The 72,089-nt window shown below is 34.1% G+C and overlaps 1 long non-coding RNA gene and 6 other non-coding genes across 7 annotated transcripts; all 7 read right to left on the bottom strand.

Annotated features, from left to right (window-relative positions):
• Positions 1-419: 419 nt before the first annotated feature.
• On the bottom strand, positions 420-3,621 carry LOC142618451 (uncharacterized). Its single transcript, XR_012841290.1, has 2 exons — positions 3,078-3,621; positions 420-1,405 (listed from the first exon to the last, which is right to left on the bottom strand). It is a non-coding gene; the product is annotated as an uncharacterized LOC142618451 (long non-coding RNA).
• Positions 2,303-2,392, bottom strand: LOC142621400 (small nucleolar RNA SNORD34). Its single transcript, XR_012841780.1, has one exon. It is a non-coding gene; the product is annotated as a small nucleolar RNA SNORD34 (small nucleolar RNA).
• Positions 3,074-3,178, bottom strand: LOC142621389 (small nucleolar RNA R30/Z108). Its single transcript, XR_012841770.1, has one exon. It is a non-coding gene; the product is annotated as a small nucleolar RNA R30/Z108 (small nucleolar RNA).
• On the bottom strand, positions 3,291-3,395 carry LOC142621414 (small nucleolar RNA Z107/R87). Its single transcript, XR_012841793.1, has one exon. It is a non-coding gene; the product is annotated as a small nucleolar RNA Z107/R87 (small nucleolar RNA).
• Positions 3,622-23,993: 20,372 nt separating the features above from the next.
• LOC142621388 (small nucleolar RNA R30/Z108) lies at positions 23,994-24,097 on the bottom strand. Its single transcript, XR_012841769.1, has one exon. It is a non-coding gene; the product is annotated as a small nucleolar RNA R30/Z108 (small nucleolar RNA).
• A 170-nt stretch (positions 24,098-24,267) lies between these two features.
• Positions 24,268-24,366, bottom strand: LOC142621416 (small nucleolar RNA Z107/R87). The gene has a single exon (XR_012841795.1). It is a non-coding gene; the product is annotated as a small nucleolar RNA Z107/R87 (small nucleolar RNA).
• A 25,953-nt stretch (positions 24,367-50,319) lies between these two features.
• LOC142621401 (small nucleolar RNA SNORD34) lies at positions 50,320-50,409 on the bottom strand. Its single transcript, XR_012841781.1, has one exon. It is a non-coding gene; the product is annotated as a small nucleolar RNA SNORD34 (small nucleolar RNA).
• Between the last annotated feature and the right edge of the window lie 21,680 nt (positions 50,410-72,089).

Genomic DNA, 72,089 nt, shown 5'->3' with positions numbered 1-72,089 from the left:
TATATTATTTCCATAAAAACACGGTCTCAGTTTTTTTCATCATTTTTTTTTATACTTTTCATAGCTTGTCGACCACTTCATCTTTCTATTGAACTCTATTCATTGAATCCAAATTGCCGCCAATGTTAACTACAAGTCTACGAGAACAACCATTATCCACCTCATCTACAATCTTTCCAAACGAAATAATAATGAAATATCGACAGTATGACAATTTTTTCTCCGCTCAATTCCTACATAACCAATCAAGACGACATCGTCATTATCATTTACAACATCAAACCCAGCATCACTGTCGCCACCATTATTACTATTCCCAAAATCATTATCACATCGTATTATCATCACCAACCATCTATTCTATGCCAAGCATTTCACCATATATAACAACGCATCCTCATCCAACCCACTGCATTATGTAAGTTGTAATCGACATTTCATCAAAAGGATAAAAAGTCAAACAAAAATAAAAATTGTTATACGTACATTAACAACACACAATTGATACATTATAGTACAACACAAGCTTCTAATTTCTTTCTTTATTTTTTCTGAATAAACATTTGTATTTCTAACAGATAGATATATAGCAGAAGGAACTCTCTTCGTTTACTTCCGGTGAACAAAAGCATGACAAAGAACAGAGCAGATGGGGATATTTCCCATAAGGATACACAGCGAAGTCTAAATTATGGGCCACAAAATTGGTTTCCCCTAATACATGAGCACCATCCCATTCCTCAAAAGAAGATACTTAATACTACTAACTCAACTATGATTATTTCTATAGACTGGTGTGGATGGGACTTTTATGTGGAGATAAAAATTAAATTATTAAAAGCATCACCACCACAAATTAAGGCTTTGAAGCTTTGTTCTTTTGCCTTGGATAATGCTAACAGCACTTTCTTAAACCACTTCTTTTATTTTTGACCATGACAGACTCAAACCACTTCTGTGGAAGATAGCATGACAGGTATTACCAACCAAAACAAATCTATGTCAAAAATCTGAAATTGATGATTTCAGAAGTCTGCTATGTAGATCAGAAGAAGAAAATTCAATAATAGATTGCAGTCCACACCACTCTTGGATCAATTTGCAGTCCAGAAGATGAAGCTTAAACACAAGATCTGCACATAAATCACCACTGATTTGAAAATAAGATTTATTTGAAGATAAAGTAGCCAGATTAACCATAAAATCATCCCAAAAAGAAGAATTCGACCATAGTGTTTGATTTTAGTCATGCATGTGCCATAAACCATATTGGGGCAACCAAACATACTCAACACCAAGGCTTCATCATATATGAGCAGTGATCATGTCACGTGCTATTAAGTTTTCCACATTTTCTGCAATGTCATTAGTTGACCCAACTGAAAAACTCCAAGTCGAATAAAGCCTGGCAAACATATAAAATCCAACTGTTATAAATAGTATTATTTAAAAATTTTAAGATATCGTCTCATGGTCTTGAGAGGCCTAAAACCTAGATGTTTCACCTTCTCCAATTTACCACACTCGCTCCATTCAACCCAAATGTCAACAACTCTGAAACCTCCATTGTACTACAAGGAGGAATTCAAATGAATGAAGGTGAGAAAGCCTGATCTAATGGGATGAAAGTGATGCATTAAGTATTTATTTAGGTCAAGGAATTTTACTCGAAGTTTGGTTGCTAAGAAATGTGAGAACATGGCACAAATTAAAATGTTAGAGTATTAATCTTATGGGAGTTTTGGGTTTGGAAAGTGTTAGGTTAAGAACTCATCAAGACAAACTAATATGTTTGAACTAGAATTGTGAAGTGGGTGCTTTTGTTTCTACAACTGATTGATTAAAAAGTACAATTTGAGATGTAAGATAGAACCTCTATAGAGATGGTTTAATTGGAACCCTGTAGTAACTTGCAGATTAAAAAGATAAGGAAAGAGAATATTTTAAATTTCTCTTTGTTCATCTAAAGAGTTGATCTGTAAATGAAGAGAGAAGGAAAAATAATAGCTTGAAATTGTCTTGTCAGGACATTTCTTTTTCTTTTTTGGAAAAGTGATCAATTTTTTTTTTTGTGGGGATAGTAAAAAAATGATAACATTCCAAAAATAAAAAAGAAATGAACAAATTATCTATTGAAAATAGATTATGAGCTTGGTACCAAGAGGAAAATATTACATTATAAACTTTGAAATCAACTTCCACAAATGATGAGACAGTGGTAACAATAACAAACAACCCTAAAAGTCTAAAACACGAAATTTTTCCATTTTGTTAGTTGACTTGAAGATGTACAACATCATAGAAAGGCCTCAGATATGTCAGAGATATCATTATCTTATAACAGATAATCATCCAATGTAGGCAAAATAGTTTTAGATCATCACTGGCCTCAACTTACAATATAGAAGTAAACAACATATCATTTTCCAAAGTTATGGTCCTTCAAGTGATTATTTCAGGACAGCGTAAGAACAAAACAAGTAATTGTGGGGGGGCATTCTCAAATTCTTTAAATCATAGCATCACTACCAGAAACTTCTATACCACCCTCTAGATAATATGCACCAACAAAGCATAATGATGATATTAACATAGAACAATTAACTTATCAAGAAATCAGTTGCAAGATGCAATTTTTTTAACATAACTTGTAAAATATTAACCATCAATGAGATTATCTATAATGATTTATCAAAACCATTCAAACATTGTCACCTTCCCTACTATACAACTTAATATTTATAAGCCAATCTAATTGAAAACACAATTTCTGAAATTTCATAAACACAGCACACACTAATAAAAATTTATTATAAAATAGATCTAACCCAAGTGCTCCATATGTTTTCCAAAACATTCAATGAAGATTAGTTTATCTCACTTATTTTCCTGAATAATTGGTTTATCTAAAATTCACAACAATATTACCCACTTCAAGTACAAAAAATAACACCAAGAATTTTAATTCTAAGGAAATATCAAATATACTCACACCCAGTATGGGATTGGAGTTGGACCCATGACATTTGAGTTTGAAAATAAAGATATGAAATGAAAGTGGGGGAGAGAGAGATTACTCAGCGGTGGCGTTCAGAGTTTTAGGTTCGATTCCGCCAGCAAGTTTCCTCAACTTTTTAATTTCAGAAGAGGGAGCTTTTTCATCCTCATTGCAAAGTCTATTTCCCCCAAATTCTTATTGATTTGAGCCAAACAGAGAATAATTTGTAACGATAAAGACATAAAATTAAAAAGACACGCGACCACGCCAACAATAAAAAAGTAAAGAGTGAGATCGCTCAGTTCAGCGGGTATTCGACACGCAAAACTTTCTCGCAAGAGAAAGCCCTGCATTCCGGTCTGTTGAGCTTGAATTTTACCGAGTCATCACCGCGATCTTATTCTTCATCACCATTATCATTCTAAACCAAACACTCAATCAAAACATCTGAGACAGAAAAGAAACAAAGAGAAACTAACACTTGAAAAAACCTTAAAGCCTTTCGCTGCTGAGATAGGGTTAGACCAAAGGTGTGAATTTATAGGGATTGTCATTTCTAGGGTTTTACGGGGTTTTGCTCGCACAATGGCAAGAGGGTCAAGATTGAACCCGGATCCGTTAACCCGTCCGAACCCGGATAAAAAATACGTATATGGGTCTGGTTTTTTCCCTTTACCTTTCAGGGTATCTTGATCTCTACGGTCTACACTTCTACTTCTCTCTAAATTTTCTTTAATAAAATAGTTATAGTTATAAAATTTTAGCTATTTTATTGACCAATTTTTATTGTATATTAGAGTTATATTAAATAGTGTAGTGTAGTTGAAAACATTGACGACATTACTGACTAATTTGAAGTTCAATTCTCAAGTATAAATACTCTACTGGCCTCTGCGCACATGCGTGAGCTCTTTTATTTTTTTTAAGTTAATAATTTGTATCTATTATAATTTGAGATTACTACATATTTCATTCATACAATATATATATATATAGGAGTGTGATGAGTATTATGCGTTTGTGGTGTGATAAGTATTATTCGTTTCATCATACCCCTAAATTTTTTTGTGATTGAAAAATATAGTAATCCCAAATTATATTGGATTCAAATTATTAACTTTTACTAGAAAAAAATAGAAGAGTCTCTGAGCATGCGCTTAATAACAATTATCAATTTTTGTTTAATCCTATAATTTAGTTTTTAAATCCTAAAAGTTAGTCAGTTACTACACATCTATAACAAAAGTTAAAAAATAGCTTAAATTTAAAATTTAGCAACTACCTTCATGACATTTTTGATGAAGTAAATTAATAATTATAAAAAAAATGTAAATTGACATAGGATTATACAAATGATATATATGTGCCTTTTGTTACAAATGAAATTTTTTTATAACAATTTCTTAGATAACAACCACTTCATGTGAGGTTTGAATCATAACAACAATTTCATTCATTATTATTCAAATTTGCTACATTTTTCAATCACAAAAAACCTAGGGTGTGATAAAATTTATGCATCTATGAGTGAAATAATTTTTTGGTATAAATATCATCAAACCCCTAAATATTTTTGTAATTGAAAAATAGAGTAACTTCCAATAATGATGAATGAAAACTTTACAAACGATAAATATAATTTTGTTACCAAAGAAATTTTTTTTATAACAATTTCTTAGATAACAACCGCTTCATGTGAGGTTTGAATCATAACAACAATTTCATTCATTATTATTCAAAGTTGCTACATTTTTCAATCACAAAAAACCTAGGGTGTGATAAAATTTATGCATCTATGAGTGAAATAATTTTTTGGTATAAATATCATCAAACCCCTAAATATTTTTGTAATTGAAAAATATAGTAACTTCCAATAATGATGAATGAAAACTTTACAAACGATAAATATAATTTTGTTACCAAAGGAAATTTTTTTTATAACAATTTCTTAGATAACAACCGCTTCATGTGAGGTTTGAATCATAACAACAATTTCATTCATTATTATTCAAAGTTGCTACATTTTTCAATTACAAAAAAACCTAGGGTGTGATGAAATTTATGTATCTATGAGTGAAATAATTTTTTGGTATAAATATCATCAAACCCCTTAATATTTTTGTAATTGAAAAATATAATAACTTTCAATAATTATGAATGAAAACGGTTAACTTCTACAAAACAAAAATAGAATAGCCTCTAAGAGTGGCTCACAGGCTAGTATGATAAAGTGAAAAGTTTTCATTAGAATTGTAGCCTTTAAGGTTCAAAGGATAAGTCTGTCAAAAAAAGAAAAAAAAAAGAAAAAGGTTTTACAGGATAAGAGTTTGGTGCGTTAGTAAATGTAAGATCAACAAGAGAAACATAATTTAACAATTTTTTTTTTGAAAAATAAATAAATAAATAAAAATTCTGACCTTTGATATGGAGGGCTACCATGATCTTGTCTATAAATGAGATTCCCCTACACACGGAGGCACAAACACTGAAAGAGAAAATTTTGATAGGATTTGAACATGGATTTGAGGCAAGTGTTTTTTTTTTCTTTCAAAAAATGGTTTATTTTACATTTCTAACCCTCTTATTTGGTATAAATGTCATCAAACCCCTTAATATTTTTGTAATTGAAAAATATAATAACTTTCAATAATTATGAATGAAAACGGTTAACTTCTACAAAACAAAAATAGAATAACCTCTAAGAGTGGCTCACAGGCTAGTATGATAAAGTGAAAAGTTTTCATTAGAATTGTAGCCTTTAAGGTTCAAAGGATAAGTCTGTCCAAAAAAAAAAAAAGGTTTTAGAGGATAAGAGTTTGGTGTATTAGTAAATGTAAGATCAACAAGAGAAAGATAATTTAACAATTTTTTTTTGAAAAATAAATAAATAAATAAAAATTCTGACCTTTGATATGAAGGGCCACCATGATCTTGTCTATAAATGAGATTCACCTACACACGAAGGCACAAACATTGAAAGAGAAAATGTTATTGTTAAAGTGCCATCCACTATATGTGGTTATTGGGCAGTCATCATATTTGATTTCAAACAGTGGCAAGACCTTCACCCCTTGGGTTAAAAATTAAAATGGCAACATTGATTTTTATAACTGCTTAATTTTTTTTTTTTTTTTTTTTTTTTTTTTTTTTTTTTGAAGTTGTTATCCGAATGAACATGGTCTTTTTTTCTTTTGCTTTTTTGATAGGATTTGAACATGGATTTGAGGCAAGTTTTTTTTTTTTTTTTCAAAAAATGGTTTATTTTACATTTCTAACCCTCTTATTTGAACTTTCTATATAGTTGCTTTGAAGAAGTGAGTTAGTGGAAGAGTGTTCTTATTTTGTAGGCAATATTTTAGTGCAAGTTAGATATATATTTTTACAAGACTATCCTTTAGTTTTGTCTCTACTTAAATCTAGGGGTGTAGGGGTATTTTGGAAAAAAAAAATCTGGTCCAAACAAGGGAAGCCCCTTAAATAGTAGTATAGATAATTGAATCTACAATTAACATTGAGTAAATTGAGATGCAATTCATATTAATTATTTACTAATTTTTCTTTACCTAACTTGTTATGTTTTGTTCTTAAAACTTTATGTATTTAGTTATCTTTGTATGCAACACAACTTAATTTATATTTTACACACTATAGGTGCACTTGAGAAAGTTGATAACATGGGACACCCTTTCCAAATAACAATAATATTTTAACAATTTCGTTAGTTGCCTGGTTTTGAAAGAATGTGTGAAACTAGCATCTCAAGTTTCTAAACCTCGAGATTTAATTAGAACTCGAGTTTATAAAGCTCGAGTTCAATGTTTTTGTGCTACCCTTAGCTGGACAAAATTGCCACGTAGAGCCACGTAGATATCAAGTTTATAGGACTCGAAATCTGCAAAATAAAAACAAATCCACAGCACTTTCAAACGGCTCATTACAAAATTCTCAAAGTTCAAACACTCACTCACTCGAACACCCTTTCGCTCCGCCCTCTCAAACTCACTCACTCACTCATTCATTCATAAAGCAAATTCATAGCCCACTGTCATGAAGGTAGTCTCTCAAGCAATCATAGCTCATTGTCAACGTCGTTCGTAGCCCACCGTGCCAAAGGTACTCTCTCTTTCTTCTCAATACTTTGTTGTTTTTGCTTCTCAGATTCCTCTATCTCTCTCTCTCTTTCTCCAATTTTAGATTTTGGAATTTCATGATGTGACCTAGGGTTTTTCGGATCTTTTTGGATTTTTTTTGTTGGTGTTCTGAGAATATGGTTATGTTTTGGCAATGACATTAGTTTTTATGTGATCGTTAGAATTGAAAAAAAGAAATTTAAATGTGGTATTTCAAGGAAACCCAAGTACCCATTTTTGGATTTGATTCAAAGATGGCATTTTGGAACTTTGATTCACTTTTGAGGCAAATACTTTGCTGAAATATTGTTTACTAAGCTTATTGGGTGTGGATTACTTTGCTGAAACACTTTACTGGAATTGATCTTACTAAAAGAAAATTTTCATTAATTTGATTGATAGCTTCATGAGTTTGCTCTGGCAGCAACGTGTATATGACTGGGCTCAATGGACAGGAGTTCCTCTGCCTCCTAGTGACCAAAAAAATTGTTACTTCTTGCACAGGATATGAAACACCCAATTTAATAATTATACATGAATTCTTTTAACTATTTGTTTTCAACCTGGTTCTTTGAAAATCTGTATTATCTTATCTTCACAAGAAAAATTAAATGATAGGGAATAATCAAGCAAAGAGAAAGCTTGAAATGGAGAAAGAGAGAGAAATCAAACATAAAAATAGCAAAAACCAAATGGATAAAATATAAGTTTAAAAAGGTAAGAGACAAGTTTTCATAGAGAAAGGTTATGGAAATGATAAGGCTTCAATACGTGTTAGCCGAGCTATAATTTAAAAAGCCAATCAAGAAGAGACCTGTTAAACATGTAAAAAAAAGTTATTTAATTCACTTAAGGCTCTGTTTGGTTTGGTGAGTGAGTTCTAACTCACATTTTTACATTTTAAACAACCTTACACACATTTTCACCCACATGTATATAAAAAACACTCAAACAACATAGTTCAAACTTCTCTCCCAAACACCCCTAAATTTTCTAGAATGGTTGACATTCACAATAATACTACCCACTTCAACGATAAAAACAAAACCAATAATTAAGCTTCGCGCAATAAAAGTTGATTTTGAAAATAAGACATGAAATGAAAGGGAAAACAGAGATTACTCAGTGATGGCGTTTAGAGAGAGAGAGAGAGAGAGAGAGAGAGAGAGAGAAGCTATGGCTTGAAGCCTTAGAGACTTTTGCTGCTGACATGGGGTTAAACCAAAGGTGTGAATTTATAGGGAGCCATTTCTTGGGTTTTAATGGGTTTTGCTTGCACAATGGCAAGAGAGTCAAGATCATGGCTCTAGGTTTTTTGACATGTCAAAGTCTGGGTGACCCACAAGCCAAAGCATTTTTCAATACGTGAACTTTTCATTTTGAGACCTTTTTTCCTTGACTTTTCAGAGGATATCTTTACGCTTCTACTTCTTTATAATTTTATTCAATAAATAGTCATAGTTATAATATTTTAGCTATTTTATTGATCACTTAGTCCTATGGTATATTGAGAAATTACTCACTAATTTGAAGTGCAATTATCAGGTATAAATATTTCTATAATTGGATCTATTATTAATTATTTACTTTTATTTCTTTACCTAATGTTGATAACTATTTTCGCAACACATTTTGTACAAGCCCGATTCAACCAAGCCCGACTTCCTTGTGGGATTAATTCATGTATTATATTATATTTTATTTTTTTAAGCATGACCCAATCCCATGTGACTTATGGGAGAAATTAAGGAAGTGTGGTTTGGAGGATATGGGTCAGTTCCTTTCAAACCTTTTGCATAAGCCCAGCCTATGCATGCTACCAAGTGGGCAAGGGACATTGGTAGTACCTTAGGCTCATGGAGGAGGTCTTGCATCCAAAATTTCCACCCCAAAACAGCTTTTATGCTCTGAGTAACTGTGACCCAACTTTTCTACTCTACCATTTTTTTGCCTAATACACAAAGCTGATCCTAAGTGGCTGGCCTTGTCTGCTGCAACAACCAATGCAATCTCCAAGGACCTGCCATGTCTAGGAAACACCAGCCCATGAGTTTAGGCTACTTTATTTCCAAAAAAATGTAAAAAGTAAGGCATCCCTCTTACCCAATTAAATCAAATCTGACCATAGCTTATTTGATTGATACCTTGGGGTTCAAAACCTCTTCTATTGACCAAAAACAGTCACTTAGAGCACCCCAAGTTCATTACAAAAGGCCCCAATCAGATTCAAAAGGGGCTAACCACGTTTTACCCACATACCTGAAACTTCATAGCAAAAGCCCATTCAGCCAATCAATAATCTCACAATTCCGAAGCTTTGGGGTGGAAATATGGGTACAAGGGAACATTCCCTCTCTTCCTCACAACCTCTCTCTATTTCCTCTTCTTGGTAACTGGGGGTTGAAGTTTCAAACTTGTTGAACCACGTTCTCTCCATAGAATTGAAACTTGAGAGCAAAAACCCATTGAACCAGGAAACATTCTCATAATTTTGAACCTTAGGGGTGGAAATATAGGTACATGGGAACTTTCTCTCTCTTTCTCACAACCTCTCTCAATTTCCTCTTCTCAGTGATTGTGGGTCGAAGTTTTAGACCTATTGTATTTTTGTACTTTTTCTGCACTTTTGTTGTTAGTATTATGATTCTCTCTTGTCAAAGCACCATTAGCCTTTTGTTCATGATACATTTGGAATTTTGGGCTTGATTCTCCACAATAAATACTTCTAAAGAACCCAAGGGGAGATTTGGGCTAATATCACATTTTTGGCCCTTATTGCAAAACATCCCTGACACCTAACATCTTAGGTTTTGTTTTTAAAAATTTATGTAATCTTTGTATGTAATCCAAATTTATTTATATTTTGCACTCTATAGGTGCACTTGAGAAAGTTGATAACATAATATAATCCATATAGATATCATATTTTGTCCAACCTCAAATTTGGTTGGAAACCTGAGATTTAAATTAAGAGTCTTGTCAATTTATTTTGATGTGACATTAAACATCTTAGAATTGTCTTCATTTTAATATCAAAAGACAAAAATAAGGTTTGAGTTGATCGAATTGTTGTGGAAATGAGAAGTTTATCGATTAAGGGCTTACCATTAAAATGGGTTTTATTTCTAAAATTGGCAATTGTTTTCTCTCGAGATGTATTAGATATCATATCTGACGTATTACTAGAGTTCGCAAAATTGCTCTAATGAGCTGCAGTTGGAATAGTAACTCATCTTGGCATGTGCTCAGAATTATCATTTGATATAGGAAGTTAGTAAGATTTATAAAAAAAATACTTGTCACTGGTTTTATTTGGGTCCAACAATTTCACATTTATTTTAATTTGGTCCCATAACGTTTATCTCATGATGAACTTACCTAACTATTCTAACATTTATTGAGCGTGCTTAAGGTCAATTGATTATTGGTGAGTGATGCCCAAGTATCCTAACATTTTGGTTGAAGAGTATTTCAACATGTGCCGCCGCCAAGCACAAATTTATGCTTGGACAACATTCTATTCTAAGAGAGGCTCTATCTGCTACCGGCTCATGTCAGCACGAATTAATGCATGAAAAGCGTACTCGATTGATACCCTACTTAAATACATATTTTCAATTTTATGAGGACATATTTTCAATTTTTTGAGTACATATTTTTAATTTTTAAAAAATATTGCATGTATCTCCATAGTTTTTTCATTTCTTTTCAAACACGTATTTTTAATTCTTAAGTTCATGACCAAACCCTCACCCTTTTTTTTTTTTATATATTTTTTATATCGTTTTCCTCTATCTCCAACCCAAGAAAAGCTTCCCAAAAACCCCCCAACAAAATCACACCTCAAAAGCTCACTGCACGAATCCCAAAGGACCAACAAAGAAAGAAAGAAAGAAAAAAGGAGAAGCAGAGACCACAATAAAGAATCAGACCAAAGCTCAGCTCCAACCGAAGCAACCACAAGCCAGAACCAACAACAAGAAGAACCCCTATCATTAAACACCGACTGGGTAAACCTTAAACCCATCCCTCATTTCCCTATTTCCTATCTCTGTATTTTACACTTGCACTCTGTGCACAACACACACATCCTCACAGAGTCACCACACACACACACTCCATTTCCCTATTTCCTATAACAGCTTCATTTTCATAAATAAAGCCTCGAACACCGAGCACACAAACACATATATCAGCTCTTACCCTACCCTCTGTTTTGCACACACTTGTTCACGCGCCACCATGGTCTCGGTTCTTGGCAGATCCGTGAGACCCTTCACCTCCACATCAACTTCTTGTAGATCGGAGAGTGGTTTGAGAGTCGAGAGTATCGGTAAGATCTTGATTCGGGTTCAGAAAAGATGTGTTTGTTGGTCTCGGGTTAGACTAAGATGCAGAGAGGGGATGAGCATCCCCGAAGTGGTGGCAGTCTGTGGGTGTCACGGTGGAGCTTGGAAGCTCCGTTTCCTTTAAGACGTGAAACCACCTTCTGTGGTGGTGATGAGGATCGGAGATGGTGGAAGCTTGAGCTTCGGCCATGAGAGATTCAGAGATTAGAAAGAGGGCTCGGTGAAAGCTTCAGAGGTTAGAGCTGAGAGAAGGAGATGAGAAAACGGCTGGGCTAAAAAGGATAAGAGAAACGGGTCTGACCCGTTTGTTTTGGACCTAGCCAGGCCTGTTTTTTGGTCAGTTTTAAGTTCAATCCGCGAGTGGCCTTAGGGCCATCTCACAAGCTTACAAATATCACTTATTTAAATTCCATTCCTTTTCTTGGGGTCAAAACATACACAGTTCAGCAAAAGGATAAAAAGACAAACAGAAATAAAAATTGTTTTAGGTACATTAACACCACACAATCGATGGTACAACACAAGCTTCTACTTTCTTTCTTTATTTTTTCTGAATAAACACTTGTATTTCAAACAGAGAAATATATAGCAGAAGGAACTCTCTTCATCTACTTCCGATGAACAAAAGTATGAAGAAGAACAGAGCAGATGGGACATTTCCCACGAAGTTACACAGCAAAGTCTAAATTATGGGCCACAAAATTGATTTCCACACATTTCAGCAACATCCCATTTCTCAAAAGAAGATACTAATACTATTGCCTCAACTGTGATTATTTCTATAGACTGGTGTGGATGGGACTCTTATGTGGAGATGTAACATTAAATTATTAAAACATCACTATCACAAATTAAGGCTTTGAAGCTTTGTTCTTTTGCCTTGGATAATGCTAACAGCGATCTCCCAAAAACAAAAAGAGATAATGCTAACAGCATTATATTAAACCAATGCTTTTATTTTCGACCATGACAGACTCAAACCACCTCTGTGGAAGATAGCATGACAGGTACTACCAACTAAAACAACTCTATGTCAAAATTCTGGAATTGATGATTTCAGTAGTCTACTATGTAGATCAGAAGAAGAAAACTTAATGATAGATTGCAGTCCACACCACTCTTGGATCAATTTGCTTGGACAAATGCATGAAACCATCCACACTCATGCGTCCATGTATAATCCACATGAATTTGAAAAGATTAATCAGAAGATGAAGCTTAACCGCAAGATCTGCACGTAAATCTCCACTGATTTAAAAATAAGATTTCTTGGAGGATAAAGTTGCCAGATTAAGCATTAGATCGCCCCAAAACGAAGAAGAATTCAACCAGAGTGTTTGATTCTGGTCATGCATGAGCCACAAACCATATTGGCGCAACCAAACATACTCGACACCTTAGGCTTTCATCATATATGAGCAGCGATCATGTCACAGGCTATTAAGTTACATTTTCTGCAATGTCATTTGTTGACCCAACTGAAAAACTCCAAGTCGAATAAACCTTGGCAAACATATAAAATGCAACTGTTATAGATAGTATTATTTACGATTTTTAAGATATCGTCTCATGGTCTTGAGAGGCCTAAAACCTAGACGTTTCACCTTCTCCCATTTTACCCCACTCGCCCCATTCAACCCAAATGTCAACAACTCTGCAACCTCCATTGTACTACTACCTTACCAAGGAGGAACTCAAATGAATGAAGATGAGAAAGTCTGATCTAATGGGATGAAAGTGATGCAGTAAGTATTTATTCGGGTTAAGGAATTTTACCCACAGTTTGGTTGCTAAGAAATGTGAGAACATGACACAAAATAGAATGTTGGGTATAACTCTTATGGGGCCTTCCGGTTTAGAATGTGTTTGGCTAAGAACTCATCAAGACAAACTAATATGTTTGAACGGGAATTGCAAAGTGGGTGCTTTTGTTTCTACAACTAATAAGAGTAATTCACACCAACCTTTGTTAAACTTTGCAAAATACAAAAAGCAACCAATTTTACACATTTTGCCCCAAAACTTTTCCGCATCAGTCAAATCAAAGTTGCTTAAGTAAGAGCATCCAAAGCAGATGTTGCAAAAAAATGCCATTTTGCAATACCAAAACCCTACTTTATTATTTTACCACATCATTTTACAACATCTCATTTATTAGATGTTGTAAAATTCAATTCTAGATATTAAATTAATATTTACTACATAATAAAATAATATATTATCTTTACCTATTATCATCAATGACGGCAACTACATCAACGCCGATCAACAACAACAACAACATCAACAGCAACAACGCCAATAAACCAACAACATCAACAGCAACAACACCAGCAAATTCCAAATCCAAAAACCTCAAAAAAAGAGGGGGAAAAAAAAAAACTCAAACAGACCCAAACTCAAACAACAATCGACCTAAACTCAAACAGACCCAAACTCAAACAACGATCTGAAGGACGTCGGTGAGGGCTGTGGATGTTGGTGGCGAGCGTTGGAGCATGAGGCAGCGAGATCGGCGGCGAGCTATGGAGAATGAGGCGGCGAGGACTGGAAAGTGGGGTGGCGAGATCGAGATCGGCAGGGAGGAGTTGACGAGGCGAGATTGAGATCGGCAGGGATCAAGACCGAGATCGGCGAGATCGAGATCGGCAGGGAAGATTTTTGGGTTTGATTTGAGGTGCAAAGAGGGAGAGAGAGATTTTTGGGTTTGATCTGATCTGAAGAGGGAGGGAGAGACCGGTTGGGAGAAAGAGAGTGAGAGACAGATTGTGAGGAGAGAGAAAAAAATCAATTAAAGAAGGGAGAGGAGAGAGAAAACTCGAATAAAAAAAATAATAAACACATTTGCCACATCTGTTTGTACAGTGGCAAAAATGCAACATTACTGTTCACTGTTGCATAAATATGGCACATTTGACACATCTGATAATGCTCCGTTTTTGTGTTTGGTGTGCCAAATGTGCCAAATATTTGGCATTTGGCACATTTACAACGTCTGCTACAAATGCTCTAACCATGTATATTTACACTATTACTGTTCAGTTGCATTTTATTTTATTTTATTTCTCTCTCAACAGATCTGATCTTTCTCTCTCTTTCTCTCTCTCTCTATCTTTGACTGGGTTTGGTTGATGAGGGTAGTAAATTAAGGAAGATTGATTGAGGGAACTGGGAAGATAGAGAGAGAGAGATATGAATTGAGAGAATGATAAAGAAGAAAAAGGAGGAGAAGAAAGAAAAAACGAAAAAGAAAGAAGAATGAGAAAAAGAAAGGGAAAGTGTTCAAAGAAAATGGAGTTGGTGTGTGTGTTAAAGTTGGTGGGTTATGGGTAGGAGTGAAATAATAAAAAAATGTGTGAAAAATATTATTTAAATAAAAGAGGGTGTAGAATAGATAAACTGACGTGGATGTTTTGTAAAAATAGAAAAAGTAAGTTTTTTTTTTGGTGCAAAATAGAATTTTTTTTTATGTCCACCGATGCGGATGCTCTAATTGATTAAAAAGTACAATTTGAGATGTAAGATAAAAGAACCTCTATGGAGATGATTTAATTGGAACCTTGAAGTAACTTGCAAATAAAAAAGAAAAGGAAAGAGAATAATTTTAAATTTCTCTTTGTTCATTTAGTAAGTTATTATGTAGGGGAAATTACACTTTACCCATCTATGGTTTGCCCGAAAAACACTTTACCTACTTGTGATTTAAAAATTAGCACTTTACCCACTTGAAGTTAGCTCCGTTTGTCTCCCGTTACCCACACCTATTAAAAACAAGGGGTAAATTTGTATTTTTATTACTCCTTTATGTCTTTCTCCTCTAAAAATATAAAAAACTAAAGAATCAAGGGAAAAAAAGATCTAAAAGTTAGGTTTTGTAAAAATTGAAACCTAACTTTTACATCTTCTTTTCATGTATCAAAACCTAGCTTTTAGAAGTATGTGTCATTCATTGGACCCTAAACTTAAGGCACGTTTGGTAAACTGTAACAGTAATTACATAGGAATATGAATAGATATTACAAGGAATACAAAATGCTGTAATATGATGCTTATTACTATTCATTTGTTTGGTGACAACATAATAATAGAAACTTGAAGATAATGGAATGAAAGTATTTTAAATCAAACTTAAGATATATTTTAGAAAATATCTTACTCATATAATTATATTTTCTAAAAAATAACATTTTTTCAATTTAAAAGAGAGATTAATTATTTTTAATGATTTTTTATTTTCATAATTGTTATGTGCATATGGAAAGTTTGTTTATTTAGAAATATATTAATTGTAGAAATTAATACACCTGCTAAGAAATATCTATTACATCCCTATTAGAGATGAATATTTATTCCTCTTTTTTTTTTTTTTGTTGGAAGGGAAAGACAGTGCTTCATATTATTAAGGGAGGCTGTTAAAATCTGTCTGAAGTATAGAAGAAATGTCTGGTGAAATATCTTCCATCCAGACTATTAAGTTGGTAGAATGAATAGCTCTCCATGCTAATGAGTGTGCTACTTCGTTACAAAGCCTACGTACGTGAGAAAATCTAAAATCATTGAAGTATTTAGAGGCAATGTACTGCATGTCATTTGCTATATGGCCAAATGGGGCTAGAGATCGATGGTCACTTCGCAAGGTGTAAATGAGAATCTGAGAGTCACCCTCTATTATCACCCGATCCATACCAAGTTCTGCAGCAAACTCCACTGTTCTTCTCGCTACAAGTGATTCCACTTCAGTGACTATGAAAGGTAGAGAGATTGTTGAGAGAGGGATGTCACTACCAAGCCCTTGTCATTTCGTATCACGACTCCAATTCCAGCACAACGTTCCTTTTTAAAGAGGGCACCATCGAAGTTAACTTTGTACCATGGTGGGGCTGGAGGTTGCCATGACTCAGGTGGGCGACCCTGATGTAGAGTTGGTGCTGATTGCCCCTTCTAGAACTCTTAGACCCGATCTTTGGCTTGTTGAAGCAGCTACCCCAGTGACATCGTTCCTTTAGCTAGGCATAGATTGTTTCTCTGATTCCATAAAGCCCAAGTAACCTTAGAGAAAAGTGTTGGGTCTCTATTATCTGCAAAAATGCATTCAAGCAAGTTAATAAAATTACCACACTACTTCAGATTGCTATAATTCCAAAGAGGTACGGACTGCCATAATTCTGTGAGCATTGGACAAAGGTATAAAGCGCGGTGGGCGTCTTTTGGCATAGTCTTGCACAGGTGACACTTATCTTCTGCAATAACTCTACGCTTTACTAGGTTCTTCTTAGAGGGAAGGGAATTTCGGCACGCTCTCCATACCAGGTTCTTGACTTTGCTAGGGACCTACAACTGCCATATAGCTTGCCATAGGGGTTTCATTGTATCTGAGCTTGAGGGGCCAGATTCTGCATTTTGGAGATTTGTTAGGAGGAACTGGTATCCTGATTTCATTGTATACTCCCCATCTGTAGTAAAAGGCCAAATTAAAGTATCCCTTTGCTAGGTGTGACCGAGCGGTATTTTTTTTTATGGCTGCTGCTTCGAACTCTAGGAGGTGACTGTCGAGCATCCCCTCCTTCCAAGTTCGGTTTTCCTGGTCAATAAATTCACACACTCTCAGGTCTTGTCAAAGTTATGTATTGGAGAAATAATTTTTTGTCTCTATTTAATAGGGAGCCAATTATCCTTCCAAAATTTTATTGACCTACCATCCCCTATTCTCCAAAGTCAACCCCTTCGAATAACCTCTCGTCCTCGAATAATGCTTTTCCAAGCATGGGAAGCTTAGCTTGGGACCTTAGCTTCCATTATAGAGCAATCCGAGAAGAATTTGGGTTTAAAAACCCGGTACAATACAAGAGATAATGCTTACAGCAATCTTTCAAAAACAAAAAGAGATAATGCTAACAACACTTTATTAAACCAATTCTTTTAGTCACGTACTGAGATTCGTGCATTGAATGAAGAGATTGTCGCTACAATACAAGTTCAATTGGGTATTGAAGTAAGGGTTCAACTGTAGGCTGGTATTTCTGGATAGGCCATAAGGTTTGGTAAGATTCTTTATACTTGCAACTGCTTGTGATTGATAATAATGGATTCTCGGGAGTGGTAACCTTAAATTCACCCTGTGAGATTTTGCCTCGGTGGTTTTTCTCATTTGTAAACAAATCACCCGTGTCAAATTTATTTTCCGCTGCATTTAGTTTAATTGGTGATTTGTTTGTGCTACCACACCATTGCATATAATTTGATCTAATTAATTAACTTGGGTAATTAATTAATTTGCAAGGGGTCAATTCATTTTAACCCAATAAGTGGTATCAGAGCGGATACACTCTGATTAGGTTTTAATCTTTGCTGAGTGATCCATTGACCCCTGTTTGTCACGGATAGATGACACTCTCTTATTATACCTCATTTATTTGATGGCACTAATTATGCATACTGGAAAGCACGCATGAGAGCTTTCTTGCAGTCTTTAGATGAGAATGTCTGGCAAGCTATGGAAATTAGCTAGGTGAAGCCAAAGGAAGCGCTAGCTGATTGAGATGAGGCCAAGATCAAAGTGGCAAACTTCAAAAACAGAGCATTGAATGCCCTATTCAATGCGATGGCCAATGAAGAATTCAAGAAAATATCCTCAACTAAAACTACGAAAGAAGCATAGACCATCCTCCAGACAATCTATGAAGGGACTAAGGCTGTCAGGGATTCAAAACTTCAAAGGCTTACTACAAGCTTTGAGGAGATCAAGATGGAGGAGGATGAGTCATTCGATGAGTTATATGCCAAACTCAAGGACATAGTCAACTCAGCCTTTAATCTTGGGGAAACTATTCCTGAACCCAAGGTCGTAAGAAAGGTGCTAAGGTTTTTGCCTAAGAGATTTCATGCCAAGATAACAGCGATTGAAGAATCAAAGGACATTGATACCATTATTTTGACAGAGCTGATTGGCAACTTGCAAACCTATAAACTAGACTTGGGAAATGCACCAAAAGTAAGAATATGGCATTGAAGGCCAAAAATAATGAGACTGATGAGTCTTTAGATGATGAAGATTCCAAGATGAGGTCCTACATCACTAGGCAGTTCAAGAAGTTCATGAAGAATGCCAATGTGAAAGGTTTTGACAAGGACCATAAGCAATCAAGTTCTTTTTAATTCAAAAATCCAGATAGAGGGAAGAAGGATGCTAAGGATGGCGATTAGTATACTATTCCCTCCAGACCAAAGTGCTTCGAATGTCAAGATTTTGGACACATGGAACAAGAATGTCCAACATATCTTAAGTCAATTAGGAAAAGCAAAGCTCTTGTTGCTACCTTGAGTGATACCGAGCCTGAGACTAAGTCAGATGATAGTGATGACGAGGGAATCTTGAGTGCTTTCACTACCAATGTAGATCCTACTAATGGGATCGTAGAAGCAATGGATGAAGAAGAGGACTTGGTGGAATCCAAGTTCGAGAAGATGGATGATCAGGATGACATCTATACAGTCAATGCAAAGCTATACAAGATATATGAAAAGCATGAGAAGCTATATAGGTTGTCCACTAAAAAGCTTAGTGAAGTGGAGCTACAACGAGATGAGCTCTCTACTAAGATTGATGAAGCCAATCAAGTCATTGGAGCACTGCGATTTGAGAATAATTTCTTGGCTGAAAAAACCAAGAAGCTTGAAGCAGAATTGTTCCAAGTTCGAGCTTAGTTGGAAAGGACTTCCAGTGCAAAGCTGGATGAAATGATGAACCTCTAGAAATCAACTTCTAACAGAACTGACTTGGGGTATGAACTCTCTAACTCTTCTCATATTGCCTCATCTAGTAGAACTGTTTTTGTCTCACCTGCTAATAATGAAAATCTTGAAAATAATGAAGCTAAAACTGAAATAGTTAGTGAAAACATAGACAAGGGCAAATCTATTCTAAAAGCATCCCCTAAGGTTGAAAAGAAAATAATATTAGGAACCCTAGGATTAAGAAAGACAATGATAAGAAGTCTCAACCAAAGAAGCCGCATTTCTGTCATCACTATGGAGCTTCAGGACACATCTTCCAAATTGCTATATGTAATTAGCCACTCAACAGAGCAATAGTATGTTATCATTTGGTGGTCAAGGTTTGTTTCCACCATCTTTGGGTCCTTTTGGAGATCTTCTCAAGGCCCTTATGTTCTTTTCAAACTTGAACGGTTTCAATTCCTTCCCCTTACCTCCAGAACAAAGGTTCAATTCTAGGAAAGGATCTACCTCTAAATCCAAAGTTTGGAAGGAAAAAGGCTCCAAGTGATTAAGTCACTTTCTCTTTCTCTTATTCTTGCATTACTTGTTTGTTTTGCTTTCTTGTTTTTGAGTCAGTTTAGTTTTATGCTTTTTTTGTTTAACATGTTTTTGTTTGTTTGTTTTCAGTTTTGTTTTATTTTTTTTTCATAAAAATAAAAAATTGAAAAAATAAGAAAAATACAAAAACAATGTGTGTTTGTGTATATTGGTACTTGTGTACCCTAGATGGCCATTGAAACAAGGTTTTCTAAACTTTGTATCTCTTGTAGTTTAGATGAGCATTTTAATGCACAACTAAGTAAGTGAGTTTTGTGGCTCGTGTTTGTGATGAGTACGATTAAGTTTGTCTCTTATATTTTAATACTCATATTACTCATTTTGACGAGAAAGACTAGAAAATCCTAAGAGAAAGGCATAAATAACTATCTCATCACTATTGCCTGCCAATCATGTATAACATCTGTGTGCTTCGGCATAACAAAATTGTGATGTTTTGGCTTACATAATTGGGTATTTTCTTCTCACTCTATATATTCCAATGCACGATATGTTCAAAAAGAAAATATGTAAAGAATATAAAAGCAAAAAGAATAAAAATGCTTTTAAATATGGTTGCAAGCATGTTTCTAGGAGATGTGGGATTGATATGATGTACCTCGAATGTGATAGTCTCCATCAAACAATTATGATTGTGTGTGGGTGTATTTGATTCTCTCATATCTCAAATTGTCATAATATGAGAAACTTGTGCACACTTGTGATGTTTTCACACACAACATGCAAAAATTCTTTGCTACTTTTGATATATGTGCAGGTACAATGTGATTTGGCCATCACAAAAGACACATGTGTTAATATAAGCTCACTAAACTGTCTTAACTTTGTTTTGAAATATAAAATTGATTAGACTTGTTTAGTGTGTGTGTGTGTTTGTGTGTGTTTTTGGATCTATGGATGCTATGCTTATATGTTGAGAGATGTCTTGAGAGCTTAACATGTTGCTTCGATCTTTGATTGAGTAGCTTGCTTGTTGCATTCATCTTTATGTGTTTTTCCTCATTGAAAAACTCTTTTTCTTTAAGCTCGATAGCTTCTGGATAGATCCTTGATAGATTCCACTTCTATCGAGCTTTCTTTCTTCAACCTCGATAGAATCTCGACAGATCTTTGATCCATCAAGATCTCTGGGTTTCTTCTCAACATCATCTCGATCCATCGAGCCAAATTTTCGAACATTCTGTTTGACCGATAGATTCTCGATCTATTAAGGTAATTTTTTCGTCGGCAGATCCTTGACAGCACCTCGACAGATTCACTTCTGTCGAGATTTAGCGCTCTACTGATCTTAATAGCTATCTCAATCCATCGAGCTGCGATTTCTATAGTAAGCAGAGGCACAATTTCAGATTCATTTTTTCTCACTTCTCTCATTTGATATCATTCTCTCTCGACCCATATCTCTCTCCCTCACTCAAATCCTTCAACCCACGTGTTCTTCAGCCTAGATCTTGCTCCAAACACTTGGTAAGTGATTAATAATAGTGGATTCTCGAGAGTGGTGATCTTAAATTCACCTGATGAGATTTTGCCTTGGTGGTTTTCCCCATTCGTAAACAAATCACCCGTGTCAAATTTATTTTTCGCTGCATTTAATTTAGTTGGTGATTTGTTTATGCCACCATGCCATTGCATATAATTTGATCTAATTAATTAACTTGGGTAATTAATTAATTTGTAAGGGGTCGATTCATTTTAACCCAACATATAACTAAGAGCAATTCACACCAGCCTTTGTAAAACTTTGTGAAATACAAAAAACAACAAATTTTACACATTTTGTCTCAAAAATCTTCCACATTAGTCAAACCAAAGTTCTCTAAATATCCAAAGTTGCTACAATAACCGTGTATATTTTATACAGTTACTGTTCATTTGCATTTTATTTGTTTTTTCTCTCTCCACAGATTTGATCTCTCTCTCTCTCTCTCTCTCTCTCTCTCTCTCTCTCGTCACTTTCCCTTCACTCTCTTCTCTATCTACCTCATTAGACATGCTCTCTTCTAAATACAAAATCTTCGCACATACCCATCATCAAATACTTCAGCTACAGAAATCTGTCCCTCCAAACACAAAATTCCCACACAATCTCAACATCAAATACTTCACCTACACAAACCCATAATCTAGACCCACATAATCTGGGTTTTTTCTCTTATTTGGCTTCAAGCTTGGTGGACTTTTGTGGGTTTGCAGGAGTTGATGTTCAAGCTTGGGAAATTTTGTGGGTTTGTTGGAATTGATGATCGAACGTGTGGGTTTTGTTTTGGTATTGATTTGAGCCTCTACCTTTGACTGGGTTTGGTTGATGCGGGTGGTAAATTGAGGAAGATTGATTGAGGGAATTGGGAAGATGTAGAGAGAGATATGAATTGAGAGAATGATAAAGAAGAAGAAGAAGAAGAAGAAGAAGAAGAAGGAGGAGGAGGAGGAGGAGGAGGAGGAGGAGGAAGAAAAGAAGAAAAAGAAAAAAAAAATGAAGAAATGTAATGTTGGTGGGCCATGGGTAGGTGTGAAATAATAAAGAAATGTAAGAAAAATATTATTTAAATAAACGAGGGTGTAGAATAGACAAATAGATGTAGGCGTTTTGTAAAATAGAAGAAAATTTTTAATCCGGAGGCTCATTGATTAAAAAGTACAATTTGAGATGTAAGATAGAAGAACCTCTATGAAGATGGTTTAATTGGAACCCAGAAGTGACTTGTAGATAAAAAAGAAAAGGAAAGAGAATATTTTAAATTTCTCTTTGTTCATCTAATAAGTTATTATGTAAATGAAGAGAGTAGGAAAGAAAATAGCTTAAAATTGTCTTGTCAGACCATTACATTTTCTTTTTAGGTTAGCGAATTTTTTTTTGGATAAGTAAAAAAATAATAACTTTACAAAAATGAAAAAGAAATGGCCAAATAATCTGTTGAAAACACATTATGAGTTCAATACCAAGAGGAAAATATCACATTATAAACTTTGAAAGCAACTTCCACAAATCATGAGACAGTGGTATCAATAAATAAACAACAACCCTAAAAGTCTAAAACAAGAATTTTTTTTCATTTTTTCAATTGACTTTAATAAATACAAAATCATAGAAAGACCTCAGATATGTCAGAGATATCATTATCTTATAACAGATAATCATCCGATGTAGGCAAAATTGTTTTAGATAATCACTGGCCTCAACTTACCATATAGAATTAAGCAAAATACTATTCCAAATGTATGGACCTTCAATTGATAATTCTAGGATAGTGTAAGAACAAAACTAGTAATTGTGGGAGTATTCTCAAATTCTTTAAATCAGAGCATTAGTACCAGAAAATTCTATACCACCCCCTAGATAATATGCACCAACAAAGCATAAAGATGATATTAACACGGGGCATAAGATAATTTGCAAATTACGATTTGCTAATAGAACTTGTGAAAGATACATTCGATGAGATTCTCTATAATGATCTAACAAAACCATTCGAACATTGCAACCAACACAGCTACAATCACTTAACAACCTTCACTACTCTACAAATTCATATTTATAAGCCAATCTAATTGAAACACAATTTCTGAAATTTTAAAAACACAGCACATACTAATAAAATTGGAGAAAATGGGGATATACGCCTTTCGCAGAAAGTTCTAGCAAAGTGCCTCCTGTCTGAAACTATTTAGGGATATGCCCCTGTTTTGAAACTCAATTTGGTGAAAATCGAGTTGCTTGAAAAAAATTGCATGGAACTCGAGTTCCATGCAAGTTTTTTATTTTTATTTTTTAAAGTTTGATTGCCTATAACTCGATTTTCTAAAAATCGAGTTTAAAACAGGAACATATCCCTAAATAGTTTCAAACAAAGGACATTTTACTGGAACTTTTGTGTGAATGGGGTATATCCCTATTTTGGCCTAATAAAATTTTAGTACAAATTAGATCTAACCCAAGTGCCCCAAATGTCCATGAAGATTAATTTAGCTCACTTATTTTCCTGAATAATTGGTTTATCTAAAATTCACAAAAATATTACCCACTTCAACTGCAAAAAATAACACCAAGAATTTTAATTATAAGGAAATATCAAATATACTCACTCCCAGTATGGGGTTGGACCCATGACATTAAGCTTCATGCAAAAAATAAAGTTCAGTTTGAAAATAAAGATATGAAATGAAAATGAGGGAGAGAGATTACTCAGTGGTGGTGTTTAGAGTTTTAGGTTCGGTTCTGCCAGTAAATTTCCTCAAATTTTAATTTCAGAAGAGGGAGCTTTTTCATCCTCATTGCAATCTACGTTTCCCCCAATTTCTCATTTCAAACGAAATACAAACTCAAATATAAGAATAATAGTGAAACATTTGAGAAACCAAACAAGGAATGATATATTTGTGAGGATAATTAAAAAGAGACACGACCACGACAACAAACGACAAAAAAAAAAAAAAAAAAAAATTTAAAGAGTGAGATTGCTCAGCTCAGCGGGTATCCGACACGAAAAACTTTCTCGCAAGAGAAAGCCCTGCATTCCGGTCTTTTGAGCTTGAATTTTACAACATTGCGATCTTATTCTTCATCACCATTATTATTCTAAACCAAACACCCAAAACATCTGAGAGAGAAAAGATTTGGTTTTAAAAACTAGACCGGATCAGCCGGTTCAACCAAAAAACAGGCCTTAATCCGGTCCAGTTATTGTTAAAAATCGAAAATAGAAAAAAAAAATCTATAAAAACTGGAAACCATCGGTTTAGCGGGAAAAATCAGAAACCGGTATGGTTAAACTGGTTTTTAGCAATTTTTCATAAAAACTTCAAAGATTTAAAAGAGAGAGAGAGAGAGAGAGAGAGAGAGAGAGAGAGAGAGAGATCTTGTTTCAAATTTGAGAGGAGAGATTTTGATTTTTAAAATGCTCTCAAACTTGAAGTAGTGAAGCCTAATACACCAACAGTGACCCCAAAAACGTCAGATCTCCTATCTTTGTGTTGAGGAAGGAGCCCAAAGACGAAGCAATGTGACAGTGATTTGATATGTTCGCTTCAACTTTTGTTTGCTGCTCTTGCATAGTTGCACATACTTATATTGACTAGAGAGACAATGTGGGGGAGAGAATATTGAAGAGGGAAATAAAAATCTATTAACTACATAAAAAGAGCCAATAGGCTTAGGAATAGTGTTTTGGTTTAGTCAAGTTCTTGGACTTATTCTAATACTACTAAAAAACATTTCATACTTATTCAAGGCATTTTGCTAATCTGGTGAGATGATTTTTTTTTCTTCTCAAGTACACCAATTTGTTTTTGTTTGTTTTATATTATATTATCTATATATGAAGAGAGCGAATGGCTTGAAGCTACAGTATTTTTGGTTTGTTCATCTTGCACTGTTTCACTGGCCTTTTTTTTTTTTGAATGTGTAAAGTTTCAGTAGTTTTGCTACATTATTTTTGGTTTGTTCAATTAGCAATGTTTCACAAAATAATAAAATATTAACACAACAAATTGGCACAATATTTTCACAATTGTTGAGGTGTTAATTTCGTATAGGTCAAAATAAAATAATATATCACTAGCCTCATCATACGCACTTCTCGCGTGCAATGAGGATTTTTTTTAGTGGTTCTATTTTGTAGTAAAAAAAAACTGTGTTTTTATTTTATATATATAATTTTTATTTTGAGAATCTAATTTATAAGTAGATAAAACAATTTGAAAATCAATAGGAGAATGACTCTATTTTTTTGGCATTGTTTTAGTAGGAGTTAGAGTTGTATGTTTACTGAATTATCCTTTAGTAGTATAAATCTTAGACACTTGATTAGCATAAATCTTGGAACCAACCTGTAGACACTCGATTTTGCACCCATGATTTAATCAAGGATAATGACTGGAGTGATCAATTGTATCCCCAAAATTCATGATTGCATTACATGCATTAATTGGTTCATTGCATATCATAAAAATGATCTTGAGATTCTAACGGTCGCAACGGTATACCCGGTTTTTAAATCAGACCATCAAATCAAAAGATATCCATGATCAAGTTTGTACGGTTAGAATGCATTGTGTCTAGGTATTCTCAACCACGCATGATTAGTTTAAATTAATTTTGATTGGTTAAACAATTAAAATTAATTAAATAATTTTGTGATTGGTTGATAGTTAGTGTCAAAAATAGGATCGCTTGCATGTGAATAAAAGGAGATAATTGGATAACAATAAAACTGTAGATAATCCAAACTTTATCAAGATTTTTAGAGTGTTTATCTACAAGATAATTGTTGCTAAAAAGTCCTGAATTATCTAGAAAAGTGATAAAAATCTTAGAATACAGATTGAAAACACGTCTAAGTGCAAGGCCTGGTTCAAGAAAACCTAAAAAGGAGTCCAAAATGCACCTGGACATGAAAGTGTGATTACGGCACTTTTGGAGTGCCGATTGGCACTTTTGGAGTGCCGATTGGCACTTTCAAAGTGCCGAATGGCACCTTTAAGGGCTTTGGCCCGACGCTCTTCAGGTGACGATAAAACATATCCTTTTCGACTTTTTCGTAGAAAGACGCGTCCCGATTCGCATTCTAATCGTCTTTACTTATTTTTTAAGCATCCTAGCCTCTATAAATAGGGACTGGATCTCAAAATTTAGCTCACATTTTTCTGGGGAGAGAGACACGTTTTTATGCTCTCAAAATTCTCATATTTTTTACTCCCCTTTCGGATATTCTCTCTTAAAAAACTAGGGTTTTTAGGTGTCAAGGACAATTGCATAAATTTCTTTGAACCCTAAAATATTCTATTGAGAAAAAGAGTACGTCCATGCAAGAGGTAGCTTTTCTTTTCTTTACTTCTTTTTTCTTCTATCTCTTTTTATTTTGATACATGAATAAATACTTGTTTAGTATTGATTCTGCAATGATCATCTCATGTGTCATCCATATTTTCTTTTTAGAATATGTGTATGGTGTTTTTATTGTTAAGATCTTTTTTTATTTCAAAAATCTACTTGTTAACATACTTTTCTTAATTAAAAACGGATTTGCATCTTCCTTAGATGCAGATCTAAATTTTCTCAAATCAAAAACTGATCTACATCTTCATTAGATGTAGGTATGAATTTTCTCAAATCAAAAACCGATCTACATCTTCATTAGATGTAGATCTGAGTTTTTCTTTAATAAAAAAAACTAATCTATATCTTCATTAGATATAGATCTGAATTTTTCTTTAATAAAATAAAACTGATCTACATCTTCATTAGATGTAGATCTGAATTTTTCTTTAATCAAAAACTGATCTACATTTTCATTAGATATAGATCTAAATTTTCCTAAAGTCAAAAACTTATCTATATCATCATTAGATGTAGATCTGAATTCCTCCTAATAAAAAAAACAGATTTGCATCTTCCTTAGATGTGAATCTGAATTAAAAAAAAAAAAAAAAACTGATCTACATCTTCATTAGATGTAGATTTGAATTTTTCTTAATCAAAAAACTGATTTGCATCTTCCTTAGATGTAACTCTGATTCTTAAAAAAAATATTAAAAACTGATTTGTATTTTCCTTAGATACAAATATGAATTTTTTTAATAAAAAAAAAAACTGATCTATGTTTTCTATAAATGTAGATCTATTTTTTTAAACAAAGCAGATTTTGAAATAAAAAAGAGTCATGAGTAGTTTTGTTTGATGTGTGTTGCATAGGTTGATTTTATGAATATAATCATCTTCTAAAATTCCTTTTCCACATAAAAAATAGATCTGATATTTTTTAACCAAAAGATTTTGTTTTAATTTATCCCAAAAACGGATCTGATATTTTTTAACCAAAAGATTTTGTTTTACTTTATCCCAGAAACATATCTAATTTTTCTTTCACCAGAAACTAGTTTTTCAAATACACAAAAACAGATCTGTTTCTTTCTAAACCAAATCAATTTTTACCATAACACAGATCTAAATTTTTCTCAAAAGAAGAGGGCATTCATAAATAGACTTGTGTAATATAGTTTTTCATGTATGTTCAACATATCATTCATATCATGTATTAAGGGTACATTGGTCACAAGAGTCTAGAAGACCAGACTCTGTCTGGGCGGAATGGGTGCCTAACACCTTCCTATTCTGTAACCTAACCTCCCGAGTCTAGTTCTTTTGGGTAGGTAGATCTATGCCTTATCCTTATTCTTTTATTTTGGGTAGACTGTAACTAGGATAAAAGGCCAAGTAATTATTTGGTAGTTTGTAACTAGGACCTAAAGCCATGTAATTTTCAATTTACCAAATATGTACCTTCTTTATTCAATCAATGATAGAGGAAAAATTCAATCATGTATCTTGTATTCTATTTTTTCTTATTTTTTTGTATAAAAATAAGTGACGACTTCACACCACTTACCCAAAAAGAGAGGTGCCTAGAAAAAGTACCCAAATCTCTTTTTTTGAGAGGCACCTAATTTCCCGGTCTCTTGCACAACCACAACTAAAATAAAGTTATTGTGCAAAAAAAGTGCTACATCCACAATATTTTTCACAACAATTTCATAACAAATCGTAAGTGGTAAATTGTTATTGGTTCTAATTTAAACTTATTGATGAAATTAATTTTTTCCCACCAATAACAACCTATAACAACCTACTAAAGACTTCCTTTAAAGACTTCCCTCACGAGCCCTGGAATCATGAAAAATCCCCATCTGCATCTGATATATAAATCGTGTTGCAAGAATAAACCAAGATGACCAACAAGTTGTTCAAGGGACCCAAATCCAAGTAATAAATCAGTCATTTTTTGGGTTTTTGAACTATTTTTCTTTGGGTTTGTTTGGGTTTTATAATTTTTTGAGAAATCAGTCAATGTTACATGTATTTATCTGTCGAAACTCATCATTATTGAGAATGTTACGTGAATTTGTTGATGTTTATGAAAAATGTGACCACTTGTGGATTTTATTTGTTGATGTGTATGGGCATTTTGTCTATCGCGGTCATTGTGCCACATTGTGGACCCTACGAATTTGGTGGGTATTAATTTTAGTGTTTGCATAAGCTTATTAGTAAAACAAAAACATGTGGTCCCTGCCCCTTGTGTGTGTTGCCTCCCAAAAGCAAAACATAAACATACAATTGTTTATTCTTTATGTGTCTTTAAACCTCAACAAAAATCTCGATAGAATCCTTTCTATTGAGATTTAATGTTGAAGCCCGACAGAAGCTCAACACAAGCTGTTTCTGTCAAGACTTACAAAATTAGAATTTCCAGATCTGATTTTCGGCCATGCTGAAATATCCGTATAGGGTTTCTTTTCTCACAACCCTAGACATATATAAGACTTATTTTAAAGGCCGTCACAAGTGGACACCAAGAGAATACAAGCAGATTGTGACCGAGTTCATTATTCTCTTTGTAGAAGCTACTGCGTCTTTACGCCAAGGGTTTTGCGACCAAGGAGCTTCCTGATCTTTATTATTGATGACTGAAGAATTTTGCAACCAACATCTTCAAGTTGCTGAAGTTAGTCACGTACTGGGATTCGTGCATCATTAGTTAGTCATGTATTGGGATTTTGCATTAAATGGAAAGATTGCCACTACAATACAAGTCCAATTGGGTATTGGGGATAAGGGTTCAACTATAGGTTGGTATTTCGGGATAGGCCATAGGGTTTGGTAAGATTCCTTATACTTGTAACCGCTTGTGATTGATAATAGTGAATTCTTGAGAGTGGTGACCTTAAATTCACCCAGTGGGGTTTTGCCTCGGTGGTTTTTCCTATTCGTAAACAAATCACCTATGTCAAATTTATTTTTCACTGCATTTAGAATAATTGGTGATTTGTTTGTGCTACCATGCTATTGCATGTAATTTGATCTAATTAATTAACATGGGCAATTAATTAATTTGCAAGGAATCAATTCATTTTAACCCAATAAGTGGTATCAAAGTAGGCACACTTTGATTAGGTTTTAATCTTTACTTGTAACCGCTTGTGATTGATAATTGTGGATTCTTGGGAGTGATGACCTTAAATTCACCTAGTGCGGTTTTGCCTCAGTGGTTTTTTCCATTCGTAAACAAATCACCCGTGTCAAATTTATTTTCTGCTGCATTTAGAATAATTGGTAATTTGCTTGTGCTACCACGCTATTGTATGTAATTTGATCTAATTAATTAACTTGGGCAATTAATTAATTTGCAAGGAATCAATTCATTTTAACCCAATAAGTGGTATCAGAGTGGGCACACTCTTATTAGGTTTTAGTCTTTACTATGTGATCCATTGACCCCTGTTTGTCATGGATAAAAGATAGTCTCTTATTATACCTCCTTCATTTTATGGCATTAACTATACATACTGGAAAGTACGCATAAGAACTTTCTTGCAGTCCTTAAATAAGAAGGTCTAGCAAGCTGTGGAAATTGGCTGGGTGAAGCCAAAGGAAGCACCGGCTGATTGGGATGAGGCCAAGATCAAAGCAACAAACTTTAACAGCAAAGTATTGAATGCCCTATTCAATGTCGTGACCAATGAGGAGTTCAAGAAAATATCCTCAAGTGAAACTGCTAAGGAATCATGGACCATCCTCAAGACAACCTATGAAGGGTCTAAGGCTGTCAAGGATTCAAAGTTTCAAAGGCTTACGACTAGCTTTGAGCAGATAAAGATGGAAGAGGATGAGACATTCGATGAGTTCTACGCCAAGCTAAAGGACATAGTGAACTGAGCATTCAATCTTGGTGATCATATTCCCGAGTCTAAGATTGTGAGAAAGGTGTTCAGATCTCTTCCTGAGAGATTTCATGCCAAAATAACAGCAATTGAAGAATCAAAGGACATTGACGCCATTCCTTTGATAGAGCTGATTAGTAACTTGGGAAAAAAACCAAAAGTAAGAATATGGCATTGAAGGCCAAAAGTAATGAGACTGATGAGTCTTACAATGATGAAGATTCCAAGATGAAGTCCTACATCACTAGGCAGTTCAAGAAGTTCATGAAGAATGCCAATGTGAAAGGTTTTGACAATGACCGTAAGCAATCAAGTTCTTCTCAATTCAAAAGTCAAGACAGAGGGAAGAATGAAGCTAAGGATGGAGGTCAGTATACTATTCCTTTCGGACCAATATACCTCAAGTCGATTGGAAAAAGCAAGGCTCTTGCTACTTACTTGAGTGATACCGAGCTTGAGACTGAGTCAAATGACAATGATGACGAGGGAATCTTGAGTGCTTCAACTACCACAGTGGATCCTACTGAGGGGATCATAGAAGCAGTGGATGTTATCATTTGGTGGTCAAGGTCAGATTCCACCATCCTTGGGTCATCTTAGAGATCTTCTTAAGGCCCTCATGTTCCTTTTGAGCTTGAACAGTTTCAATTTTTCCCCCCCACCTCCGAAATAAAGGGCCAACTTTAGGAAATGATCTTCCTCCAATTCCAAAGTGTGGAAGGAAAAATGCTCTAAGTGATTAGGTCACTTCCTCTCTCTCTTGTTCTTGCATTACTTGTTTGTTTTACTTTATTATTTTTGAGTCAGTCTAGTTTTATGCTTTATATGTTTACAGGTTTTTGTTTAAGTGTTTTTAGTTTTGTTTTATTGTGTTTTACATTAAAAAAAAAATCAAAAAAAAAAAACAAAAACAGTGTGTGTTTGTGTATATTAGTACTTGTGTACCCTTGATGGCCATTGAAACAAAGTTTCCAAACTTTGTATCTCTTGTAGCTTAGATGAGTATCTTAATGCACAACTAAGCAAGTGAGTTTTGTGGCTCGTGTTGGTGATGAATATGAATAAGTAATCTTTTACACTTAATACTCATATCACTCTTTTTGACAGGAAGGATTAGAAAATCCTAAGAGAAAGGCATAAATAACCATCTCACCACTAAAGCCCGCCAATCATGTATAACATCTATGTGCTTCAGCATAGCAAAATTGTAATGTTTTGGCTTACATTATTGGGTATTTTTTTTCCTCTCTTATATGTCCATGCATGATATGTTTAAAAAGAAAATATGCAGAGAATATAAAAGCAAAAAGAATCAAAATGCTTTGAATATGGTTGTAAGCATGTTTCTAGGAGATGTGGGAGTTATATAATGTACCTCAAAGGTGATAGTCCCCATCAAACAGTTATGATTGTGTGTGAGTGTATTAGATCTTCTCATATCTCAAATCGTCATAATATGAAAAACTTGTGCACACTTGCTATGTTTTCGCACACAACACGTAAATTTTTTGATACTTTTGATACATGTGCAGGTACACTATGATTTGGCATACATGTGTTGATATATGCTCACTAAACTGTCTTAACTTATTTTTGAAATATTAAATTGGTTAGACTTGTTTAGTGTGTGTGTGTGTGTTGGATCTGGATGTTATGCTTATATGTTGAGAGATGTTTTTGAGAGTTTAACATGTTGATTGGATCTTTGGTTGATAGCTTTCTTGTTGCATTCATCTTTATGTGTTTTTCCTCCCTTGAAAAACTCTTTTTCTTCAAGCATAGCTTCTCGACAAATACTTGACAGATTCCATTTCTATTGAATCTTTCTTTCTTTAGCCTTAATAGAATCTCGGCAAATCTTTGATCCATTGAGATTTCTGGGTTTCTTCTTGACAGCTTCTCAATCCATCAAGCCAAAATTTCTGTGCATTCTGTTTAACCGATAGATTCTTGACAGATTTTTGACGCCATCAACAGATCCTCAACATCACCTCAACAGATTCATTTCTATCAAGATTTAGTACTCGACAAATCTCGATAACTATCTCAATCCATTGAGCTGTGATTTCTATTTAAAGGATAGGCGCGATTTCAGATTCATTTTCTCACTTCTCTCTCGATAGAAATCTATCTCTCTCGACCCAAACCTATCTCTCTCACTCAAATCCTTCAACCCACTCAAGATTCGGCCTAGTTCAAGCCTCACTCTTGTGGTATGACCTCTAAATCCTCTCTTCTTTATGCAATTTATGCATTAGACCTAGGTTTTAGGGTTTTTGAAAATTTTTGGGGTTTTTGAGTTTTTCAAGAAATTTTTTGGGTTGGGCATTGTGAAATTATTGTTATATGTTCATGAATTGCATCTTCTATACATTATAACAATGTTTGTGTGCTTGATTAAACTTGTGAGTGCTGTTAGGTTTGGATTGGGTTTTACCCATGATGCTTTTATTTTATGCACGACACATATTCATGCATTTTTCATGCATATGTTCTTTCTTTTCTTTCCTATTCTGATCTTGTGTTTCCTTTTGTTCTCTTTCTCTCTCTCTCAAATAGACTGCGCTATGGCACCCAAGCCGCGCAAACCTCTTCCGGCTCAAAACCCTCTTCAAGGTTATGGTTCATCTTCTTCTTTTGATCCTCTCGTTGCTCTTCACGTTTGGTTCCGTGATGAGAAGGCCCAGACGGACTTCTTTGAGAACTTCCAGAAACGTGGCATTCATCTAAAACGCTAGGTTAGCCAGTTGGACTTTGCCGACACTTCGCTACCCGTAGTCATTCGGACTCGGGGATGGGAATCTCTCTGTGAGAAACCCTTGTGGTGTCCTGTCGTGTTTATTCAGAGTTTTACTCTAACATAAATGGCATCGATACCTTTGTGCCTTAGTTTGTTACCATATTCTGAGGTACACGTATTGTAGTTACTCTGAATCTTATATCTGAGGCACTACACGTTCTTAGGGTAGCGCATCCTGACTACCTTGGCTGTGATTGTCTACGAACTGTGTCCAGAGACGAGCTTCTCTCACTTTTGTGAGACTCCTTCCATATGGGATGGTAAGCTAAATACTCCCTGTTCGGGTTTTGCTAAAGGCCCAAGATTCCTTAACATGGTGATGACATTCACTCTCACTCGTTTGTCTCACTATAACTCCATCACTGAGCCTCATGCTCATTTCCTTCTTTCCTTGATGAAGGATCTTTCTGTAGACTTTCCCTCTCACTTTATCACACCTATTCTAGATGTGTATTTGGACACTGCTACCTGTGATAAGCTCATCTTTCCTTTTGCTATCACGTGAATCCTTCAGCACCATCACATTCCCATTTCTACCTTTCCTTTCTTCACCACCATGGGTGCCATCAGTGCTGGTTCTGTCTAGCAGAGTGAGGCCCAGCTTTGACCAAAGCGGCCTCAAGTGGAAACGACCAATCCTGCAGCTTCTGCTATTCCACCTTCTTCTTCAGCTCCTTCTACCTCCGCAGCTGGTGGTATGACCCTCGAGGCCATCCTGGCGCAGCTTCAGTGGATGGAGGTTGACTTTGGTGGTCATCTTGACTATTTCACCGATGAGATGTGTCAGATGAACACCCGAGTTGGTTGCATCGCCTACAGACAGGCTCACATGGCTAGCTTTGCACCTTCTCCCTCTCCTTTTCCAGAGGTCTCACCTGATGGTGATGATGATGATGAGGATGATGCTAGCTCTTCTGGTGATGACGAGATGACGACCTCTCAGTGACTTGCCCTTTGTCATTTGTGACAAAAATGGAGAGTAGTTTTGGGTTTGAGAGTAATCTTGTACTTAGAGGGAGAGTTAGTATAAGACATTTTTGATAAGGGGAGTGTATATAGTTTTGAGGGATGTAGTGAGGACTTAATGTACTTTTCTTTTCTGTCTTTTTAGTTACATTAGCCTCATGTACACCGGCCTTGTGACCATTTTATTATGACATACATTGTACTTTATTTTCGTATATATGATGATGATGATGTATGTTCATTTTCTTCACCTACCTTCACATGTGTTGTTTCTTTTCTATCTTTATACACATGTTTCTTTATGTACGAAATCTTTATTTCTGTTTCACACAAGATGCGATGAGTTTTGTTTAAGTGTTTCAGAAAGACAGCTTGTGAAAATCTATCTTGCCATGATCTCTCTTCCTGCAAAATTTTTCAAGAGTTTATGTTAGAGATAGATTTATTGTGTATTACAACAAGTGGTTATGAGTTGAGTTATTTAAGACTTCTCTCATGATTATTTGTTTTGTTGTGGTTTTGTCACAGATTGCCAAATAGGAAGATTGTTAGGGACATATTTTATGTAATTGGCTAATCCTTTGACAAAATGCACTTTACTTGTAACTGGGTAAATCTAGGATAGGTTTAAGACTTCAAGAAACATGTTGTTCAAGTCAAGTGTTAAAGCCATGAAGCCCTGACTAAGAAACAAGTGAAGAAGAGCTGTTCATTAAAGCTCGACAGAATCCTTTCTATCGAGAGTTAATGTTGAAGCTCGACAGAAGCTCGACATAAGTTGTTTTTGTTGAGACTTATGAAATCAGAATTTTCAAATAGGATTTTCGACCCATGCTGAAATATTTGTATAGGGTTTCTTTTCTCACAATCTTAGATATATATAAGGCTTATTTTAAAGGCCGTCACAAGTGGATGCCAAGAGAATACAAGCAGATTGTGACCTAATTCATTATTCTCTCCGTAGAAGCTACTGTGTCTTTATGCCAAGGGTTTTGCGACCAAGGAGCTTCCTGATTTTCATTGTTAATGAACTGAAGAACTTTGCAACTAACATCTTCTTCAAGTTGCTGGAGTTAGTCATGTACTGGAATCCATGCATCATTGTTTAGTTACATACTGGGATTTGTGTATTGAACAGAAAGATTGCCGCTACAATACAAGTCCAATTGGGTATTGGGGTAAGGGTTCAACTGTAGGTTGGTATTGCGGGATAGGCCACAGGGTTTGGTAAGATTCCTTATTCTTGTAACCGCTTGTGATTGATTATAGTGGATTCTTGAGAGTGGTGACTTTAAATTCACCTGATAAGGTTTTTCCTCGGTGGTTTTCCCATTCGTAAACAAATCACCTATGTCAAATTTATTTTTCGCAGCATTTAGAATAATTGGTAATTTGTTTGTGCTACCACACTATTGCATGTAATTTGATCTAATTAATTAACTTATGTAATTAATTAATTTGCAAGGGGTCAATTCATTTTAACCCAACACATTTCTTTTGTGAAAATTTTAAAACATCTTGTTGTCATCACAATATTTTCAAAACTGTTGAGCTTCAAGTCTTTACAAGTCAAAATAAAATATAGAAAGAGCCAATAGGCTTAGGAATAGTGTTTTGGTTTAGTCAAGTTTTTTGACTCATTCTAATGCTACTAAAAACCCTTTCTTACTTTTTTTTTTTTATGAAAAAAGAAACCTTTCATACTTATTCAAGGCATTTGGCCAATCAGGTGAGATGAATTTTTTTTTTCTTCTTAAGTACACGATTTTTTTTTATATCATATTATCTATATATAAAAAGAGTGAATGCCTTGAAACTATAGTATTTTTGGTTTTTTCAAATTACACTGTTTCACCAGCCACTTTTTTTTTTTTTTTTTGAATGTGTAAAGTTACAGTAGTTTTGCTACATTATTTTTGGTTTGCTCAATTTGCAATGTTTCACAAAATAATAATATATTAACACAACAAATTGGCATAATATTTTCACAATTGTTGAGGTGTTAATTTTTTATGGGTCAAAATTAAATAATAAAATATCATATTGGAACCAACAACAACTAAAAATAAAGTTATTGTGCAAAAAAAGTGCTACATCCACAACATTTTTCACAACACTTTCATAACAAACTATAGGTGGTAAATTGTTATTGGTTCTAATTTAAAATTGCTAATGAAGTTACTCTTTTGCCCACCAATAACAACCTACTACTTATAATTTGTTGTGAAAATGTCGTAAACATAACATTTCTATTTTGAAAAATTTAAGACATCTTGTTGTCGTTGCAATATTTTCAAAACTACTAAGCTATCAATTCTTTACAAGTCAAAATAAAAAATAGAAAGAACCAATAGGCTTTGGAATAGTGTTTTGGTTTAATCAAGTTTTTTGACTCATTCTAATGCTACTAAAAAACATTTCTTACTTTTTTTTTGTTGAAAAAAAAAAAAAAACCTTTCATACTTATTCAAGGCATTTGGCCAATTAGGTGAGATGAATTTTTTTTTTCTTCTTAAGTACACCAATTTTTTTAATCTCATATTATCTATATATAAAGAGAGCGAATGCCTTGAAACTACAATATTTTTGGTTTGTTCAACTTACAATGTTTCACCGACCACTTTTTTTTTTTTTTTTTTGAATTCGTAAAGATATAGTAGTTTTGCTACATTATTTTATGGTTTATTCAATTCGCAATGTTTCACAAAATAATAAAATATTAACACAACAAATTGGCACAATATTTTCACAATTGTTGAGGTGTTAATTACTTATAGGTCAAAATTAAATAATAAAATATCATATTGAAACCAACCCCGACTAAAAATGAAGTTATTGTGCCAAAAAAGTGCTACATCCACAACATTTTTCATAACACTTTCATAACAAACCAAATGTGGTAAATTGTTATTAGTTCTAATTTAAACTTGCTCATGAAAGTACTGTTTTGTCCACTAATAACAATCTACTACTTATAATTTGTTATGAAAATGTCGTGGACATAGCATTTCTTTTGTGAAATTTTTAAGACATCTTGTTGTCATCACAATGTCTTCAAAGTTGCTGAGCTATCAATTCTTTACAAGTCAAAACAAAATATTACAAAATTATAAAGGTATTATGAAAATGTTGTGCTATTTGGTTGTGTTTCTAGAAATTTTTAATTGGTTTAGTCAACGTTGTTGAGCCAAAATTAACTATTTCACATAAAAAAAAATTTGGCCCATCGACAAAGAATATCATGCTTTCCTTACGATCAATAATTGTCATGATTGTCTCATATGCAACTCTCTGGTTGTTATTCAACTTTTCAATTAAAGTGAGTTCTTTATCTACATTCGGAACAGTTTGCTCATCTTGTATGAGTCTTAGTAGAGCTGAATCATTGTCACATTCTCCAATTGAAATCGGCAAATCATACTCTGTGACGTGCTTTCCTTGTTGCAAGAGTAATGCCTCTAAATCATTGAGAAATTTATTTGTACAAAGTGTCTCTGTTGTAACATATGTTGATGGATAATCTTCTACCGTATATGGGTAGAACCATTCCACAATTCTCTTACTTCAGTTGGTAGACGAAATACCAATATTGTTGCAAACAATCTTTTTAAAGCTAACGGCATTCGAATGTCTCTTGCCTGAAGCAGACACTATTGTATGCTATTATCATTCTCTAGTAAACTCCTTTGTTTGGCTGCTTGCTTAAAATTTGGATAGCTGATCCCATTGACAATCAATAAATCGTCAAATCCTGTTGGCCCCTTGACATGATTAAGAAGGACACACAGATTGAACTTCACTCCATCAAATGATGAAATAGTATATTTCCTACCCATTACTTTTTTATAAGATCTTCTTCTTGTCTGTGTTTTGTTTGTATAATTCCAACAATAATGCTCATGAAACTCTCTATGTAGATAATTTCATGCATCATGATCAATCACATTCATAGAAAAAAATTCAGTGAGCATTTTCTTTTTACTTCGCTCCAAAAAATTAGCAATAGGTTCATATGGTCTAAAGCATACCTGTTGTCTATTTGGAAGATGAATTTGCAAACGATAAATGGCAGGGTACATTCGATACATAGGAAAAGAAAATATCATCCAACGTGCCTCTAGAGCACAAACCCATCTTGCATCAATGTACTGTTGGACCTCATCATAATTTGGGTCTGGTCTAACTTCTATAGAGACAAGATCTGGGGCTTTATACACATTTATATAAGTACTTTACACTCTTGATACTGCATCATATTTCAACATTAATATGGCAAATTGGCAATTATATTTCAGCAGTAACCAAGGATTATATGGAACAACCCAAGTGTTGTCTACCATAATTCTGCAATGAACATTCAATGGCAAGGGATTATTAGTATCATATTGTCTGTAAATAGGATATGAGTCATTACCTTGGTAGGTTTCTGGCAAGAAGGCTTTGGGTATCCTTTTTTACATTGCCCATTTTTCATGTACGGTGGTCTTGGATTCTATACTTTCCAAGGACCATGTATCATACATGGTATTTCTGCTTTAACAACCTGATCGTAATCCTATGGATTATGCAATTTATCATCTTCATCGAGAATTATAAGCATATGTGCATGTGGTAAACCCCTTTTTTGGAATTCAAGATTTGCACATATACAATAACTCTTTCGAGAACCCTTTTGACCATGATATCATCTTTCAATTCTTCAAATTTCAATTTGAAAACTTTTGCAAGTCTAGATGATCTTGTGCGGTTTATGCGAGTAAAAGCTCATTTTGTTTTTCTTCCCATCCTAGATTGCACATCATTGTGTTGAATAAATCTGGCTTCCCAAACTTTTGAACCAATGACATTGTATCTAAAAATAGTTGGATCATATCGCGCGGTCTTCCCACGAATGATGAAGGTAGAATGGTTCTATGTCCAACATTACCTAAATATAAGATGAAAAAGTTGTGCCATTAATAAATGTATGATTAATATTAAATTGGGTAAATCGCAAATTACACCTCTAAAGTTTGGGAGTATTTAGATTTTATACCCTGAAGTTTCAAAATTTGGATTTCACCTCCTGAAGGAGGATAAATGGTTGCTTGTGAAGTCTAGTAGTTCCATTATTTCTCCTCTCGCATCAGTGCTAGCTAAGACAAAAGTTCATACCCTTATTAACCCAGATTTGGGAGTATGGAAATAGGACATGATTCATCAATTGTTTCTACCACACGAAGCCTCAATGATTTTGGGAATTCCCCTTAGCAAAAGGAAGCATCCTGATCGTATTGTTTGGGCACACACCCCATCTGGATTGTTTTCCACTAGCAAAGCCTATAATCTCCTTGTGTCTAGTATTTCAGCTGGCCTTGCAGATAGCTCAAATTCCAGTCCACAAAAACAGTTTTGGAAGGAGATTTGGTAGCTGCGTATTCCTAACAAGATTAAGCATTTTATTTGGAGGGCAAGTAACAATGCGTTGCCAACAATGAGTAATTTGTTTCACCGCCAGATTACCTCCTTGGCTACTTGCAAACTCTGTAAAGCTTGTCCTGAAGATTCGTTGCACGCTCTCTGGCTTTGCAAGGAAGTGGAAAGTGAATGGAGTTTGTTCATTAGCTTCCACCAAGCAAACTTTGCTCCTCCAATAGATTTTTGTGAGCAAACTAATTGATTGTTACAAGTTAAAGATGATTATGGGAAGGAAATTTTTGCTATCTCGGCTTGGCTTTTGTGAAGCAGGATGAATGCTCTACATTATGGCAGACTCATGCAACCTATTGCTAACATTAGTGCTTTGGCTAAAAAAATTGCTCTAAGAGTTTCTTGCTGCATAGGATGTGGGACTGGAGGTCACTCTGCCATTTGATGTGCAACATTGGCGTCCTCCAGATCAAGATTCCCACAAGCTTAACTTTCATGCAGTTGTCTTCAAAGCTTCTAATACAATTGGAATTGGGGTTATAGCTCGTTGTAGACATCTCATTGTGTACCCGATTAATAAACTTTAGTCCCTAGTCTCAATGATGAGCTTTAGATGTCTACAAAATGTAATTCTAGTTATTTTGGTATTTTTGAAGTAATCACAACTCAAAAGTGTTCAAATCGCTTTGAAATTGATACTGAAAAATTATCTTTGTTCACTATTTCGATCATAACTTTTGATCCATAAAGAATTTTTGAGTGAGGTTTGTCTCATTGGAAAGTAGACATCCTAGGCTTCAATTTGAATGCAAACTTTGCCTAATATGGACTTAAATTGAGTGAGTTATGACTGTTTGAAGTTGGGCTAACTGGGTGGTCCAATTTTTTGGGTTTTAAAACTTTATTTTAATGGCCCAAAACATCATTGCTTGATGTGGGCTGGCCCAAAGACTCTTGAGCATAATCAAAGATCATTAAACAGCCCCCAAAACCCTAATTATACTCACCTTATGCCTCCAATCAAAACACTAGCTAGAGAGAGTGATTTTTTGGCCTCCATCTTCTCTAAAACCCTATTTTCTCTTTTGAAAACCCTAAGGCAGCCCCTTAGCACGTTTTTGAAGATAAAAAACCTCTCTTTAGTTAGTTCTAAGGCAGCAAACTATTTTCTAATCTCTTTCAAAACCTTTTTCAAACAATCTTTTCAAGAATGTCTTTTTAGTTTGAGTTGTGATTACTGAACTATTGATATATTTGATTCCTTTGATTATCATTCAATCTTGTTATGTAGGCAATGAGGGGCTGGTTAAATATCAATCAAGTTTGTGTTCCATAGCAAGGTAAGTCTCTCTTCATGGCTTTTCCTTGATTTGGTTCTTTTATAATTTGTGTTTTTTGTTATTCTTAATTAATTTATATGTTATTCATGTTTAGAAATGTGTTCTTTTGTCTGATTTTTTTTTTTTGGTTTTGTTTCATCATGTTTTGATTGGAAAGTTAAATGATTTGATATATTGATGAACATGTTTTGTTGTTGTTCTTGTTTGTTGTTATATCCAATGCATGTTTAGGAGTAGATTTTATGTTGTTTATCTTTAATATATTTGTTCTTAGTTTAGGTTGTTTAGATTTACATTAGAAGCATGTTAGGATGTTAGATTTATTGTTTTGAAGCTCTGCTTTAGTTTCTGTGTTGCTAGGATTCTTGGGCTGAAACCCATGTGCGCATAATCTTGGCTGCGTACGCAAGCTTGATTATGCACATGTAGGCTTGTTCATGCATGTGCATGATCCTGCCCAGAAACGCTTATTTTTTTTTACTTCATATGCAATACTTCTGTCTTGGATCATTTTTCATATGTTTATGGTTTTAATATTTTGTTTCACAGGCTTGTTATTCGTTTGCCTTTTCACATGTTTAAATTAGGGTTTGTCTTATGTTTTCTTGTTTTGATGCCATGAACACGCATTCACATGTTCATGCATAAATGTCATAGGTGCTAAGTTGCTGCAAGGTAAGTGAGGTAAGTCATGCATTCACATTCTTATTCATCTTTGAATATGATTTTGCCTTGATGATGGAGATAAACATGTTTGTTTGGTTGAGTTCTTCTTGAAGTATAGATGCAATCACATGTTTGCTTGGATCTTTCTATGCCTATGTGCTGCCTTGGATATGATATGTATGATATTAACATGCTAGGGTCTATGGTGACATATTATGCATGATTAGATGTATGGTAGGCTTTGTTTGTGAGCATGATAGATGTATGGTTAGGGATGTTTGATGTCATGTTGGTTGCTAGATGCATGATTAGTGTGTGTGTGTGTGTGTGTGTGTGAGTTAGATGCAAGTATTGAGTGTGCCTTTAATAGGGTTAGGACATAAGATATAGTGATGGGAAGCCATCTTAGGGTTGGGTGGTTTTGGGTGCCTAACACCTTCCCAAGACCGCATCTTAACTCCGACCCATATCTCAGGTAATAAGATCAAAATGTCATTCCTCGAAAGGGTGCAATATATATGGTTCCTAAACCATTGCAAAAACTAGGTGGCAACTCCTTTGTTGTGTCCACACTCGTGATTGGCGTGGGGAAGTTATTGGCACTCTGTGTCAGCCTATTTCGGCTTCTCACTCAATTGCATATATAAAGGCCCAGGCATGTCGAAAAGCTATCTAGTTTGCTGTTGAAATTAGGCTTTGCAAAGTTGTTTTTGAAGGCGATTCAGCTTTGGTGATCAATGCTATTACTCAAGAAGGGGCTGAATTTTCTTCCTATGGAAACATTATTGATGAAATTTGTTGCATTGCTGCAAATTTCCAGTTTGTCAAGTTCAATCATGTTAGTCATGTATGTAATTTTGTTGCTGATGTTTTGGCTAAAAAAGCTAAAAACATTTTGGGGCTCCCGGTGTGGATGGAAGATCCACCTGATGACATTGTTCCCCTATAGCTTTTTGATGTTCATTAATTTTCCGTTCAATTAAGTTCTAGGCTGCTAGTCTGGTTTCTCAAAAACAAGAAATGAAGATCTAATTGTTAGAACATAGTAGAAATGGTTCTATATTAAGATCATTAAATTCCTTCTAATTTGATTATTCAAAGAAAAAATCTTGGATTATGTAAGATGCTGTGAAAAAAAAAATTATTGCAAATTATGAAAATATTTCCTTATCAAGTATACTAAAAATTTATTGGAATTCATCTAAATTTCATTGGAAAATGTATCGTAATTTTCTAAAAATAAAATTGTCTTATTTATCTTAACCAGGGCCAAAATCCCCTTAAATTTGCTTGTTACTCTCAATAATTATTTGATTTTTATTGAAATCAATAGTAATAAAATATATATATATATATATATATATATATATATATATATATATCAATAAAAAGTTTCTTGAAATAATTCTCCTTAATTTTATCAAAAGTGACTGCATCAATTTTTATATGAATATGCATGTAATTTCTCCAAAAAAAAATCATAAATTTATCTTAATCATTTTTATTAGGAGACATGTCCACTTTTATTTGTTTTAGGGTTTAGTTTATTTTTTAGAAGAATAACATGCAACAATCATATTTTGATCGTCATTGAAAAGGTACAAAAATATTTTAAACCTCATGTTGCACATGGTCATCTAAGATTTCACCACGTGACCATTGGCTAGTAGTTCTGCCACTACACATGGTAGCCTTATATCATGTCAAGTGTCAAGCTTCTAGAGTGTTCCAACTTCCAAGACATCACCAATTCACTTTGTGTTGATCTACATTGCTCTAACCTTTTATGGTTTTAGTGCAGTCATAATTTTTTTTTTTTTTGAACCTTAGTTTTGCCATTTTTGAATTGTGAAATAAATGCAGTATTTGACCTCATTAGCTTGGAATGAAGTTGAGAGTCTCATAATTCAGTAATATTACATGTTTTCCTATCTAAAGAGAACATGGATTTGAATCTCCTTCCTCTATTGATGTTTATAAAATAAAAGAAAAAGACTTGAATGAAGAAAAATATAATTCAAAGAGAATAACATATAGAATTTGAGATATCAAAGTGACCATTTGTGGGCAAAGCACAAAGAGGAATGATTGCATAGTTTTTTAGTTTTTGGCCGAATGGGTGAGTTGCAATCTGAAGGAGAGAAAAAGATGTGGATGAATTGCAAAGAGACAAAGAAAGAGCTGGGTGTGTTGCAAAGAGATTGAAGGGCCATTTGGTAGTGGTACTCAAGCAAGGACAGAGCTAGAACTTTAAGTTAGAAGCGGTGGTTTATTGGTGGTTGTATGCGGCGGTTTTAACCTCTGACTTTGCTTCTACTTAACTATTGAGATTTTTTTGTGTGAGTAAGAACAAAATCATTTTTATTTAGATTTTTTTTTAAAAGGGCAGGGTTGTTTATTTTGGATAAAATTGGTTAATTAAACTTAAATATTTTAGTTTACAATTGGTGATTTTTGTTGTTGGGCCTGTATATTTTGTTTTAGATTTTAGATCTATAAATTTTTTAAGGTCACTAAAATGAGGAAAATGCTAGAGCTACAAGTTTTATTTTTTATTTTTATTTATAAATTATTGATATGACAAGTAGTTACTGGTAAGTAAAGAAATGTTTGGGAGGAAGGTTGCTACCACCCCATTGAATGCTCTGCACCTAATCAACTGGCTGCATTTATGTGAAGGTGATGCATGAACTGTGATTTTTAACCTTACAACTTCACACAGAGACTTCAGGAATGTTTTGATGGGACAAGCATCCAGGAGATCATTTACTTGATCAACAAGTGGAAGGCTAAGATGGGAAGAAGGAGAAGGAGTATATAAGGGAAGGGATTCCCTAACATTGGATGGGGATTGAAAAAAAGAAAAGAAAAAGAACTCTATAAAACTAAGAACTCTATGTATTCATGTAAGTCTGAAATATTTATAAGAATAGACCTTCCTCGGATTTAATCTAGGAGTGTTTTTCTCTTCAAATTATACTTCTCAATCATTATAACACTAGACCAATTCGCTGTGATTCATACTTGATTCATTAAGTCTTCATCTATTAAACCCATTCTCTAACAACTCTATTGTCGTGGGCTTATTGGGCCATCACTCATATCTGTTAGGCTGATGGCCAATTTAAGTCCTTACATTAATGATATTATTTAAGGGAAACAAAATGTAATTTTATAGAAAAAAAATTGTTAAAATTAATACACACACATATAATAATAATAATAATAATAATAATAATAATAATAATAATAATAATAATAATAATAATAATAATAATAATAATAATAATAATAATAATAATAATAATATTTTTAAAAAATAAATTTGGACAGTGAGAGGGGGGGGGGGGGCATTGCCCCTAGTCTAATGATAGCTCTGTCCCTGTGCTAAGTATTATTGTTCAAAATGATGTGAAAACTGTGATTTAAAAAATATTGTGATAATACATGTTTCAAGTATTTATAATGCAAAAAATATGTTTGGTACCATGTTTTAAATAACATATTTAAAATATATAAAAAAAAAACTATGTTTGGTATGTGTATGTCCTTTTTTTTAAGTAATAAAAAAAATGTTATTTTATTGAAGGAGAGAGAAAAAGAAAGAAAAAAAAAAGAGAGAGAAGGATAAAGTGGTGGGCCCATAGGAGAAAAAAAATTAGTCTTGTCAATGGGTTCCACAATTTTTAAATTATTTACAAAAAGATCACTCAGCAACATTACTTAAAAACTAAGGGTCTGTTTGGTATGTGATTCTAAACAATAGTTTTCAGTATTTAAACACGAAAAACTGTAGTTCTAAAGAAAACAACGCATTTGGTAAGCATATATTTTTAGGAGTGTTTGAGTTATGTTAATTATTTTAGGGTGTTTAAACATTTTATTTGAAAAACTTCTCTTACTAGTTTTCAAATTTCAAACAACATTGCTCAATGACACTTATGTAAATATTTTGAAAAACATGGTAACCACTTGATTAGACAACACATAGAGCTTCCTTTTTATAATTCCAACCAAGGGGCCCACTTGTCAACTTAAAAAAAAACACACACACACACAGAAAATTATTAGGTACTCCTGAAGTACCATAAATGCATATTTTTCTCTCTCACATAAATGGTGGATCCCACCATTAATTTAATTAGTGGGACCCACCATTCATGTGAGAGGATGGAGTACGCATTTATGGTATTCTGAGAGTACACAATAATTTCCCCACACACACACATACCAAATACACAATTATGTTTTTTCACACATTGAAACATGTTATTTGAAACATGGTATCAAACACAATTTTTGCTTTATGAATACTGTAAATACGTGTTTTCACAACACTTTTTAAACCACAGTTTTCACGTCATTTTAAACGATGATACTAGAATTCTCCAACCAAACAACTCTAAGAGTCTTTAAAAAAATTGGAATAAAAAATCCTTTTGTTAAAATTACGGTGCTAAGTGCTAACCACTTTTTGTTTTTTGAGAAACAAGCACACACATAGTGGGTTTTTAGGGAAGTTTGTGGTATGTTTTTTTCGTTAGAATAATGTATCATCATCTCTATTATGTGTGTATTTGTTTCTAATAATAGTAAAAATAAAAATAAAAGATAATTTCTCATATTATGTTTTTAGTGATGTTTGTAGTGAGCTTTTGTATTAATCTATATATATAAAGCCGAAACTTTTGACTTTTGACTGACCTCTTTAGAGTTTGCCACATCATTATCATTTTTTAAAAATAAAATTATTTTTGTTTAGTCCAAACTTAATAAGGAGTGAAACTTTATCTCTCTAACAAATCCAACTTAAACTCAAACTCATCATTATTATTTTTTTAAAACAAAATTATTTTTGTTTAGTTTAAACTTAACAAGAAGTGAAACTCTATCTCTCTAACAAATCCAACTTAAACTCAAACTCAAACGTTGATAATTTATCTTTAAATTTGCGATGTTAATCATGACCGCTATAAAGGCAGTAGAAACCCTATTTTTGTTTAAGTCGAGTAGAGGTATGAGTTCTTCTTCTGTTATTTTCTTCTCCTCTACTTTGTTAGAAAAAAATTTATTTTATGATTTTCAAGTTTTTTTTTTTGTACATGAACCACCAAACTCTTTTTAGCCGTTTTTTACAAGATAAAAAAAGCTTGCAATAATTGGAATTTAAAGTTGCTGCTACTGCATATGTCTTTGTTTCACCTTACGATATGAAAGTATATTAATTTCTTGAGCGGAAAGCTTATATATGATATTAAGAGGAGGTATGGCTTTCATTATTTTAACGTGGGCTCCTGCTCAAAATTTTTTAGCGTTGGCTACATGCAGATAAGGTTCGTTTAAAGTTTAGATTCGTTAAAATTTAAAACTTATTGTTTTATGGGTTCATGTACTTTTTTTTTTTTCATATATTTCTCTTTTGAATAGTCATATATTTTTTTGAATTGTTTCAATAATTAAGTTATTCTTTAATTATATATCTTTTTTGGTATTTTGGAAGTTTTAACATCTGAATTTGTGTAGTTACACACTCACACATATATAAATAAGAGAAAGATGGGTTATATTCAAAAGAATAATCCATGACTATAACTATTTAAAGGAATCAAAAGTTAGTAGACTTTGAAGCTTCTGAATCTTTTGATTCATTTCAATAGTTATAGCCATGGATTATTCTTTTGAATGTAAATCATCTTTCTTTTATATTTCTCTATGGTTTAGTCATATATATTTTTGTTATGTTTCAATAATTTGTAAGTAGTGAATCATCTGATTCTTTTATATTTTTTGCTCTTTCAGAAGTTTTAATATCCGAATTTTTGAATTATCTTTTTGCAGTATGTAAAACTGTTTGACAAATTTTTTGTAAGCCATTGCACGTTCAAGCAATGACTTCTTCGTTAAATTGTAATACAAATTGAAGTCATACAAGAGCAAATCATGCAATGATGTAGTTTCTTAATCAATTTAAGATTTTATAAAATTATTTTAGTCAACCTCACAAATAGATAAGTTCTCATGCATTACTAGTTAATGACTAGTAATACAAAACTTTGAGTATCCACAATAGCTAGCATGCATTTCCCTTTGTGTAATGGTATATTATTAGTGGCACACTAGTCTTATGTGGGCGAATTTTTTGAGTTTATTTTGTTAAGAAAATCACCAGGAATTACTAATTTATATCCTTAAATCCGAAAGGATAATGTTGATTTTTTGCTTTCATTATACTACCCAAACAAAATTTTGTTTTAACTTGTAAGAAAGAAAGAAAATGACATAAAAGAGACCAGATTGGAATTTGCGTTGGAATCCAACCGAACTCGCGCCACTCAATATCCAAAACTAAAAAATAAAATAAAATAAAATAGGAAAATCCACCAGAGCCATCGTTCCACGCAGCAAACCACCTCTTTTAATTTCCTAATTCCTATCCACCAGATATAGACAAATATATATTTCTCCATCAAAAAAATATAAAAATCTGTTTCAATACACTAGCTATAGTAATAATAATAATAATGTTAAGTCAGTGAGAGGTAGTTGAACGCTTTGAAGTTGAAGTACAAATGGCAGCCGCAGTTTAAAAAATTCCACTCCACTCCTGACCACTACCAAAATTAAACTGAACACAGAGAGATAGTACTTTTTGTTTGAGAGTTTGATCAGAGTATTGGCGGTGTCGTATCCTATAAACCTGCCGTGACCGTACGGTGTTCATAACTGGACTAGCAGTAGATTTCCTCGTGTAAAGCCTAAGCTCAACTCCAGATCATGGCAATCCAGAGCCTCCTCCGATGCCGACTCTTCTTCCTCTTCCTCTTCTTCTTCTTCTTCTTCTTTTGCTCCTTCCATCGACTCCGATCCTACTGACAAAGACGCCGCCAGGTAATATTATATATATGTGTGTGTGTGTGAGAGAGAATTTTGGTTGAAATAGTTCATTAATGAGTGCGCTTGTTGTGTTTTTCATCAGATTCTGTATAATAGAAGGGCCTGAAACGGTCCAAGATTTCGCCAAAATGGAACTCTCCTTCCATCTATTTTCTTTCTTTATTTTTTCTGAATAAACATTTGTATTTCAAACAGAGAGATACATAGCAAGAGGAACTCTCAAAAGAAGATAGTAATACTAGTGCCTCAACTATGATAATTTCTCTATAGACTGGTGTGGATGAAACTGAAACCGAAAACTGAAAATTAAAACTGAAACTAAAAAGTAAATGTAAATTGAAATTGAAAATTGAAAATTAAAATTAAAAAAAGATTGTGTTATAATTTTTTTAATGGTGAAAAATATGGTTGAAAAATACTGTTTATGCTTAAAATTAATGTTAATTGGCTTAAAATTACTGTTTATGACTAATGAACAGTAACAAATTCATTAGCCAAAAATTACTGTTTATGGCTAGTGAAGTCCCCAAAAAAAAAAAAAAAAAAGCTGAAATCTCAAAACGCATACGCGGGTAGAAATTTTTTACCCAAACGTACACTAAATTATTAAAAGCATCACCACCACAAATTGAAGGTCCGATAGAATTTATTGTTAAAAATTAAAAATTAAAAACATTATAACAAAATAATTTTTAAAGTATAAATAGTGCTATAAGACCTATTTTTAATAAAAAATTGACTAAAAAGTGAAGTTTGTGAGTTCGTAAACAGTACATAAGACCCACATATATAATAAAAAATGCTGAAAAGGAAACAATTTACGGCTACTGTTCATAAACAGTACCATTTGTCCCCTGACACATACATCAACAGAAGAGAAGAAAAAAAAAAAAAACGAAAACTCAAACACAGCCAAATTAATCCTAATCCAAACGGATACTAACAGCACTTTATTAAAGCACTTCTTTTATTTTTGACCATGACAGGCTGAAACCACTTTCTATGGAAGATAGCATGACAGGTACTACCAACTAAATCAACTCTATGTCCGAGATCTGAAATTGATGATTTCAGTAGTCTGCTATGTAGATCAGAAGAAGAAAACTCCATGATAGATTGCAGTCCACACCACTCTTGGATCAATTTGCATGGACAAAAGCACGAACCATCCACACTCATGTGTCCACGTACGGTATGACGTACCATCCACACTGATTTGAAAAGATTAATCAGAAGATGAAGCTTAAACACAAGATCTGCACATAAATCACCACTGATTTGAAAATAAGATTTCTTGGAAGATAAAGTAGCCAGATTAACCATAAAATCACCCCAAAAAGAAGAATTCGACCATACTGTTTGATTGTGGTCATGCATGAGCCATGAACCATATTGGGGCAACCAAACATACTCGACACCTTAGGTTTCAACATATATGAGCAGTGACATGTGATCAATTTTTTTTGGATAAGTGAAAAAATTGATGACTTTACAAAAATGAAAAAGAAATGGCCAAAATATCTGTTGAAAATACATTATGAGTTCGATACCAAGAGCCAAGAGGAAAATATGACATCGTAAACTTTGAAAGCAACTTCCACAAAACAGGAGACAGTGGTAACAATTAGTAAACAACAACCCCTAAAAGTCTAGAACACAATTTTTTATTTTTTTTTACTTTTTTCAATTGACTTGAAGAAATACAACATCATAAAAAGGCCTCAGATATTTCAGAGATATCATTATCTTATAACAGATAATCATCCGATGTAGGCAAAATCGTTATAGATCATCACTGGCCTCAACTTACCATATAGAATTAAGCAAAATACTATTTCAAATGTATGGTCATTCAAGTGATAATTCTAGGACAGTGTAAGAACAAAACCAGTAATTGTGGGAGTATTCTCAAATTCTTTAAATCAGAGTACTATTACAAGAAAATTCTATACCACCCTCTAAGATAACACGCACCAACAAAGCATAAAAATGATATAAAAGATGAAATTGTGAAAGATTAAGCTACAATGAAATTCTCTCTAATGCATCTACATTGGTGGAGGCACAAATTTAGCTATTTAACACCACAAAAAAATTAATTTATTTATTTTACCTTCTCAGTCTACAAAACACCCAGTATAATTGATTTTATTTTAGTTTTTAACACAATAAAATAATATAAAAATACAATAAAATAATATATCTACTAAAATAAACAACCAGCGGCTTTGACCTATTTTTCTTCCGATCTAAACACACTAACACATAAATTTGCAAAAATAAAAATAATTCATAAAATTCCAATTTTCAAAACCCATAAACAACCCAACATACCAAATCTGAAAAATGGAGAGAGCTGAGAGTCATTAATTGAAAGATAGCGTGCAAGGGAGAAAGAGGCAAAATAAAATAAAATCAAAGAAGAAGAAAAGAAAAAAAAAAAAAAAAAAAACAGCCTGCAAGAGGAAAAAAAAAAAAGATGATGATGATGAGAGCGTGAAAGTATAATAAAATACAATTTTTTGCTGTAATGCTCAGCCAAGTAAAACAACACAATTACATCTTTAAAAAAAAAAAAAACTAAAAGATTGTTCACAGATCAACTTAATATCTTCAAGATCCAGCCAACCACTTCCAAAGAACACAACCTAATCTTGATTGTATTGACCTCCATGAACTCCATGGTGCTAATGACCTCTGAGCTGTGCAGGAATAGAATATGGGGAAGGAACTTGAAAGAAAACTACAGCTTCACCATGAAAGAACTTATATAACTGCACCCGCCCACTGCACTTGGATTTTCAGTCATCTGCACACAACACCAGAAGGTAGCCACTAGCCACAGCCGCATCACTAGTATGACATAAGATATTTGTTGACACCGTCACTTGTCAAAAGAAAATTTTATATAAATTAATATTTTAAATTAATATGTTGTATGACTACCTGACTTAAAAATATTATATATATATATATATATATATATATATATATATACTATAAAAAAAATATATTATTTATTAAAATTAATATATTTTGACCACCTAATAAAAATATTGAATACTTTTACTTGATACTTATAAAAATTTGAGTTCAATAAATATGAACAATGCTACATTTACAATATTTTTCAATAAATCTTATGCGGTAAACTGTTACTAATTTTAATTCGGGTTTAATATTAACATCTTTTACCCACCAATAAAAGGATAATAACTTATTGCATAAAATTTATTATGAAATTGTTATGATCACTTTATTATTCTCATAGCATTTTCAAAAATTAATAAACAACAACCCTAAAAGTCTAGAACATGATTTTTTTTTTTCCTTTTTTTCAATTGACTTCAAGAAATTCAAACATCATAGAAAGGCCTTAGATATTCTAGAGATATCATTATCTTATAACAGATAATCAATATCCTTTAAGATCATCACTGGCCTCAACTTACCATATAGAATTAAGCAAAAGAATTTTAACTATTTGGCTCCACCAAAAACTATTTTATCTATTTTATCATCTCACTTTACAAATCACATTATATCAGTGGTTTTATTTTAACTTTTAACACAATAAGATGATATAAACAATACTATAAAATAATATATCTACTACAATAAACAACAATCACAATTACATCATCGTCACCGTCATACGATAGCAAATAATTATCTAGTGTAATAATAATATTTTTTTAATCCCAAAATATATATATATATACAATTGTTTTTTATTAAAATAATTTCTCAATTATCATGATAGCAAATAATCATATAGTGTAACAATAATATATTTTTTTAACCCAAAATTTTGTAATAATTTGTTGTGTTTTAACGTAATTATAATTTTTATTTAGTAACTTTCATTACATGATGAACACGTGTCCCACTAACTTCCTTTTATTTATTTTTGTTCTTCACTTTTATCTCAACCGCCCATGCTTCTTCTCCCATTCCCATCAAATATCTTTTCTTTTCCTCTCCTCACCATCTTGTCTCTTCTTCAGCTCTTCTTCTTCACCTAAGACTAAACGATAGTTCTTCTTTTTCACCCAAAAGACAAGAAGAAAGCAATATATTACGAACAAAATGAGAGAAGAAGAAGCCACAGCAAAAGAGGAAGAAGCTCACGGCAGAAAAAGAAGAAGCCCGCAGCAGCATTGGGTTTGTGGGTTTATGTTGGAATTGAAAATTGCACATTTGATTTAGAATTTTGCAGTCTGGTTGGTTGGTTAGAATTTGGAGGAAAGGAAAAGAAAGAAGAATCTGAGGAAGAGAAGAGAAGAGAGAAAGCTGAGAAAGGAGAGACTGAGAGCTGCAACGGTAATAAAAGAGAAAAAGGAAAATAAATTATTTAAATATTTTTCATCAGTACGAACACATAAATAAAATATAATTTGTTTTTTACCTTTGAGAGGGCTGTGCACTTTGAGAAGCTAAAATATATACATTTAGCTCAACTAACGTGCTCCCATTTTTGTAGCTGTAGTTGTAGTTGGTAGTGCTAAAAATAGCAATTTAGCTTTTTAGCACTACCACCTGTACTAATGCTCTAATCATTTACCAAAACCATTCAGTACTCATCATCATTATAATTCTAAACCAAATACTTGAGGCCATGTTTGGCGAGTTAACTCAAACTCACATTTTTACATTTCAAACAACTTTACACATATTTTCACACCATTTTTTACTTACACAAATTTTAAAAAATTACAAAAATCTCATCTCAAACTACCTTACGAAACACCCCATCAAATATCAGAGGGAGAAAGACAGAGAGTAGAGAGAAGCTATGGCCTGAAGCCATAGAGACTTTTGCTGCTGACATAGGGTTAAACCAAAGGTGTGAATTTATAGGAAGTCATTTCAAGGGTTTGAAGGGATTTTACTTGCACAATGGCAAGAGGGTTAAGATTATGGTTCTGGGTTTCTTGGCTTGTGAAAGTCCGGGTGACCCACAAGTCAAAACACGTGAACTGTTCATTTTGAAAGTTTTGTTCCTTCACTTTTCAGAGTATCTTGATCTCTACGTCTACACTTCTCCTTCTCTATAATTTTATTCAATAAAATAGTCATATAGTTATAAAATTTTAGCTATTTTATTGATCACTTAGTTCCATTGTATATTAAAGTTATATTAAATTATTGTAGTGTGATTGAAAACATTGAGAAATTACTCACTAATTTGAAGTGCAATTCTCAAGTATAAATATTTCTATAATTAGATCTACTATTAATTATTTACTTTTATTTCTTTACCTAACATCTTAGGTTTTGTTTTTAAAACTTTATATATTTAGTTATCTTTGTATTTAATCCAACTTTATTTATATTTTGCACACTATAGGTGCACTTGAGAAGGTTGATAACATAATATAATCCATGTAGATATCATATTTTGTCTAACCTCAAATTTGGTTGGAAACCCAAGATTTTAACTAAGAGTCTTGTCAATTTATTTTGATATGACATTAAACATCTTAGAATTCTCTTCATTTTAATATTCAAAGACAAAATAAGATTTGAGTTGATCGAACTGTTGTGGAAATGAGAAATTTATCGATTAAGGGTTTGCCATTAAAATGCACTTCATTTCTTAAATTAGCAATTATTTTCTCTCGAGACGCATTAAAGATCATATCTAACGTATTACTGGAGTTTGCAGGATTGCCCTAGTGAGGTGCAGTTAGAATAGTAACTAATCTTGGCACATGCTTAGAACTACCATTTGATATAGGAAGTTAGTAAGACCTATCCAAAAAATGCTTGTCACTAGTTTTATTTGGGTCCAACAATTTCACATTTATTTTAATTTGGTCCCATTTATCTCTTGATGAATTTACCTAACTATTCTAACATTTTATGGAGCGTGCTTAAGGTCAATTGATTATTGGTGAGTGTTGCCCAAGTAGCCTAACATTTTGGTTGAAGGGTATTCAACATGTAGTCAATTTTGGACACATCTGCCAACGCCAAGCACAAATTTATTCTTGGACAGCACACTATTCTAAGAGCATCAGCATTGACTGTGGGATATGCCAAATATAAGGCTCATATCCCATTTAGTCTCATTTAAGCCCAGCACCGATTGTGATAAACTATCATTATTGTAAAAAAAAAAAAATACAATTGAGCTACAGTGCGGTTCTAAATGTAGAACCGCACTGTAGCTCCAATGGTATAAATTTTAATCTATTTTATTCTTCTTTTAATCTATTTTATCCATTCTTTTCTCTCTCTTTCTCTATACGTCTTCCAGCTCTTCTCTCCCTTGTTCTTGTTCTTGGTCTGCCCTCTCTAGATCGACATGGTGGGTTTCCAGATCGGCGGTGGTGCAGCGGCATTTTTCCTTCTCCGGCAACTCTCTCTCTTTTTCATTTTTCCTTCTCCGCGTGGTGGGTTTCTAGATCGGTGAGATCGGCGAGATTGGCGGTGGTGGGTCTTCGCTTTTTTCCTTCTCCGGCAACGGTCTCTCTCTCTTTCATTTTTCCTTCTCCGCGTGGGTCAACAAAATCAACTTCCTTCAAGCTTCCCAGCGGCGAATCCGCTTCCTTCGAGCTTCAACAAAATCGAGCTGGGTTAGTGTTGGGTCAGGTGGGTTGTGTGGGTCTGGTGGTGTAGCGACGTGGGTTTGCTGGTGATGGCTCCAATGGGTTGCTGTGTTTGACTGTGGGTTGCTCTGTTTTTTTTTTTTTTTTTTTTAATTTTGTGGTATTGATGGTCGGAGAGGGTGGTGTTGATGGTCTGGTTTTTTTTTTTTTTTTGGTATTGACGGTAGATTATGGGGTGCCAGTGGTAGAGGTGGTGTCAATGTTGTAGTGCAGCGGTGATGGTAATTGTGTTGTATTGTAAATAAGGGTGATTGGGGGATATATTATTTAATTGTGTAGATATATTATTTTAATAAGTAGAATAGAAAAATAAAAGTTTTAATGTTGAAAAATTATAAAATGGTATGATATAATTGATAAAGTAGATTTTTAAATGGTAAAATATAATAGAATTAGAAAAAATGAATATAGATGCTCAAAGAGAGGCTGTATCTACTGCCGGCTCATGCTTGGTCAGCACGAATTCATGCTTGGACTCATGCTTGGTCAGCACGAATTCCTGTTTGGACAGCGAGGTGTTTAGTAGAGTATGTTTACTAAATAGTTTGAAATGTGATTTTTGTAATTTTTTAAAATATGTTAGTTAAAAAGTTTGTAAAAATATGTATAATGTTGTTAAACTATAAATACGTGAGCTTGAGACGGAAAACAAACGGCCAGAACTCTCTCGTTTTTTTCCCTTTTCCTCCGTCTCCAACCCAAGAAAAGCCTCCCAAAAACCCAACAAAATCCCACCTCAAAAGCTCACTGCAAGAATCCCAAAGGAACTCAGCTCCAACCGAAGCAACCACAAGCCAGAACCAACAACAAGAAGAACCCCCATCATTAAACACCGACTGGGTAAACCTTAAACCCATCCCTCATTTCCCTATTTCCTATCTCTGTATTTTACACTTGCACTCTGTGCACAACACACACATCCTCACAGAGTCACCACACACACACAGCCTATTTCCCTATTTCCTATAACAGCGTCATTTTCATAAATAAAGCCTCAAACACCGAGCACACAAACACATATATCAAGCTCTTACCCTACCCTCTGTTTTGCACACACTTGTTGACGCACCACCATGGTCTCGGTTCTTGGCAGATCCGTGAGACCCTTCACCTCCACATCAACTTCTTGTAGATCGGAGAGTGGTTTGAGAGTAGAGAGTATCGGTAAGATCTTGATTTGGGTTCAGAAGAGATGTGGTTGTTGGTCTAAGTTAGACTAAGATGCAGAGAGGGGATGAGCATCCCCGAAGTGGTGGCATTCTGTGGGTGTCACGGTGGAGCTTGGAAGCTCCGTTTCCTTTAAGACGTGACACCACCGTCTGTGTTGGTGATGAGGATCGGAGATGGTGGAAGCTTGAGCTTCGGCCATGAGAGATTCAGAGATTAGAGAGAGGGCTCGGTGAGACTTAGGGTCGGACCACCGCCTGTGGTGGCGTGGGTGCTCAGAGGCCATGGAGGTCTGTTTGAGAAAGCTTCAGAGGTTAGAGCTGAGAGATGAGAAAATGGCTGGGTTAAAAAGGATAAGAGAAACGGGTCTGACCCGTTTGTTTTGGACCTAGCAGGCCTGTTCTTCGGTCATTTTTAAGTTCAACCGCGAGTGGGCCATCTCACAAGCATACAAATATCACTTATTTAAACATCACCTAGCACTCTAGTGTTATGAGACGTGGGAGGCAAAGCTTCAGATTAAATTTTTAGGGGGCAGTTTTACACCAATCTTAGAAATTCTATCTTGAATTTAAAAAAAAAAAAAAAAAATTCATTCCTTTTCTTGAGGTCAAAACTTACACAGTTCAGCAAAAGGATAAAAAGACAAACAGAAATAAAAATTGTTTTAGGTACATTAACACCACACAATCGATAGTACAACACAAGCTTCTACTTTCTTTCTTTATTTTTTCTGAATAAACGCTTGTATTTCAAACAGAGAAATATATAGCAGAAGGAACTCTGTTCATCTACTTCCGGTGAACAAAAGTATGAAGAAGAACAGAGCAGATGGGGACATTTCCCAGAAAGTTACACAGCAAAGTCTAAATTATGGGCCACAAAATTGATTTCCACACATTTCAGCAACATCCCATTTCTCAAAAGAAGATACTAATACTATTGCCTCAACTGTGATTATTTCTATAGACTGGTGTGGATGGGACTCTTATGTGGAGATATAACATTAAATTATTAAAAGCATCACCATCACAAATTAAGGCTTTGAAGCTTTGTTCTTTTGCCTTGGATAATGCTAACAGCAATCTACCAAAAACAAAAAGAGATAATGCTAACAGCACTTTATTAAACCAATGCTTTTATTTTCGACCATGACAGACTCAAACCACCTCTGTGGGAGATAGCATGACAGGTACTACCAATGAAAACAACTCTATATCAAAATTCTGGAATTTATGATTTCAGTAGTCTACTATGTAGATCAGAAGAAGAAAACTTAATGATAGATTGCAGTCCATACCACTCTTGGATCAATTTGCTAGGACAAATGCATGAAACCATCCACGCTCATGCGTCCATGTATAATCCACATGAATTTGAAAAGATTAATCAGAAGATGAAGCTTAACCGCAAGATCTGCACATAAATCACAACTGATTTAAAAATAAGATTTCTTGGAAGATAAAGTTGCCAGATTAAGCATTAGATCGCCCCAAAACGAAGAAGAATTCAACCATAGTGTTTGATTCTGGTCATGCATGAACCACAAACCATATTGGCGCAACCAAACATACTCGACACCTTAGGCTTTCATCATATATGAGCAGCGATCATGTCACAGGCTATTAAGTTACATTTTCTGCAATGTCATTTGTTGACCCAACTGAAAAACTCCAAGTCGAATAAACCTTGGCAAACATATAAAATCCAACTGTTATAAACAGTATTATTTGTTTCTACAACTAATAAGAGTAATTCATACCAACCTTTGTAAAACTTTGCAAAATACAAAAAGCAACCAATTTTACACATTTTGCCCTAAAAATTTTCCACATTAGGCAGGCCAAAGTTGCTACAGTAACCATGTATATTTACACAATTATTGTTCATTTGCATTTTATATTTTATTATTTTTTCTCTCTCAACAGATTTGATCTCTCTCTCTCTCTCTCTCTCTCTCTCGTCACTTTCCCTTCACTCTCTTCCCCTTGCTCTCTTTTCTATCTACCTCATCAGACATGCTCTCTTCTAAACACAAAATCTCCGCACATACCCATCATCAAATACTTCAACTACAGAAATCTGTCATTCTAAACACAAAATTCTCACACAATCTCAACATCAATTTCTGCTGTAAGTTCATCTACGGGGATTGTGGAGTTTAGGGACAAATATTTTGTACTAGATTTGAAACTTCTCTTTATTATAGTGGATTGCTTTTCGGGAAGGTTTCCCCCCCAGGTTTTTTACTATGAAACTAGTTTGTTTCGTTGGTTTTCCTAGGTCATCATATCTTTTCTTATTTATTTTTCCGCTGCACATGATATTGGTGTTTGTTTGTTTTAACAAGGTTTATTCATAATAAATTTAATTAACAACTTGGGTTTAAAACTTGTTAATTCAATTAAACGGGATCTAGATTTCCCAATAAATGGTATCAAAGCGGGTACACTCTGATTAGATTAATTTCTTGAGTGTGATCCTTGACCCCCGTTATCATGGGTCGTGGACAATCTCTTTTGAATGCCTTGTTTTATGAGGTGACCAATGAGGAATTCAAGAAAATATCATCCACGGAAGTTGCCAAGGAAGCATGGACCATTCTTGAGACCACCTATGAAGGTACCAAGGCAGTAAGGACTATTAAGGTTCAAAGATTCACTAGTAGCTTTAAAGAAATAAGGATGGAGGAGGATGAGACCTTTGATGAGTTCTATGTTAAACTCAATGATATTGTGAATTCTGCCTTCAACCTTGGAGAATCTATAGCAGAATCTAAAATTGTTAGAAAAATTCTTAGGTCCTTACCTGAAAGATTCCATGCCAAGATCACTGCCATTGAAGAAGTGAAAGACATTGATCAACTTCCTTTGACAGAGCTTGTAGGGAACCTTCAAACCTATGAGATAGGATTAGGTTCAATGGAAAAGGGTGGAAAGAGTAAAAACTTGGCGTGTGGGCCTTTTTGCAAATATTGGGCTGGGTCGCCTGCCACTACACTAGGCCCCAAAGTTTTCTGGATCAGGGAGTTAGGACCGGTCTAATAGCAACCCTCCTTGGTCCGACTTGTGCGCAAACAATGAGTCCAAGCTCAAGGGAAGACGCTGCAAAGTGAGCTTATTCCTTTTTTTTCTGCCACAGAAGGAACTTCTCTCCAGTTTTCTGCCGCAAGTCTAAATTTTCTACTGTGCAGTAAAACTGTCTGCCGTGCAGTAGAACTGCTTGCTGTAAAGCCTTCTGCTGTGCAAATAAGTTGTCTACTGAGCATTAAAACCGTTTGCTATAAAGCCTTCTGTTGTGCAATAAAGCTGTCTACTGTAAAGCCTTCTGCTGTGCAATAGAGCTGTCTACTGTAAAGCCTTCTGCTGTGCAATAGAGTTGTCTGTTGTAAAGCCTTCTGCCGTGCAATAAAATTGTCTACTGTAAAGTAAAGCTTTCTGTCGTGCATCAAAGCCTCCTGTTGTGCAGTAAAACTATCTGCCGTGCAGTAAAACTGTCTGATGTGCGTTCAAGCCATCTGCCGTACAGTAAAGCCTTATGAAATATGAATGACTACTCTTCGTTTTCTACTGCAAAAATATTTTTTTACTTACTGCAAAAATATTTTTTTTACTTCCTGCACATAAACAAATCTAAAACCCAAAGAAAATATCAATCAAGCAAGTGTTAGCTTACATGGGTTAGCATATTTTCAAATTTATACATACATATATTCATAAATATACTTATACATATGCACAGAACGTGAGAAACAAAATATATGTATATATGTACTTATGGCAGGCTAATGGGTCAAAAGTAAAACACGTAACAACAAAATAAAGAAGAAAGCTTCGGCAGAAAAGGTTGAGTTAGAATAGTAGCTAACACGGTAAATATAGTGAAAAGTGTTGCAGCAGAATAACTAGTACAGCAAGTAAAAATACCACAGCAGGACAACTGATGCGGCAGACATGATAAAAAAAGTGCTACAGCAGGATAACTAAATACAGCAGATATAAGTTTTAATGAGTGAAATCAAATATATTTGCAATAAAAATCAATCGTTGAATCTTCTCATAGAATAAGTAAACCAAGAAGGAACCCAAACCCCAAATTGAACAACCTTGTCATAGGCTCCTGTCATAAGCTTTTGCCATCAAAGTTGTACATTTTGGAGAATAGGCCTAAATGGCTACTAGCTATCACTTTTTGGAGATTTCAAAGAATGTGTTTGCTAAGAGGGAGGGAAAAGATGGTCTATTGATGCATGCCCCTATTCCTGCCGTGTTTTCTCTCTTCTTTTTACTACTTTCTTTCTTTCTTTCCGTTCTATTTTTTTACTCTTAGTTTCCTAACTACTCTCTTGCCGTAAGTTATTTTTCTCACTTGGGTTTTTTTCCTTTAGGTGCTTCCTCTCTTGGGTCCCCTTCCCATTGGGTCTCCCATGCTTACTGCCTCCTTCTCTTGGGTCTCCCTTCCTATTGGGTCTCTCGTGCTTACTGCCTCCTTCTGGGTCCCCCTCTTTCATCCATGGCTACCTCCTTTTATAGTGAGCTAATTCAATGGGATTTCTCCCTTTTACCCTTAGGGCTTCACCAATTGTTTTTGGTTCTTTGTGGACATCCATTCAAGACCACCCACTAACCCATTGGTTGCTCCGACCACTGTGCTTGCTGCACCATTCCTCATTTCGCGACAAAATTCCTTTTTGTTTGTTCTTGCTATATACTTCTACTCTAGGTTCAAACGGATAGGGATTGGGCTACCTTACTACCTAGCTCTATGGCATGCATCAGATGGTCCCAACCATCCACTACTTCTTTTGGGTAAGATACCATCCCAGCAAGACATTTTTCCAAAAGAAGTTATGGCAGGAAACCAAATATAGACCCCCTTTTCCACCACCACCAAACCACGCCATCTGAATCTCCTTGACCGTGGGCCCACCTCCTTTGTATTGGCTGGGTACAGGTTGGTAGTGCCCCGACCTTTCTGTGCTTGTTCCTTTGTCTTCTTTCATTCCCACGTCATTCCTGCCGTAGCAGATTAATTCTATTTCGTCCTGTTGCCTGTTTTTTGTCTTATTTCTTCATGCGTTCCTGCTGCATTTGTCATTTTCTTTGATTTGACTTTTCTTTCCTTCACGTGATTCTTGCTGCTGACACTTCCTGTCGTTCCTTGTTTCTTTTCACCGTGCTTCTCTATATTAGCTTTCACGCCTATCTTTTTCATCCAATAGAATTTGGGTCTTTTGTGGGCCCAAATAATGTTGATTGGATCAAAAGGGTCTTGGGCCCAATTTATCTTCATCTGCTGAAGCCATTCTACTGAAGAACTGTATCCTGCGGCAGATCTGTATCCTGCGGCATATCTGTATCCTGTGGCAGATTTGTATCCTGCGGCAGATTTGTATTGCTACAGATCACTTTCAATTGCATTCCTTCCTTTGGACCTCTCTTGCTCTTTGATCTTCTTGGTGGGCCTTGATTAGGCTTTCTTCCTCATAGGCTTTTGGGTATAGATTTGTAAAAATGGGCATCAACACTTGGCTCTTAAGGGTATAGAGGAAGAGGTTGAGGACTCTGAAGATGAAGATGAAGATGAAGATGATGATGAGGATAAGGATGAGGATCTAACCTTCATAACTGATGAGATTATCAAGCTTCTTCAATTTAGAAAAAGGGGTAAGGGCAAACCTCCTAGGAAATCTAAATCCTCTAGGAAGGGTAAGAATGAGAAATCCCTCATCCAATGCTATGAGTGCAAAAGTTTTGGTCATATGAGGATAAAGTGCCCAAACTACCTTATGAAGGAAAAGACCAAGAAATCAAAAGATAAAGGGTTGGTTGCTACTTGGAGTGACATTAAGAATGACTCTTCTAATGAGTATGTGGATGAATGTAGTCATGTTATGGCATTTGCTGCCTCAACCGATAAGGTGATTGTGGAGAGTGCTAGTGACAATAAGATTCTTCTAATGAGAAAGTACCCAAGAAGTTGACCCTTCAGGAAGCTTATGATAAGCTATGTACTGAATTCATAAAATTTGAAAAGACTTCCCATCTTTGTAGAAAAGAGCTTAATGAGGTAAAAACTGAAAACGCTAATCTATTAGTCAAACTATATGAGACTACAAGGTTAGTTGAGACTCTTGTTGTGGAGAACAACTCATTAGAAGAGAAGGTCAAGAATCTCGAGGTTGACCTTAGTCAAGTTAGAACTCAAATAGAGAGAATGTCTAGTGCAAAGCTTGATGAGGTATTGATTAGGATATGCTGTCTCCTCTGGCCTCTCCTCTTCCACGACTTCTGGATCAAGGACTGTCTTTGTGCCCCAATCTGAGAAAGGTGATAAAGGTATAAAATCCAAAATTGATTTGGCTAATTCTAAATCCTTCGTTAAGTCTCATGTTTGTCACCATTGTGGTGTTTCTAGACACATTCGTCCTAATTGCTTTAAGTTGTATCCTCAAAAGCAAGTGTTCAAACGGTCACAGATTTCCTCTCAAGGACCTACACCTTTGTTTGGAGAATTATTAAAAACCTCGAGCTTTTTAACTCAATTTCAAGAGAAATTTAATTCTTCTATGTCCTTTAGTAGACATACTAGGATATGTGCATTTTCATCTTCACGGCCAAAGACTCATATTGTGTGGGTGAGAAATGAGCCTAAGACTTAATTGTCTTTTCTGTTTGTCCTCTGCTTTAATTCTTTCTATCTAAAGTAGGACTTTCTTTACTTGATTTCTTATCTGCTTTTGGATTCATGCTTTCATGCATCTGTATTTTTCTTTCTTGCTTTCATGCATATGCATCTTTTTTTCACGCTTTCGTGTTGTTTCTCTATTTTTGTTTGGTTGTTTAATTTTTATTTTTTATTTTTGTTTTCAAAATAAAAATAAAAAATGAAAAATTAGAAAAATACAAAAACAGTGTGTGCTTGTGTATATTGGTACTTGTGTACCTTAAATGGCCAGTGAAACAAAGTTTTCTAAACTTTATATCTCTTGTAGCTTAGATGAGCATCTCTATGCACAACTAAGCAAGTGAGCTTTGTGACTCTTGTTTGTGATGCGTAAGATTATGTAATCTCTTGTACTTAACACTCGTATCATTCTTTTTTACGAAAATGACTAAAAAAATCATAAGAGAAATGCATAAATAACCATCTCACCACTGTTGCCCGCCAATCATGAAATGACATCTGTATGCTTGGGCATAACAAAAGTGCAATGTCAAAAAACTTAACATAATTAGGTATTTCTTTTCTCTCTCTTATATGCCCATGCATGATATACTTAATAAAAGAAAAATACGCAAAGAAACATAAAAGCAAAAAGATCAAAATGTTTTATATATGATTGCAAGAGTGTATTTTAGGAGATGTGGGAGTTATAAGATGTACCTTGAAGTTGATAGTCTCTATCAAACAGTTATGATCATGTGTGAGTTAAATTAATTTACTCATATCTCAAATCGTCATAACATAAAGACACTTATGCAATCTTGCGATATTTTCACACACAACACGCAATATTCTTTGTTTACTTTTGATACATGTGCAGGTACAATGTGATTTGGCCATCACATGGTTTACATGTGTTGATGTATGCTCACTAAACTAGCTTAACTTATTTTTGAAATCTAAAATTGGATAGACGTGTTTAGTGTGTGTGTGTGTGTGTTTTTTTGGATCTATATGCTTGACATTTTTCTTGTTGAGAGATGTTTTTAAGAGCTTAAAATGTTGATTGGATCTTTGGTTGAGTAGCATGCTTGATTGCATTCATGTAAGTGTTTTTCTCTTCTTTGAAAAACTATTTTTGAGCAATCTCAACAGCTTCTCGATACCTCTCGACAGCTAGGCTATCTATCGAGCTCTTCAACTTCTTGTTATCGCAATCTCGATAGATTCTCTACAGCTCCTCGATCTATTGAGAAAGTTTTTGTCTCCTCGATAGTTTCTCGATAGTTGTTCGATCCACCGAGGTTAGCTCGATAGCTACTCGACACCTATCGATCCATCGAGATCCTCTTGCATGCATTGTTTTTCACATGTTTTGCATATTTCTTTGATCCTTCATCCATAGCATCTTGTTTCATTACATTCATTCATTTTTATGGATTCTTTTTATCCCCTTGATCATCCTTGATCATCTTTATGTTTCTCTGGTGAAGCTTTCTAGCTTCTTGTACTCTTTGTCAATCATGACAAAAAGGGGGAGAAATTGTGCAAAATTGTGATTTCTTTTTAAAGATTCTACAAGTTAAGGAGAGAAATACATGTGTTGTTTCTACAAGATTTTTCCTCACCTATCACTACATGTGTTGTTTCTTTTCTATCTTTATATATATGTTTCTTACTTGTATGCAATTTTTTATTTTTGTTTCACATTAAGATGCCTTGATGAGTTTTGTTTAAAGTGTTTCAGAAATACAGATTGTCAAAGTCTCTCTTGCCATGAACTCTCTTCTTGCAAAATTTTTCAAAAGTTTGTATTAGGGTAGATTTTATAATATTCAACAAGTGAGTATGAGTTGAGTGATTTATGACTTCTCTCATACGTTCATTTGTTTGTTGTGATTTTGTCACGGATTGCCAAAGGGGGAGATTGTTAAGGACATATTTTATATAATTGGCTAATCCTTTGACAAAAAGCACTTTACTTGTCTTTGGCTAGATCTAAAATGTGTTTAATACTTCAAAGAACAAGAGTTTAAGTCTAGTATTGAAGTCATGCAAATCTATCTAAGAAACAAGTGAAAAATTGCTGATTCATTAAAGCTCGACAGCTGCTCAACAGATAGCTATCTATCGAGGTCTCGACAGCTAGTTCGACAGTTGTATCTATCGAGCTTTATGAAATTCAAATTTCCAAATCTGATTTTCGGCTCATGCTTATATATTTGTGTAGGATTTCTTTTCTCACAATCCTAGACATATATAAGGCTTATTTTAGAGGCCCTCACATAAAAGAATACAAGGAGAACAAATGCAAAAGGTGACTGGTGCCTTATTCTCTCTAAAAGAAGCTACTGCGTCTTTGCGCCTTAGGGTTTTGTAACCAAGTGCTTCTTGATCTTCATTGTTGATGAAGTGAAGAACTTTGCAGCCAATATTCTTCTTCCTTGACTTGGTGAGTGAGTCACATACTAGGATTTATGCAAAGGAGCTAGTTACGTACTGGGATCTGTACATCAAAAGGGTGGCGTTCATATATTGAAGAGTTTAGAGGTTCTAAAACGGTAGAAGACTTCTGCTGTAAGTTCATCTACGGGGATTGTAGAGTCTATGAACAAAGGTGTTGTACTAGATCTGAAACTTCTCTTTACTATAGTGGATTACTTTTCGGGAAGGTTTTCCCCCAAGTTTTTTACTGTAAAACTAATTTGTTTCATCAGTTTTCTTGGGTCATCATACCTTGTCTTATTTATTTTTCCGCTACATATGATATTGACATGATATTGGTGTTTGTTTGTTTTAACAAAGTTTATTCATAATAAATCTAATTAACAATTTGGGTTCAAAACTTGTTAATTCAATCAACCGGAGTCTAAATTTCCCAACAAATGCCATGAAGTTATAGTATTTTTGGTTTGTTCAAATTACACTGTTTCACCAGCCACTTTTTTTTTTGAATGCGTAAAGTTACAGTAGTTTTGCTACATTATTTTTGGTTTGTTCAATTCACAATGTTTCACAAAATAATAATATATTAACACAAAAAATTGGCATAATATTTTCACAATTATTGAGGTGTTAATTTTTTATAGGTCAAAATTAAATAATAAAATATCATATTAGAACCAACCACAACTAAAAATAAAGTTATTGTGCAAAAAAAGTGCTACATCCATAACGTTTCTCACAGTACTTTCAAAACAAACTATAGGTGATAAATTGTTATTGGTTCTAATTTAAAATTACTAATAAAATTACTTTTTTGCCCACCAATAACAACCTACTACTTATAATTTGTTATGAAAATGTCGTGAATATAATATTTCTATTTTGAAAAATTTAAGACATCTTGTTGTCGTGCAATATTTTCAAAACTACTAAGCTATCAATTCTTTACAAGTCAAAATAAAATATAGAAAGAACCAATAGGCTTAGGAATAGTGTTTTAGCTTAGTCAAGTTTTTTGATTCATTCTAATGCTACTAAAAAACATTTCTTACTTTTTTTTGTTGAAAAAAAAAAAAAAAAACCTTTCATACTTATTCAAGGCAATTGGCCATCTTCTTAAGTACACCAATTTTTTTTTTATCTCATATTATCTATATATAAAAAGAGTGAATGCTTTGAAACTATAGTATTTTTGGTTTGTTCAACTTGCAATGTTTCACCGACCACTTTTGTTTTTGAAGCGTAAAGGTACAGTAGTTTTGCTACATTATTTATGGTTTGTTCAATTTGCAATGTTTCACAACATAATAATATACTAACACAACAAATTGGCACAATAGTTTCACAATTGTTGAGGCGTTAATTACTTATAGGTCAAAATTAAATAATAAAATATCATATTGGAACCAACCACAACTAAAAATAAAGTTATTGTGCCAAAAAAATGCTACATCCACAAAATTTTTCATAACACTTTCATAACAAACCAAAGGTGCTAAATTGTTATTAGTTCTAATTTAAACTTGCTAATGAAAGTACTGTTTTGCCCACCAATAACAACCTACTACTTATAATTTGTTATGAAAATGTCATGGACATAGCATTTCTTTTATGAAATTTTTAAGACTTCTTGTTGTCGTCACAATATCTTCAAAATTGCTGAGCTATCAATTCTTTACAAGTCAAAACAAAATATTACAAAATTATAAAGGTATTATGAAAATGTTGTACTATTTGGTTGTGTTTCTAGAAATTTTTAATTGGTTTAGTCAAAGTTGTTGAGCCAAAATTCATTGTTTCACATACAATTTTTTTTGGCCCATCGACAAAGAATATCATGCTTTCCTTACGATCAATAATTGTCATGATTGTCTCATATGCAACTTTCTGGTCGTTATTCAACTTTTCAATTAAAGCGAGTTCTTTATCTACATTCAGAACAGTTTGCTCATCATGTATGAGTCTTAGTACAGCTAAATCATTGTCACATTCTCCAATTGGAATCGGCAAATCATACTCTGTGACGTGTTTTCCTTATTGCAAGAGTAATGCCTCTAAATCATTGAGAAATTTATTTGTACAACATGTCTCTGTTGTAACATATGTTGATGGATAATCTTCTACCATAAATGGGTAGAACTCATTCCATAATTCTCTTACTCCAGTTGGTAGACAAAATACCAATATTGTTGCAAACAATCTTTTTAAAGCTGACGGCATTCGAATGTCTCTTGCCTTAAGCAGACACTATTGTATGCTATTATCATTCTCTAGTAAACTCCTTTGTTTAGCTGCTTGCTTAAAATTTGGATAGTTGATCCCATTGACAGTCAATAAATCGTCAAATCCTGTTGGCCCCTTGACATGATTAAGAAGGACACGCAGATTGAACTTTTCTCCATCAAATGATGAAATAGTATATATCCTACCCATTACTTTTTTATAAGATCTTCTTCTTGTCTATGTTTTGTTTGTATAATTCCAACAATAATGCTCAGGAAACTCTCTATATAGATAATTTCGTGCATCGTGATCAATCACATTCATAGAAAAAAATTCAGTGAACATTGTCTTTTTACTTCGTTCCAAAAAATTAGCAATAGGTTCATGTGGTCTAAAGCATACCTGTTGTCTATTTGGAAGATGAATTTACAAATGAAAAACGGCAGGGTACATTCGATACATAGGAAAAGAAAATATCTTCCAACATGCCTCTAGAGCACAAACCCATCTTGCATCAATGTATTGTTGGACCTCATCATAATTTGGGTCTGGTCTAACTTCCATAGAGACACAATCTGGGCATTTATATACATATTTATATAAGTACTATATACTCTTGATAATGCAACATATTTCAACATTAATATGGAAAATTGGCAATTATATTTTAGCAATAACCAAGGATTATATGGAACAACCCAAGTGTTGTCTACCATAATTCTGCAATGAACATTCAATGGCATGGGATTATTAGTGTCATATTGTTTGTAAACAGGATATGAGTCATTACCTTGGTATGTTTCTGGCAAGAAAGGCTTTGGGTATCCTTTTTTACATTGCCCATTTTTCATGCACGGTGGTCTTGGATTTTGTACTCCCCAAAGACCATGTATCATACATGGTATTTTTACTTTAACAACCTGATCGTAATCCTATGGATTATGCAATTTATCATCTTCATCGAGAATTATAAGCATGTGTGCATGTGGTAAACCCCTTTTTTGGAATTCAAAGATCTACACATATACAATAACTCTTTCAAGAACCCTCTTGACCATGATATCATCTTTCAATTCTTCAAATTTTAATTTGAAAACTTTTGCAAGTCTAGACGATCTTGTGCGGTTTGTGCGAGTAAACGCTCATTTTGTATTTCTTCCCATCCTGGATTACACATCATTGTGTTGAATAAATCTGGCTTCCCAAACTTTTGAACCAATGACATTTTTCATGCACGGTGGTCTTGGATTTTGTACTCCCCAAGGACCATGTATCATACATGGTATTTTTACTTTAACAACCGGATCGTAATCCTATGGATTATGCAATTTATCATCTTCATCAAGAATTATAAGCATGTGTGTATGTGGTAAACCCCCTTTTTGGAATTCAAAGATCTGCACATATACAATAACTCTTTCGAGAACCCTCTTGACCATGATATCATCTTTCAATTCTTCAAATTTCAATTTGAAAACTTTTGCAAGTCTAGATGATCTTGTGCGGTTTGTGTGGGTAAACGCTCATTTTGTATTTCTCCCCATCCTGGATTACACATCATTGTGTTGAATAAATCTGGCTTCCCAAACTTTTGAACCAATGACATTGTATCTAAAAATCGTTGGATCATATCGCGCGGGCTTCCCACGAATGATGAAGGTAGAATGGTTCTATGTCCAACATTTCCTAAATATAAGATGAAAAAGTTGTGCCATTAATAAATGTATGATTAATATTAAATTGGGTAAATTGCAAATTACACCTCTAAATTTTGGGAGTGTTTAGATTTTATACCCTAAAGTTTCAAAATTTGAATTTCACTTCCTGAAGGAGGATAAATGGTTGCCGGTGAAGTCTAATAGTTCCATTATTTCTCCTCTCGCATTAGTGCTAGCTAAGACAAAAGTTCATACCCTTATTAACCCAAATTTGGGAGTATGGAAACAGGACATGGCTCATCAATTGTTTCTTACACACGAAGCCTCAATGATTTTGGGAATTCCCCTTACCAAAAGGAACCCTCCTGATAGTATTGTTTGGGCACACACCCCATTTGGATTTTTTTCCACTAGTAGTGCCTATAATCTCCTCGTGTCTAGTATTTCGGCTGGCCTTGCAGATAGCTCAAATTCCAATCCACAAAAACAGTTTTGGAAGGGAATTTGGTAGCTGCATATTCCTAACAAGATTAATCATTTTATTTGGAGGGCTAGTAACAATGCATTGCCAACAATGAGTAATTTGTTTCACCGGCAAATTACCTCCTTGGCTACTTGCAAACTCTGTAAAGCTTGTCCTGAAGATTCGTTGCACGCTCTCTAGCTTTGCAAGGAAGGGGAAAGTGAATGGAGTTTGTTCATTAGCTTCCACCAAGAAAACTTTGCTCCTCCAACAGATTTTTGTGAGCAAACTAATTGATTTTTACAGGTTAAAGATGATTACAGGAAGGAAATTTTTGCTATCTCGGCTTGGCTTTTGTGAAGCAAGAGGAATGCTCTTCATTATGGTAGACTTGTGCAACCTATTGCTAACATTAGTGCTTTGGCAAGAAAATTGCTCTGAGAGTTTCTTGCTGCATAGGATGAGGAACTGGAGGTCACTCTGCCATTTGATGTGCAACATTGGCGTCCTCTAGATCAAGATTCCCACAAGCTTAACTTTCATGCAGCTATAAGCTTCTAATATAGTTGGAATTGGGGTTATAGCTCGTTGTAGACATCTCATTTCGTACCCGGTTAATAAACTTTAGTCCCCAGTCTCAATGATGAGCTTTAGATGTCTACAAAATGTAATTGGAGTTATTTTGGTAGTTTGAAAGTAATCACAACTCAAAATTGTTCAAATCGCTTTGAAATCGATACTGAAAAATTATCTTTGTTCACTGTTTTGATCATAACTTTTGATCCATAAAGAGGTTTTGAGTGAGGTTTGTCTCATTGGAAAGTAGACATCCTGGGATTCAATTTGAATGCAAGGTTTGCCTAAAATGGACTTAAATTGAGTGAGTTATGACTGTTTGAAGTTGGGCCAACTTGGTAGTCCAATTTTCTGGGATTTAAAACTTTATTTTAATGGCCCAAAACATCATTGCTTGATGTGGGCTAGCCCATAGACCCTTGAGCACATCCAGAGATCATTAAACAGCCCCCAAAACCCTAATTTTTACTTATAAATACTCACCTTATGCCTCCAATCAAAACACTAGCTACAGAGAGTGATTTTTTAGCCTCCATCTTCTCTAAAACCTTATTTTCTCTTTTGAAAACCCTAAGGCAGCCCCTTAGCACGTTTTTGAAGATAGAAAACCTCTCTTTAGTTAGTTCTAAGGCAGCAAACTAGTTTCTAATCTCTTTCAAAACCTTTTTCAAACAATCTTTTCAAGAATATCTTTTTATTTTGAGTTGTGATTACTAATGAACTATTGATATATTTGATTCCCCTGATTATCATTCAATCTTATTGTGTAGGCAATGAGGGGCTGGTTAAATATCAATCAAGTTTGTGTTCCATAGCAAGGTAAGTCTCTTTTCATGGCTTTTTCTTGATTTGGTTCTTTTATAATTTGTGTTTTTTTTTTTGTTCTTAATTAATTTATATGTTATTCATGTTTAGAAATGTGTTCTTTGGTTTGATTTTATTTTGTTTTGTTTCATCATGTTTTGATTGGAAAGTTAAATGATTTGATATATTGATGAACTTGTTTTGTTGTTCTTGTTTGTTGTTATATCCAATGCATGTTTAGGAGTAGATTTTATTTTGATTATATTTAATATATTTGTTCTTAGTTTAGGTTGTTTAGATTTACATTAGAAGCATGTTAGGATGTTAGATTTATTGTTTTGAAGCTTTGCTTTAGTTTCTGTGTTGCTAGGATTCCTGGGCTGAAACCCATGTGCGCATAATCTTGGCTGCGTACGCAGGCTTGATTATGCACACGTAGGCTTGTTCATGCGTGTGCATGATCCTACCCAAAAACCCTAATTTTTGTGATTTCATAAGCAATACTTCTGTCTTGGATCATTTTTCATATATTTATGGTTTTAATATTCTGTTTCACAGGCTTGTTATTCGTTTGCTTTTTCACATGTTTAAATTAGGGTTTGTCTTATGTTTTCTTGTTTTGATGCCATGAACACGCATTCACATGTTCATGCATGAATGCCATAGGTGCTAAGTTGCTGCAAGGTAAGTGAGGTAAGTCATGCATTGACATTCCCATTCATCTTTGAATATGATTTTGCCATGATGATGGAGATAAACATGTTTGTTTGGCTGAGTTCTTCTTGAAGTATAGAAGCAATCACATGTTTCCTTGGATCTTTCTATGCCTATATGCTACCTTGGATATTATATGTATGATAGTAACATG

Source organism: Castanea sativa, chromosome 12, assembly GCF_040712315.1.
Source record: "Castanea sativa cultivar Marrone di Chiusa Pesio chromosome 12, ASM4071231v1".
Taxonomy (NCBI): domain Eukaryota; kingdom Viridiplantae; phylum Streptophyta; class Magnoliopsida; order Fagales; family Fagaceae; genus Castanea; species Castanea sativa.
Note: the sequence above shows the minus strand (reverse complement) of the source record. Positions and strands in the feature narration are given on the sequence as shown.